Source organism: Poecilia formosa, unplaced genomic scaffold, assembly GCF_000485575.1.
Source record: "Poecilia formosa unplaced genomic scaffold, Poecilia_formosa-5.1.2 Scaffold321, whole genome shotgun sequence".
Taxonomy (NCBI): Eukaryota; Metazoa; Chordata; class Actinopteri; order Cyprinodontiformes; family Poeciliidae; genus Poecilia; species Poecilia formosa.
The window spans coordinates 6,346-77,216 of NW_006800260.1; the positions used below are offsets into that span (position 1 = coordinate 6,346).

Here is a 70,871-nt window from a genome sequence, read left to right on the forward strand (position 1 = left end):
GGAGGATCAGAAATGGAAAGCAGGCTTGCTCCTGGGCTTTTTACGGGGTCTGTTGCAGACAGTATCTGTGAGGTAGCAGGGGTTTGGTCGAAAGTCTGTTCAAGTATTGGAGGGGGTGTAACAGCAGGCTTAGCTTCAGCAGGTGAAGAAAGAGTCGAACTACATTCATTGCTTGCCACGGAGATGGCTTTGCCCTCCGTTGTGGCGTCAGTGGCGAAATTGGGCTTTTCAGTGGTTAAACAGGAGGGAGGAGAAGTAGGAACGGGAGCAGGGGGGTCTGCGAGCGGAACATCGGGCAAGTTGCCCTCCTCTTCCTCCAATTCATGGTTGACCTCCATGGCTGCGAGTTCAGAGTCTGAGGCAGGCATCACCAACAGCTTTGATCATCACACTGCATCTGGCTCCTGGAAAAAAAAAAACAAAAAAAAAAACAAGGATAATAAAATCACTGGAATATTATGGCTTTGTTCAGAGGTTATCCATACGCGACAGGAAACACACTTCTTGATAGTTTTCACAATTTGTCAGGTGACAACAACAAATTTCAATGTGTTTTATTATGATTTTAGTTAATAGAACAGCAGGAAAAGATGGTTTTCAAAGTTTTTACGAAAAAGAGAAACCAGTAAAGTGTGGCGTACATTTATCTTCGGTTCCTGATTATATGGGATCGTACCATTATGTGGAAACAGAGACAGACGTGACAGTCAGGTAGAGAATCTGTCTGTCTGTCACCTCAGTCAATAGACAGTGATGAAGAGAGTGTGTCGCAAAAACTCCAAATATGGCCGACACCTGTAAACGAAGCAGCATCTGGCTGCGGTTTAAAAACTGGGAATAGCAAAGAAGAAGCCAAAGTATGGTTACGGAGTTTCAATACATTTGTTTCAGTGTTAAATAGAAATTTAAATTTTGAATAAAATATTACACTAAAGTCACAATGCTTGTTTTCACAACAGCACAAATACATAAAATTAGGCAGGGATAAGGCTTCTAATAAAAAAAAAAATCTAAATGCAGAAGGACATATTGACAAACTAAACATTCACATTTCCCAAGTTAACCTGAAATATGATATGATAATAAATTAGGGGTCGAACTTAGGGGTTGTGCTTTTTATGTTTTACAAATGAGACCATATACAAATGAGTCCAAAATAGATGAGAAATGCATCACCCTGAACACACCATCTTCACTGTCAAACATGGCGACAGTAGCATCATGCTGTGGGAATGCTTACTTCAGCAGGAAAGGAGGTTTTATTTTTCAACAAGGTTATCGATCCTAAACATTCATCCTGAGCATCAATGGAGTTGCTAGCATGGCCAACCCCAAATCCAAAATAACATTCAAAATTTGTGCTAAGCCATGGAGACTAATATCCCAAGATGCTCTCCATCTAATCTGACTGGCATTGAAGAACAGTTTAGTTTCTCAGAGTACAAAGCCTTTAGAGAGAAACCGTTTTAAGACTGGCTGCTACAATTGCAGCAAAAGCTGGTTCGACAAAGCATTGACATGCATTGCATACGTTTGTGGCAAAATGCAGAAAAGCTCAATTGCAACAAAGAATGTGCAAGGCACTGAAACTAGCTCAAGAAACCTTAAGCAACCCTACCATGATAAGCCAATGTTAACTACAAGGTGGGTAGTTGGTGGACGACAAAGCAGGAAGTAGATAGGGCTGACATCCCAACAGTGCAGACATTACACCCGAAAACTAAGCACAAAACTGGAGATGCTGTGTTCCCACAAGAAAAAATATTCAAACTGCAAGTTTTAAAACTCATTCATATCAGCAAAGCCATTACAAGAGACTAGTTCACACCATCGGAAAATACTGTACGGCGACAAAGTTAAAACTATGGGTTCCTCTGGGACCAGCCAGTGTTAACTAGTTCTACCATTTGATTTGTGAAATCTGTATTTGTAAAACAGCTAACATATAGGAAATGAACTTAACCTAGTTCTGATGCTAGGCTTAGTCCATTTGGCCACGAGTTTCACGCGACGGCGACATTTTCATTTACAATATTTACATTAAAATCCATCAACCGGATGTGAAATAAATACTTTAAGTGTCCAATGACAACTTATTTTTTACATTCCGAAAATTTCAGACTTTAAAATAGACAACAAAAAGTATTTTATTTGGCCAACCAATCGGCTGGTTGATGGCACCCTGCTAAGTCCGTAGCTAAAACGCGGGCCTGTTTTTATTCCCTAAAAAAAATAAAATAAATAAATAAATAAATAAAATAAAATCACCTTCGTGAACGGCAGGCATCAAGCAGAAAAGTGACCTGCTCTTGTTGTTATCCTGCCCCCAACACTGGTGTAATCACACCAGCAGGCAAATGCTCCACAATAAAGGTGTTAATAAAGGCAAAGACATGATTACACAGGTTACTACCATCTTGGTTACGACATTTACTCACGAATTATATTGGGGTTAGTATTTTTCCGTTAAAAAAAAGAAGAAGTCGGGCTTTTAATATCAGTAGTTAAACAACAGCGCTTTCTTTCTCACACGCTGCTGCGGGGAGGAAGGCCGCCCGCTCCGCCGCTCACAGAGTTGGAAAAGTTGCACGTTTCGTCAAAACCTCACCTCCCAGCGCAGCACCGATACCTCGTGTCAAACAAGCACCGTGCAACAATGACGTCTGCGGCGAAACCCCAACTGTTGCGTGTCGCCTTGGCCGCCAAGACGAGCCTCGGTAAATTCCTCGAACATAAACACAAACTGGCAAATGGAGGCCGAAAGCCACGCCGCTGTGCTCGCATCGACCGACCCGTGCACGCCACTGTGAGCCAAACGCGCATGCACGGTGTGTATCACCCCCTCCAATGGCGCGTGATTCCCGACCCGCCAGAGCGAGGAAAGCGGGAGTCCAGCGCCATCCACGAGCTCATTATGGTTGTTCTTACTATTTCCCCTTTTCTCTCACCTCGCGCTCCCCGGTCGGCGAGCCGGTACGTACAACTCTGTGCAAGTTGCGTTGATTGCTTCCCGGGTTTTACTGTAAAAAGGCGTGACACTTCGCCTCTCTTCCTGTGGGTTTCCTTTACTTCTTCAACCTTTTCGATCTCATCTCCATTCTCACCCTCTGTGAGTCACATACACACACACACACACACACACAATCCTCACTGCCCCACTCACTCACTCACACACACACACACACACACATCCGTGCTCCGGGGCTATGACGTCGCACTTTCAGCAAAGCAGTAGAGCTCCAGTAGCCAATGGGCAATCTTCTCCCGTTGGACAACTCCGCCGGTCCCTTCATTGTAGCGTGGTGTAAATACCTCTAAAAACAAGACAAACGTATTTTATAAAGTAATTCTAAGGCGCAAACCTTCACATGCTATCTTAAATAATTAACTGCCACAAAGAGTCAGCGTTTGGCACCATAATTAAATTTAAAATATTAAGCCTAAACAAGATGCCGTCAAAGCTGATTGGCCTAGGGGGTTTATTAAGATGGCGGCGCGCGGATACAGCAAAAATAAATAATAATTTTAAAAAAAATCATTAACCTAATTTATTTATTGGGAAAATATCAAATTCTCTTTCTGCTTGGTTAATTTTAAAGAAGAATAAAATATATTATAAAACCCCGTCAGTCACCTAGAGTAACACCGAATTATCTTTGCATGTCTTAATTTTGACATATTTTATGCTAACACACTCCATAAAAATAATGCCACTATTAAACACTGTTCTTTGCGTCAGAGGCGTCAAATTACGCAATTTTACTGTTATGCAATATCCATAAATACAATAAAACACACAAAAAATAAACTTCCTTCTAGTAGTGTTGACTTGAAGATTTCCTCAAGTCAGCTATAGTTTAGCAAACAACAGGCTGTGTAGAGCTTACATGAGCTCAACCATCTTTAGTTTTCCGTGTGGAAGTGTTTGTTACCTTCCTGATAGATGTATTTAGTTATAGAAGGTATTTGGGCTTTGACCAATGATCTTTCTAAGATGAGTTCTGTTTCTGTGCCATCTTATCAAACAGGAAGTCACATAAATATTCTCCAAAAGTTGAAGGTGTTCTATTAAGACAATGTTTAGAAAAGGAAAAGGCTACCAATAAATGTAACCATCAAAGAGCACAGAAAATAATTTAGAATTCATCCAAACGCTTAGTAGAGTAGTATTAAAACTGAGTGTAAATAAATTCATTTTTTAAATTAATATCAGCTCTACAGCTGCTGCCTTGTTTAATGAAACTAAATACAGTATTGTTGATTGTTCTTGTTTTTCTAAAACTTCATCAGGCATCAGTCATGTATTTTACTTGTAACCCCCAATAACATGTTTTAGCTATCAGGTAGGTACACACACTGACCCAGCCAGTGTGTGTTTGTGGGCCCCATTTTGTTTTTGCTCAGTCTAGTTGTACTAAAGGGGCTTGGGATTACAATGGAGGACGACAACACATGTTGTCTAAATGCAACTTATACCAGCAAAACAAGTTGGGTGCCTTACGTAAGATACAGCTGGGTCTCAAACGGTTATTTAAAAAAAATAATTTAATGGTTTTACACATATAGTGCTTATATGGATACAATTTTTTCCTAAAGTTATGGTTCAACCCTGTTAACACGAGGTTACCACACAACACACAAGGGTTAGAAATAACTTTATCTCTTAATCTAAAATAATGCAACTCTGGTTGCTTCGTGCAGACTTTTTCCAGGTACAAAATGGTGCCGTCTAATGAAAGTGTTTCATAATGAACGTGCTCATTTGTAGAACCATGGGCATGGCACTTATTACCTTTAACAATCAATGACTTAAGGTCATTTTTTATATATATTACTAATAACTTACTCCGCTAAATATTACCTATAAGATCACTTTGTTCTATTTTGGTTTAATCTGAGATGCTACTCATAGAAAAAGCCTTTATATATAAGAATCGTGTGTTTTTTTCAAAGTTTATTTTCTCCAAGGTTTTTTTTTTCAAGGATAATTGAAATTAAAGGGGGGATATTGTGTATTTTCCAGACACATTGTTAAATTTTATAACACAATCAAATAACTGTCATCTTCAGTTATTATAAAAATGCTGTATATCAAGCATAGCTTAACAGAAATTTGACTTCGCAATTTAACGCCTTGAAATTGGGCCTCTGTGTCTTTAAGAATCTCCTGTTCTTTCAGACACTCATCACAACAACAATGCTTCTCATTGTGTCATTTGTTCGGAGCGTTGGACTGAAAAGTAGTTCGTATGATGAGCTCAGCAGACGCGCAGTTCCACTAAGTGTTTGCTATTGGTGCTGCTAGTCTGAAGGAGTTAAGTGGGGAAGCTGCATCTCTAAGGTGGAGCTTTGGGTTGTAAGATTAAGTGTTCAGGCACCACCAAATGGTTGTCCCTGGAAATGCAACACTCCAGGATGTTTTTGATGAGGGAATAACATTATATAAAATTCAAGACGTCTGTCTATTTTGCATAATAGACAGATGTCTATTATGTTAGTTAAAGACAGAAAAATGTAATGCAAGTTACTGATATCACAAAGCACCCATGTTTATATACACAAAGCTTTGTGATTCTGGGAGTAAAGGTGCTGAACAGGCTTACAAAGATTTAGTTCAATGCATGTATATCCAGTCACCAAATTCAAACAAAAGTTGCATTTTTAGTCATTGGTACATGTTTAATATACAGTGGATTACACAACAGTACAGAATAAACATTGATAATGTCTTCATATCTGGGTTTAGGTGTGACTTGCATTAGCAAAGTTTCGACCAGGTTAACTGGGCCGCTGGGACATTTATGTGGAGCAAATTTCACCAAAATGAGTCTAATCTCTGATGCTTTCAGGGAACCGTTAGATGAAAACATTATAGCTATTTGCACTGAAGAGTCAGTAATGTGCAGAAACATCCAAGCTGTCTCCAGCTGTTTGATGTTGGGTCTTTGTATGTAAGGATTTGCTTCTCTCCATTTACGCTAAGGTCACAATGTTCTGTTCACAGCACTGAAAGCCTCTGCACCGTATTGAGCGCTGCATTAAAAGAGCAGGCACTGTTTGAGTTAGCATCTTCCAGCAAGAGGCAGACACAGTTCATTTAAGGTAAACTGCACCGCATCCACCTGCTGGGCTGTTTGGAAAGGCTGCTCAGTTTAGACTAAATTTAATACACTACATAGGGGCCGGAATCTTTCTAGCAAATCAGAGAAAATATTTTCCTTAAGCAGCGGCATAATTCGGCAGTAAATGTAAATCTATCTCATTATCCACTTATTGGATTAATGGTTCAAAGTTGAAGGTTAAAGCTTTTACTGAGCTGCTGCAAATACTAATTTGCTCACTACCATTTCATAATAATAATAAAAAAGAAGAGCTCAGCAACGATTAAGCACTTCAGAGCGAACCTTATTTAACGCTTAAGCAAATGTTTGCAGTTCTCAAGAGAAAACAAGTGCCCCCCTATGCCATACACATATGGACTAATAGACATGTAGGAAGTTGAGATAAAGAACTCAATTTCAATCCAAATAGGACAGTCACTTGGGCTAAAAGTCCACTGAAGGATTAGGTAGAGAGTCCAGTCTACCTGAAACAATCCCATGGCTGCCACCACGGCCACCGTGCTTCGAAAGAGACTGTGACTCTTCCCATGGTGGTGATTGGGGGATATGATATCATTGGCCAGTGTCACTGTATTTGTTCGGCCCAGGAGCACCACAATGGTCAAGCAGCTGGTGACCGTGACGATGATCAAGGGCAGCAGGTGGCACAGCAGCATGATGAGGTATTTGTACACACGGTTGAAGATAGGACAGTAATTCTCACCACACTGAAAGAAATCGGTAGGGCAGCCTCCTCTGTTTTCCGTCACGTTTTCCACGGATCCTTGAAAGGTAACGGCAAACATCGGGAGACTGAGGAGGGTGGAGAGCGTCACGCAAACTCCACTCAACATCCACGCAGATGCAATGCTGTCCAGGCAAATCGGGAGGCTGCCCCTGTGGTCGACGTCTCTCAGCTTCTGGTAGCGGAAGATGCAGATGATGACGGTGAAGAGGATGCTGGCTATTTCACCAAAGGTAGTCATGAACTTTAGCAAGTGACACCACCAGGCACCAGTAGTGGTGGAAACAGTGTCAAGTATGATAACATCATAGACGTTTAAGATGACAATTTCCTCTAGGTTGACTGAAGCGAGTCCCAGCAGAAAAAGCTCAAAGGATTTAATGTTGGACACTCTGGTCTGGAAGATGGAAAGGATGAGGAAGATGTTACCTACAAGTCCTACGCATGAAACAAACATTCTCAGGCCCTGGAGGTCAACAGAAAGGTCAGACATTGCTCAAAGTGTGCCGGATCCAACAAAATCTCTCTTTTTCTTCTGTGCTCTTCTCAAAGAAACAAGGCGACGAAATATCTTTCCTGCGAGAAGCAAAGTCATGAAATTAATTTCGTCACAACCTTGTTATCTCAAAGAGGGCAGGAGTCTAGGTTGGTGATTGGCTGTGTTGATTATGAAGGCAGGGAAACAAGAGGCAGTCGGAAACACCAGAAGGCTGGGAGTAATTAAAGTCTTACCTCTGAGCTTTTCAACACTTCATCTAGAGACCAATGTCTGACTTTAGAGAGTGACATGTTTTTTCAACTGACTGGTCTTAAAAAAAAACTTGTTTGTAGCATTTGACGTTTTATACTACCTTGACCGCTTGACATTTCTCGTAAAAGTGACACATAATACTTTACATGACAAAACATCCCCTACATATATTATACATACTTTTAACCTATCAAAGAGTGAACATGTTTTTCACAGATGCCACCTGTTCTGGTTGTATCCCACCTCCCACCCATTGACCATTTGGGATAGAAACTAGTCCCTCTATCAGTCTGCCTGGATAAAGCAGGTATTAGAAATGGATGGATTCAGCTTAATGGAAGCAGGTAATTCTTCCTAAATTTTTAAACTGAAAGAACCAATTATTCTAAGTGGAAACATGAAGCATTCTTTGCTTCCTATAGGAATACAACACACACTTCCACACCACAATATAATAGCTTGAACAGACAATAAGTTATCATGTAAGCTTGTAAGTTTTACTGAATAAAAGAGAATGGCAGTTTTACCGGACGTTCCCTTGTGTGTGCTGTTGTGAACAAACGGCGGAAGCACTTTAATGGGACAGGGGCTTCTGGACCCTTGGTGTTGGCTCAGGACCAGGTCATGTTCCAGCTTGTCTCTTTTTGCATTTGGTACTGTCTTGTTAAGTCTTCATTTTCTTTAACTAAGCCCTGCATCCTGATTCAGCTTGATTGTGAATCCCAGAGAGCTCCTGTAACTAAGGAAAAGCTCCACACTGGCAGCAAGTTGGTGATCTGTGTGTTGCACAATGAGCCTGGACAGTGGAGGAAGTTGTAATCATTTTACCACCATCTAGCAACTGCTGAACACAGATTTAAACAATGGGACTGTTATAAAAACTTGCTACTACAATGATAAGCTAAAGTATCTGTTATTTTGCATCATGCTTTAGTGTCTTTTTTTTCTTTTTAACCAAATGACGTATTGACAGAAATGCAAACAGCCACGAGGTGGCTGCACAAATTGTTGCAATCAAAAACTCATTTGGTGTTAATGTAAAAATTGAAATGCAGAGAAAATGTTCAGAGTTTTGTGCGTTTAGGCAAAAAGATTCAAAATCCAGATGATCAATTTGGCAATGCTAACAAGCTAAATTAGCAAAATAACGTCCTAAAATTTGGTAATTCCTTGACTCTATTCAATTTTTTTTTTCATTTTCTCCAACTTAAACATTTACTGACAAATGGGAAACATGTACCTCTTTTTACATTGCTAATCAGGAACACGACATTTTCTAAATATCTATTGAAATATTTAATTTGGTCTGAAACTGCTTTACTGCCACGCACACTTTAATTAAAATGCTAATCTGGAAAGCAATTATTAAATACATAGTTTGCTATTCAGCCTCTGTACAAGAAGTCACTGATTGATGGAAGAATTACATTTTTAATAACCGATTAATGAAAATAAAATATGTCTTTGACTCTTGTGATTATTTCTTACCTTTGTGGAGGCTAGTAAATAGCTCACTGCTGATGTTAATTAGGATTGTGACAGAGTTACAGAAAAGACATAAATGAAATATATGATTTATTTTAATTTCACCAAGACAAATTCTCATAAGCTGTCATATTTATATACCATATGTCCATGCAATATGGATCACAGTTGCAAATTCAAAAGACAAATCGTAGATTGATTTTAAAGACTGCATCTTAATTTATACAGCTGATAAAAATGTCATGTAAAAACAAGTGCGGTTTCCCACAGTTGCACTCATTTAAATATAGGCCTCTATAGTTTTCTTGCTTTGTGCCTTGACACAAAGCAAGAAAGTGAGTAATAATGTATAACTTACTTTGCTACACGCATAAGTCATAGTGAAAGTTGTAGTGATAAGCTATCTGTTAGCACTGCTGGCGGTAAACCAGGCGCTCACATGGTATGCTGAAGTTTATTTGTTAATGAGTTCCTTTAGTGTCGAAACCCATAAAACGCTCGGAAATCTATTGTTATCGATCGCACTGGTTTGCAGCAAAAATGCACTGAAGTTGGGCTTGATGTAATTCCCAGATCCAAGCTCTGACTTGTGAGAAAATCGTGTAATCATCCAGGTTATTTAATATTGACCTTTTGTGATTTCAAGTCATGGAGGATATCAAAATCATTTCTAAAACCTCACATTTGGTCTCTATGACTGAATTTTTTTTTTTCCATATTGCTCTGTTTTCTAGTTCCCCTCTCTGAATTGAAATATTGGGGGAAAAAAATAACTATTTATATTACCTGCACCTGTTTGGATCTGGTACACTGATATACCCTGAATAGGCTCACCGGGGACCCCTAGGCTTGTAGGTTTTCGGGTCTAAGCTGATGTAAAGTTGGCTTTCATTTCTGTTTGAGGCACGCTGATGCCGCTGAGCTTCCTCACACACACACATACACACACACCAAAAAACAAAAACATTTCCAATTATTGACACGGCGCATCCTTCCCAGGAACTAAAGAGGGACATCTATAGGGTCCGATGATACACCCACCCGCCTGCGATTCCCCTTTAAAAACACACACCATGTTGCCATCACATGCTTCAGCACGACGAAAAAAAAAAAAAAAAAGTAGGATGTTGATGTTCTGGTTGTTGCAATATGAAACTCGCTTGCCACTTATGTTTTAAAAGAAGCGCATGAAGACCTTTTCTGTGGATTTCTGGGCTTCGCGCGGCAGGAAGGGGGACTCAGCCCACCCAGTCTGTCAGCCAGCCGCGTTGTACCGCCGCTGCTGCTAGTTGTTGTTCAGTAGCTGGTGCGCAAACTGAAAGCTGCGTGTTAATGCTAAGTGGCGGATATGAAGCGACGTGTGCCGACCTCCTCCGAAACTGGAACTCTTTAAAGGTTTTTGTCGGAAGAGTGGACGGGATAACGTGTGAAGGGGGGGAAACACCAGCTCTGCTCGGCTCGGAGGGGAAGAGAGAGAAAGAGAGAGAGAGAGGAGGGGAAAAAAAGGAGTGTTGCCTTCTCTTCTCTTTTCTCTTACGGGAACTCAGTTGCTGGCTCTTTTCAGCTGAGGCTGTCTCTCGAGTGGAGCTGCGAAACATCGGTGATATCTGAGCTAATTCCCTTTACCGGAGCTGCGTGGGTAAATCAGTCGGATGAGGGTTACCTTTCGGCATAAATAAGGTGTTTATTTATTTTTTTCCCTGACGCCTGCGAAAACAAGGAGAGGTAGTGGAGCCACATAAACCTACGTTCGGGTAAGTAGCGACTGCTCCACATTACCTTCCCTCTTGGCTATGCTGTTTTATTTATTTATTTGCTTGCTTTATTCGCCAGGATAAGGGTTGCGCGGCCAGTTTTGTGTATTTTCCTGAACAGTGATTGCACGGGCAGATAATATACAGGATGATGGAGCAGATTCCCAGGGAGCAGAATTGTTGCACAATCGGGAGTTGAATGCGTTTGTTATCAATCTACCCCCTTCACACCCCCCACCTACCCTCTGCTGCCACTTCCAGCACCAGTACAAGAGAAAGCAATAATAGTACCCCTGGATCCCCGGGAAAAAAAAAAAAAAAGGAGTGCAACAAGGTCAACTACTGGGACCCTAGCTTCTCTGACTGATGTTTTGATCACCTGAAGGGATGCATGGCGTGTTTCCAGTTTTAATGTGTCTCTGCTTGATGTAGTGGGGGTGGATGGGTGGGTGTGTGGGCTGCTGGTGGGAAAGTATTGACGTGGATAGGCGGTGCACGTTCACGTGGGATTGAAACTTTATGGTGCATACAGTGGTTTGTATAGAAGTATTGAACTTTTTCGCATTTTGTCCCTCTCCAACCACATACCTCAGCGTGTTTTATTGAGGTTTTTATATGGTAGACCAAAATAAAAATGGTGAAGTGGAAGGGAAATGATTCATTCGTTTCCTTCACAAATGAAATTAGACAAAAATGTTGTGTGTCAGAGACTCAGAGTGGTGAAAAAGAAAAAAAAAGTATTTGCTCCCTTTCAGAGTTCTTCTTGTTTTTGGCTTCTGTCACTCTTAAATGTGTCACATCCTTAAAGAAACTTTAAATATAACATTGATAAACACAAAACGGTTATCAAATGATGTAATTAAGAGAAACTAAAAGAAATTCAGAGGCAGACGTGCTGGTGTGCTTCAAGTCATTGTGGGAGATGAAACTCGTGGTTCCATCAATAACTTTCTCGAATTGTGAATAATGGGTGGAGTCTTGAGTTACAACATCCCACCAATGTTTTGATGAGACACATTAAAAACAAGACCTTGTACAGGAAACTTTGGAAATACACATATTTGAAAACATTACGCCTCATTTGGTTAATAAAAAACCTCAAACTTGTTCCGAGGTAAATCAACCGCATTCATTGAGGCCCAAAAACCATCAATACGTGTTCAGTTCAATTTGGAGAAATGAAAATAAAAATACAAAATATGTACCTCATGTTAATTATCAGTTTTCTTAAAACTGCATTATTATGGAAAACAAATAGACTCTGTATTTTAGGGTGGAATTTGAAGTGACGCTAATGTTTTGTTTTTGTTTGAGGCATTTTCAGAGTGTGGTGTGCTCTCACCTGGTAGAGCCTTTAACGAGCTATTGTGAATCCACTGAACAAAAACCGGAGTAGCTGGATGCTGATTTAGCTCTCTTTACTCAGGTGAATGAAGAGGCTTCATAAATGCCAGAGCAATTAGCCCACATTTTTAGTTTGTCTGTTCTGCCAGTGAGCTTATATAAACGGGTTGTGCTGTTATGAGACATGACAGATAAAACCTCCCGGGGGCCTTGGCTGCTTCTCGGCACCGAGCGCAGAAAGTGATGTATGGAGTTATTCCTTTTGATCACTTCGTTTTCTTTCCGGACTAAAACCGAGATGCAACCCAAGAGCTTTTTGTGAGATCAGTCGAATCTAAACGGCGCAAGACTACGTCTGCTGGTGTTCTCACTCTTTAGTCCTGCAAGAAAAATGCTTTGTCTAATGTTTGTTGGCTGTTCCCTTTTGTGCAGTGACCACAGCAAATTGTCTGCCTCTCTCTCACTCCGTCTGTCCTCCATCGAGCACAACCAGCTTCTTTTTAATAAAGCGAATTCAAATATAGCAAATAAAGGAGTACAAATAAAACGTATGAAACAGAAAAATCTGTATGTAGAGTGGTGTATGCTCACTTTCACTCCATGTTTCTGCCAGTTCTTTGAAAGCTCGCATGTGTAGGACACACTGGCTTGATTTGCGATTGATTACATGGCTATAAACCAGAGTGGGGTTTGTCTTTGCAGGTATTTGACCCAATTGTTTTGTTGCAGAGCTTAAGGAATGGAACTGAGAGCCAGAACTTACAAAAACTTAGCAAAGGCCCAAGAATCGAGCCCTGTGGGATCCCTTTAATGGCTTAATGCGTTCACATTAATATTGTATCCTTAATCATTGCATCCATAAACTTTCTCTGCAGCTACATTTTCAACCTGCTTTGTTAATTATGTCTTTCTCAGACATAATTAGGGAAAACAGAGTTGAAATCCAAGGTACGGTTTGGTCTCTAACCGGGATGTAAGCCAATGTGACTTTGCAAGACTCCAGACAAGTTTCAGTTTGTAAGCAGAACTGTGTGACTGAATAAAAGCTTTAGTCTCGGTAAAGAAAGCTGACAAGTGAATTATGGGAGAGAAAAGTACAGAGAGAGAAAAAAACAACACGTTTAGACTGATTGTGGACTTTTTAATTCAATTTTTTTGACTGATGTCAGGACATTTGAACATTTAACTACTACGAAATGCCAAGACGTATTTTGAGAAACAAAATGATTTTTGTGGAGCTGCTTAGGCCAGAGACATGCAGAACTTATAATCAACAGGCTTTGAAATTCCTGTTTGAACTGATTGTCGCTTAAGCTGTTCAGCTGCTCAGGATTACATATAGAAAATTGTGATGTGGGGAATAATGTATTTGATATGATGGAAATCTGCTTATTGCATTAATGCAATGTCAAATTATTCTCCTAATTTTCAAATAGTTTAAGTTGCAGATGATTAGGCAAGATTTTGACTGTTTCATTATTTTATTTTAAAGTACAAACCAATACCAGAAGCATTTAGATTCCTTTTTTACACACTGGAACAGCACTGTATAAGCTGTCTAAAGCTAGCAGACATTTATTCATTTTAAAACACAAAAGTGTTTGGCAAAACGTACTAAAGGAATTAAATTTTATGGGTACGGTCAACGAAATTTGACATTTCTGAGTAATTGTGGCACTTTTAGCTATAATAGTGGCTCGATTAAGGTGTTGAGGTGGATTTTGTGGTCTGTTCTACAGAAAAGGGTTTGACCTGTAAAGGAAATTTGCTCTTTATTTTGGTGGGGGGCAGAACATTTTCTATATTAAAATGATGTATAATTAATCTTTTGTTGGCCTCTAGCTGTTTTTAAATTAAGACCTTAGAGAGGCTTATTAGAAAAGGATTATTTCTTTTGGTGGGGCTAACAAGAGAACCTGGGCATAATCCTTATTTTGCGATGGGGTAACTATTAAACGCTATTTTTTTGATCGCTTAAACCATGAAGAGGTGATATCTACCACTTTATTTATGAATTGTGTGTCATACTTATATCCTCTCTCTTTTGGTGGATTAACATGAAGTAGACCTCTTCTATCTTCTAGTAACTGCATTTTTTTCCCCCCAGTTTAACCTTCGCAATCAACCAGATTTGATGGAGAGCATCTGTGAAATACACCTTTCAGGTTTTGTCACTTTTCTTCTATTTTGGATTTTGGTTTGACTGGGCCGTTATTGAACAAAAGCAGGTTATTATCCAGGGGTAACTGACTGGTCAACCCTGGTTTAGCTCTACTAATCTTCCCATTCACTTTGACCAGCTTCCTTTTCCCCACAGTTTCTTATATCTACATCAAGAGCATCTTTCGCCATGGAGATGGTGTATTTTGGATAGTCTGTAGCGTTAGTTTCCACTAGACCAGGAATATTTTTGGTCTTATATGACCAGATCATCTTCTTCCACCTCTTCTGGCTTTCGTTCTTAAATTGTTCTAAAACTCTTCCATAAATACCAGATTGTTGGAGCGCATGGATATTGGTCAATGCGCTACATTGTATTGGTGTGCCAAAACAATCAGTAAAATACAATGAAGTTTGTGGCTATATCAAAAGTGTTCTCCCTCCCTACTCCTTGCCGGACTCACTTACCAGTTGTAAATTGAATTTTTCTGATTTTTTTTTTTGTTTCTCAATCAGATTCCACAATGTAATTTTAATAAACAAAGAAAAGTAGCCAAAATGTAAACAATTTGTTTGGAAAAACTATGTACACCCTAACTACTTTCACTGGGGTTTCAAATGAAAAGCAGCAGTTAGTTAGTAATAGTTAAATGCACCTTATTAATTAAATGCTCACTCGTCAGGAGAGAGGATTTTGATAAACGCATGAGTTTTGTTAGGTTGCTGGTCAGGTATGCCATGCAATACCAGGATGGATAGATTTAAGTTTCCTAATGTCACCTGCAAAGCCATCTGTGTGACAGTTGAACTTTGGTCATGCAGCTGGATAGTTATTTCAAGCATAACAGCCTTAACCCGATTGAAATCCTGAAGTGGGACCGTAAGTGAGCTGTGCACAAACAAGAGTGGGTCCAAACTCCTCCACCACAATTTGGAAGAGTTATCTTAAATACGTGGTTTTCTGTACAGAAATCCACTTACTTAAGTCATTGCTGCTATAGGTGGCTATTATGGCTTTTCCTTTTGGCTTTGTTTTTGTTTAATAAATAATGACAGGGCAGCCTTTGCTTTGTGTGTGTTGTCCTGCTATTAAAACCCTTCAATCTGAAGAGCTTCAGCTCTTTTTAGCATAGCTTGTAAGCTCTTTTTTTCTGCCAAACGTAGTTTTCAGAGCCGACATGAAACAGTTTTGCGTTACACTGATCTTGGCAGGCCGACCCTGTGTCACACATCTCTGCTGTAGTTGAACATTAATCTTTCAGTGGTATTGCTTGCTGGCTTTTTCTTCACCCCATAGTGAATCTTTACCAAATTTTCACTTTGAGCCAACAGACCGCACCCCATTTTACTGAGCTGTCAAAAGTGTCGTAAAATTTAATGTGGAAGTCCTCTAATGACTCACGCCTAGACCTGCCATTTAATAGCTGTACTGTGCTAATGAGTGAGCCATAAAGACAATCTGCCAACACACAAATTCAAATCTCAAATAAAATACAAAATAGTGTAAAGTCGATTCTGACTTCTTATGTTAAAGGTATTTAACATGGGTTTATTTTCATTTCGTTTCCCCCCCAGCTTTGCGTGTAGATTTCTAAACCTCAATGATAGTTTGGATTTGGCAACTGTCCACATTTTTATCCATACAAGGTGGTTGAGAGATGTAGAGAACATATGGTGCAAAAGTCCCGAGTCATCCTTCATGTTGTTCCTACTTTGCTCTGAAATGGAGTTTCTTGCATTTTTTGTAAAGGGGTCTTTAAAGAGGCCAACTAATTTGTCATTTTGTATACGATACATAAAACATATGAAAGAAAATGACTTCTGTGTTCTTTGGAGGACATCGATGAAGTATTATGTTTCTATAGATGTAGAAGATCAAACAGCCATTGGAAGAGAGCCGATTGCACCACAGCCTTTGAATATAACGGTCTTACACAAAAAGGTTACATTTTCAATGCAACATTCATTGATTACAATTTGAGATGTCTCTTATTTCACTCCTTAAATCTCTAATTTCCCTCAAAACCTGCCTTGTGCAGAGAAACGTCCCACCGACTTTGTTTCGTCAACCCAAGGCGGCTTCTTCTTGTCTATCGATGTCGCTGCCAGGTGTGAGTCAGATTTACACCGCCCTCTAAAGGCAGCTATGACAAATAAACATGCAAATTTAAAAAGAAAAAGTTTACAATGTGGAACTGTTGTCAGTCAGCAGTTCTCATGGTTGGACTTTGTTTGTTTGCCATCACCTGGATTAAATAAAACAAACGCACCCTAAAGAAGGCAGTAATTTGCTGTGACTATTAAAAGTTAGCCTTCCCATCCTTATTTGCGCAAAAAGGAATTGGTGAGCATATGATGGACTTGAGTGAGCAGATTTAAGTTGCAGAGGCAGGAAGTTTGAGTCCAACAAGAAAAGTTAAAAAAAAAAGTGGAAGAAAGCTTTGATGAAAAGCAGTGCATATTTATGAGCTAGAAGGATGTTTTAGACTGCGAGGGACGTTTAGATTGTGAGCAGTAGAACATTTGACTCAGAAAACACGGACTCCTCTTAAGTTAAAAAATAAGCCTTTGTGTTTGGGAAGGGGAAATTTTCAGTAAAACACCATCGCTTCCATTAATAGTTCAGATTTTACTACGACACAATGCATCTGGAAAGTATTCACCACGCTTCACTTTTTCCACATTTTATGTTGGAGCCTTATTCCAAATCAAATTTAGTCAAATTAATCTGTTACCTCATAACTCTACACACATCCTATTTGTCACACTCAAGACAATGTGGGGGAAAAAAAAAAGAGATTACAGCCTCAGGTTTTTTTAATGGTGATGTTGCAAGCTTAGCTCACTTCGCCCATTCTTCCTTAGTGTTTCTCCTCCTCCATCAGGTTGGACGAGAGATGTCTGTGCAACCGTTATCGGATCTCTCCAGAGATGTTCAATCAGATTCAAAGCTGGACTCTGGCTCTGGATATTCACAGAGTGGTTCTGGAGCCAGTCCTTTAATATCGGGTCCATGTGCTTTGGATTATTGAACCGTCGCCCCAATCTGAGGACAAGAGCGCTCCAGAGCAGGTTTTCATCCAGGATGTCTGAGTACATTGTTGCACTCATCTTTTCCTCCATCTTGTCTGACCTTCCACTTCCTTCTGTTGCAAAACATTCCCATTGTATGATTCTGCCACCACGGTGCTTCACTGTAGGGTGTAGGGTGGCAATTCGTTCAAACATTCACACCAAAAAGTTCAATCTTTGTCTCTTAAGTCGTTTTGAAGTTCTCCTCTGTACTGTTCAGAATGATGAGACTGGACCAGGTGTCTCTTTTTATTAAGCAGTCATGTGGATAGACTGTTTGCAACAAAATATGGTCTGGAATCATTTTTGAGGATGCGTTTGAAGCAGAATTTTTTAACTTTCTCTTGACTTTCTGTCAGTGAAATCTATTGCTGCCATCCGTACCCACCAAGGTTTTTGCTTCGAGGACATAACTATGCTTAAATAACTTTACATTAAGGTTTCTTCAGTACCTGTCAGATATTTCATACACCACTTTTATATTTTCTTTCAGCTGTTTGCTGCAGCTCTGTACACAGGCACCTCTTGATGAGGAGCAAGATTACTGTCATGGTTGGTTGATTTCATTGAGAAAAGATTCTTCTTATCTGTTTGCCCTCGTGCTCATTAAGTGAATCTGATTTCATCTGTCAAGCCCTCTTTTGCAGCTCCTGTTTTTACCTTGCGAGTGTTGGCAGCTGGCCTCTCGGTCATGTTCTTAACAGGGACGATGCTGTGTTTTAGCTGTAATTTTGTAATTAACCTCCCGCGGCCTCTCTGGTATTAAAGCTCTGCCCTGATAGCTGAAGTTATGTTCATTGCCCTGCCAGGTCCGGGGGGCTTCTGGCGCTGTCACGCCTGTGATGAGGTTCAGATCTGCAGGTGAGGTTAAACTGAGTCTGTTGGGCCAGAGATCCCTCTCTTAGACCTTTGAGTCTTCCCTGGGTGTGTCACATTTTGAGGCTTATGTGTCTTTGCTCTCCTTTGGGAGGAAATAAAAGACTGCCTATTCTTCTTATTCCTCTCTGTAAAAGGATTTTTGTTGCTAAGCTCTAAAATTGGACTCTGATTTGTGTATTTCATGCCACCAAGTGGACAATTAGGAAGGCCCAAGACTCAAGCAACTTATCAAAGAAGACGTCTATGTTTTGATTCTGTTTGAGTAATCTTGGGAGTTCTGTGTTACGAAATGGTAATTCAGGTTTTAAATGAGCCATTGTGAAATAATCAAACACTCAGATGAAGATTTTTATTTTATTTTATTTTTTTCAGAGCAGATTTTCAGAATAAGGGATTTGACGAAAGCATATGTCTACGGAGGCTGAGCAGCTGTTGGGAGCGCGGCATACTTTGTCTCTATTAGCTGCTCTGACTGGTGGGAAATATGTTAATCAGAGTCAGTGACAGACTAAAGTAAGACTCAGCTTTGAACTGACTGCTCCTTACAAAATCTGTCTTGTCTGTATGAAACATCCTGCACCACTCTGTTTAATCAGTAGCTCTAAAAATCTGCAGCGGCTGTATTTCAGCAGACTTTAAAAAAAATACCTGAGTGCATAATCTGTAACTTATGCTTTTATGATGTTTTTAAAAGGGCATTCATTTTTTATTTCTCCAATATGGACAATACTGTTGCTTTTCCTGCCTTAGCTACATCATTGGTTTACAAGATCCTTGTTGATTAATGCAGGCAGCTCTCCATTAATCTGCACTTTGAACAACATGAGTGAACTTTGACATTTAAGGGAATTAAAAGCATAAGTTTTTATACCTTTTATATTTTGAAACCATTCCTTGATATCTGAAAAAAAAAAAAGGCACAATCCCTTTTGGTCAAGCAGCTCAGTAAAACCTGCCTAGCCTAGCAACTGCTTTTGGACCTTCACACCAAATTTTAAAAGGTTAAGAACACATAAATTTCTCCCCAAATTATCAGTTTTTACAATATTTTGTATGCGGTGGAAAAAGAATTGAGATTCCAACAATGTTTTGGATGCACCTATACAGGCTTACTGACAGAGAAACTTTCCAGAGTCGAGTAAAAACTTGGAACTGCTGGAAAAAATGAATAGCTGCCTACTTTGTACATGCTTCTTTCAACACCTGGATCCATTAACACAAAAAAATTTAGACTTTTTCAGAAAAAGTGAATGATTTAGAGAAAACTGATGGCAACAGAAAAGCTGAGCTGGTATTCTTCTAGGGAAATTACTTGCAGTAGTTGGCATGTTCTTCATCTGTAATTTGATGAAGCTGATCACTGGCACCGAGGTACTACCAAAGTTTTAAGAAAAATTTATTCTCTCTTATTAAGGTAATCCTGTTTTAATACTACAGTGTAGGAAAGTTATATCATAGGCTGGCTACCCCAAAAAATAGCTCAGAAGAAAAAAGGGCTGGATTCTTCAGTGGCAGGGACCACAACACTGAGGGCGCACATCTAACTATTGTGGTTTGATTTCGTTTGATCATGTTCGCTTCAGTTCGGGCTTCTAATTTATTAGAGAAAATGTGCCGTGATGCTGACCTTTTCACAGTGTCCTCTTCCTGTTAGAGGACCATTTTTCCCCATCTGTAGCATGCTTCTGCTCCCTCGTGACAGTCGCTGCCTGCAGTGACAACACCATTACATTCCTAATAAAACATAACCAATAGCTATTTCTAGCCCTCTAAATATGAGTTGTTGTAGCAGAATAAGTCCTGAGTGTCATTTCTGTGGACTTGAATATTAAAAAACACACTGAGCTGTGCAAAAAAAATGTACATTCTGTTGACTTTTTTATGTGAATTATCTGCTCTTTTATAACCTCTTGTTATTAATAACCCTTCGAATGCACGGCTCCAAGTTCGAGCCGCTTTCGGCTGCATCTTTCCCAGCAGGGGTTTAGGCACAGCGTATTTGTGGTCCGAGTTTAAGGAAGACAGGAGCATCTTTGACATGTGGCAGTTTAAGGAAGAAATGAGTGGATTCACCTGTTCAGCTGAGGATGGGGGCTGATTGGATGCTATTTCCTCCTGTTGCAGCACAGTTCGGAAACGTTACAGCATCGGACAGGGTGTAATAGTCCTCTAATGATAGGATTCCGGCTCGCTCAGTATCTGGGCGGAAGACGGCGTCCAGACACAAATTGATGGTGTCTGTTGTAATGAAAAGGTAATGAAGCGTTTTGGCTGGCAAAGCTGGACATCCAGTTTAGTATTGTGCGAGTCCGTTGCTAAATAAGCTGCGCTTTTAATGAGTGGATGGTTATCTCTTGTCTTTTTTTTGTTTGTTTGTTTGGTAAGCTTAGGTGACACCGTTCAGCAAACACTTAGTGCAATAAGAATTTCTCCACATACCGAGCAAGTCGGAATCCTATCATTCAGGATTTCTCTCTCGGTGTTAAAACAGTTATGTAGCCTTTCTGGTACAGCCGAGCAAAAAAAAAAAAAAGAGTCAACATTCCTGTTTGGCTTTTTTTTGGTTCGTTTTCTGAGGCATTTGGGCGTCTCTATATTTACTCGGTGGATGTGCAGAGATACACAGAGAGAGACTGCTTACAAAGTTCTGCTGGAAATTGTTGAAATTGTCCCAGTTTCCATAGTTTCAGCATTTTGTTCAGCTTCAACCACTAGTGGCGGCTAGTGGGAAAAATGAAAAATAAATAATTCTTGCTGGGGCTGATGTGCCTATAAATTTCATCGCCTAGTCTAATACAAGCACTCAAATGAAGAGTTGGAAAAATAACTACAATTCCACAGTGATAATTTTATTTCCTTCTCCAAATCAGCCAGTGTTGCAGATCAAATCAATTAAAAATTTAATAGACTATTTACTATTTGGAAAGGAATGAAATGAAACGCAGTACAATACTCGTGTCCTCGAGAAGTTTGTAGCAAATGTATTATTTCAACTCAGGCTAAACAAATCAACTGTGTATATGTGTGTGCATCTGATTCTGAGGTGAATGAGATGTTTCTGTGTGAGAGAGTGGCTATGAAATTAGGTGTGTGTGTTTGGGTTCTGAGCTAGGTGTATTTCTGTGAAACAAGAGTGAGACAGAGTTGACACTATTGTGAATACAAAACTATGACAAGACGGATACATTATTATTGTACAGCATAAACCAAAATAGTCTGAGAAAACGGAAAACATCTCCATGTGTTTTTATGTTGCAACAAAAAAAGAAGCCTACGAATACAATTAATATAAAACCAGACTGTGTGTAATGATGCAACTGCTGAAGACCAGAGATGATGGCATTTAAAATAAAATGTTTTCAACAGCTCTATCGTCAATAACTAACATCAACAATCACTATCATCTGCAAAAGGATAGCTTCAGCTTCAATCACACAACTCATGAGTCCATGTGGACTGTTTCAATCAGCCTTAATGGAAGCGCAATGTTGTGGTGTTCATTTTAATTTCCAGTGAGGCCGCAGCCTACAAGAGCGAGCACATTTACTGACTCTAATGTTTCCTTATGAACTCTCTAAAATTGATAACAAGAACGTTTGGATGAAATAAAAATCACCTCTGACAGATACAATGATAAGGTTTGTGTTTGCTGTACCGCCGGCGCCCAGATTGGGACTCAAGGTTGTTTGAGACGTGTTTACAGTACTTGCTAACATTCTTGGCACCCCTGCTAAAGAAGTTAACCTTAGCCTTTAGATAGTTTTTGTTTAGTATCTGACAAGGTGTTTGTGAAAGAATACCTCTTTCACAATGCAGAAGTACTGGAGATGTGTTGCAGTTTACTTTTTTTTGCATTGCTTTCTTTATATTCAGATTGCAGGAAAAGTATTTACGGAGTTAGTTGATAAGATTAGACATAGTTGTTTTTTGTCAGATATTTGACTACAATTAATGGCAGACTTTTGGAAAACTGAATCCAAATTCAACTCTATAATCAGTCAGAAATGTAGAGTCAAGAAACCCTTTAAAAAGAATCAGTCTTATAACGTAACATAGGCTAAAACATCTCGAAAACAGCACAAAAACCAGATGAAACAAGGTCTTTGGCATCTTTCAGTTTGGAAAAGTCACTTCTAAGGCTTTGGGACTCCAGCAAAACTCAGTGAGAATCATTATCCACAAGTGGAGAAAACATGAAACCATGGGGAACCTTCTCATTAGAGACTGGCCCAGATTTACTGCAAGAATGCACTGACAATGCATCCTTCTTTGCCTTCGTTAAGACCAGTGTTTATCCTTCATCAGTTAGACGTAGAGACAGGACAAAAAGTGCTTCCAGGAGAGTCTACAGTCCAAAACTACTGATGACAAAAATATTCCATGTTCGCCAAAATAAGATCTGGTTTATACCCGTCGGTTTTTGACTTTATGCTCAAGAACACATGCGTTGCATAGCAGGTCCACAAATGTATGGCTAAAAGTGCCCAACAAAAAACAAAAACGGTCCAAAAGTTTTGGAGTGACCTAGTCCAAGTCCAGATTTGGGTGCAAATTTCTCCACAGTGAAGTAAAGTCGTTACTTTTTCACAAAGGACCAGGTCGGTTTGGGTAGCTGATTATTTTTGTCTAATCGTAAAATTAGTTAAATGCCCTGAAACAAAATAAAAGTGTGCGTGACAAAAAAGAAAGCAAAGACAGAAGAAATTTGTAAAGTCACAAACTCTGTTTCACAGCACCGTATCTTAAAACGTTCCTGTTCAGAGACCTACTTGCTTCGAGGCAACCCGCTGGCCCCCAAACCACTGTGCCACTTTTGTTTTTATCTATTTATATGTTATGAAACGCCTGATTAGATCAGCTCCTGTAAAGAATTTGACATATTGGTTCGTTGATGTTGGACAATGACAGAATCATTCAGACTGCTTCCCCCCACAGCACTAAGAGCTCAGCCTATACTTTGTGAATCGAGTTTGGATTGATTCAGTCTGAATACGTTCAGGTTCATGCTGCGTGCGTATGCAGCTTGGCCCCTTCAGCATGTCTGATTTTTCATCACGATGTTTTCCATTTCTAGTCTTGAAAGAGGTCTGGTGTCACCATAAAGTGGCAAAGTGGCTGTTTCATTGATGGCAGGGTCCGATTCATTCAGATTAAATAACAGTTTTACCAGTGGACAAAAAAAATGGCTTTCTAAGCATCTGTGGCAGGAGTAAAAGATAAAAACAGAAACAACATGCAGGCTGGATGGAATATAATCAATGCCTATATGTTTTAAGAGGCTAAATTTAAGATTTGGGATAAAAATAAAAAAAAAGAAGTGACGATTCAATAAAGATTAGTGCCTCTCAGTCTCTAAAGTGCATTTTTGCCAGTCATGATAAGTATATGTAAAATAAATTCATCTTTTACTGGACTAACTTTGTAAATGTATTCAAATGGAGTGGAAATATGTCCAGAAATAACTGCATCCTAGGTGCACAAGGAAACATCACCTCCGATCCTTCCTCCCAGCAGCTGTAAGAACAAAACTCAAAGGGTCTTCATAACTCTGCTGTTATTTGCAAAGTTTCTTGTAAATGGTCTGTTGTTGATTTTTATCCACCTATATGTCCATGCACATCTTGTACATTTTTCGTCTTCTCTAAATTAACCAAACCAGATGCACAATACTTTTAATTTGACAACAGCTACGGTATTATTGTTGTTGCTGCTGTGACGCCAGAATTTCACCACTGTGGGAAATTAAAGCGTATATCTGCTCTATTTCTATTCTCGTGCATCAATTATCTGAACCTGTAAAAATTCCTATGAATGCAACTTGTATTATTATTTTATTTAACTTTTTGAAAATTTTAATTAGTAATCCATAAATGTTTTCCTTTGCATCAACAAATAAAACTTTTCATCCATATTGACAGTCCAGCAACTTTTACTGTTGTACAAATAGTAATTTTCAGTAATTAACCTGTTTTACTTAAACTTATAAAGTTTTATATTGATTAAAAACTTAAGTGAAAGTGATATAATTTCATGAGATTGGCTGAGATTCTAACAATGTTATAGACAATAAAATTCTAAGATTTAATCAATAGTGTTTATGGTTTTCCTAATTTCTAAAGTCCTTACCTCCAAAGTGCCGCAAATTGAAAATGGTAATCCATCATTGTTTCACCTCTCCAAAAATTTTGAACATCTTTTATAGTTTTCACGTCTTGGATTTTACAGATGTTCTTTCAGTTTTAAATAATTTAAAATTAATGATTTGAGCCCAAAGAAAAAGACACTTCATGCAAAACATTTACAATTTTGTGTCCGCATAAAGCAAATTTAATGAAAAAAACTCATTTTGAATTGCTCATTGGACAAACATAAAACATTATAAAATATTGTTGAACATTTTTGTCTACAGTTGGTGTAAGGTTCACACGTGGATGAGAAAACGGGAGAAAACAGAAGAACAACAGCTGTTGGAGAATTTCTTATAAAATAGGAAAAAGTCAGAAAAAGTTCTAGTCTGTTTAGTTTGTGTGGAAAAGTTTAGAAAATGTAACTAAATTCATAGCTCCTGTAAGTATTATCTATTGCTATTGTTTAGGACAGCGATGCAGTTTCCATTGGTTTAAATTCTGGAACGAACAGATGCTCCACTCAGTTTACCAAAGATCTTATTCTGAAACGTTCCCCTGTTCTGCTTCCAACTGGGAGGTCAAACACTAAAATCAGATTTTATTTTCTACCCACTAAGTGCATCAAAACTACTAAATCTCTTCATTCTTGGGCTATAAACACATCAAACGGCAGAATTTTCTTTGATGTGCCTTTTTTATTTGAATGATAATTGGATAAGGTTTAGACATATGCTTAGATGCAATAATGGAGATGATCTTGCAATCCCTCCGTCTTCTTCTTCTCCTTTTTTTTTGTTGGATTTCAAACGATATTGCCATCAAAGAAGCTGCAGCACATTTTGTTTTCTCTCTTACTTGGAGCTGGAAGGGGTTGCAGCTCTCGTGATAATTATTGCAGCGCAAGACATGTTAGTAAAAGTGTGGAAAGAAAGAACTCTTGAGTTTCACCACATCGACACAGGAGTCTTGAGTTTTCTTTTTACAGAAACTCGTCTAGTTTGGAGATCTAGTCGTGGGATTTTGTTTTTGATGCCAGCTTATTGTCGGTAAAATTAAAGGGAACGGATTGACCTTTATCAACGCTTTCAGTAAAATAGCACTGTGCGGAGTTTCACACTCTGAGACACCAGACGCCTTTAAATCTTTCATATATCCACCACATGTGACACTGTTAACATAGAACTAAATGTGTTTTCTCTGGACGTGTTTTCGACACTGGTGGTTGACTCTCGGTGGTTTGGTCGCGACGAAATGACAGGGTGAGGCTCTGTGTAGTTGTGCGGGGGGGGGAATGGCCTGACACCAATCTTCCCATCATGTAGCGCAGCGCTATCGTGGAGAGGAACCGAGAAACCCGCACATATTTACTTCCCCGCACCTCCTGACCCTGGAACAGCTGTCGGGTCCGTAAAGCCAGGCCGGTCCGTGCTGGCGCGGTTGCCTTTAGATTAAGTTTCTGCCATTCTGTGGAAGCCCAACCAGGAAGAGCAAACATTCACACACACAAACAGGGGAAAGAGAGAGAGAAAGAGAAGATCTCGCAGGCAGCGCCACCGACCGTCCTCTCCGCTCCACTCCTCCCCAGCTCTCCCAGTTTGCGGAGCTCCGCCGCCGCACCAGTCCCGACTCCCTCCACCTCCCCGCCTCGCCTCCCTCCTTCCCTGCGGATTCGCTCGACGCTTTTTTTCTCCACTACCCCCCCACTCTCCTCCTCTGCCTTGTTAAAAAGAAGGAGGAAAGGCGAAGGAGTTAACGCACCTCGGTGTATCGCGTCGCTGTCTGGATGTTTGAAGTTGCTCCGACCGCCAGGAGCGGAGAGGAGCGGAGCCCATTTTTCCGCTTCGTGCAGCAGAAGCGACGCACGGGGCTGCCGCTGCCGAGCTCCGCCAGGACCGCGACCGCACCAGCCGCCGTGTGAGTAATACTCAACCCGAACAATAATAAGTGTGTGACCAGGAGAGGGGTGAGTGCCCTTTAGTTTGTGTGTTGGGGTAAAGCGCTCTCCTCCCCCTCCCCACCACCACCACCACCACACCACACCGTCCTCTCTCTAACCCGTATTTAGAGCCTGGCTGGCTACTTCAGATGGGCAGCTACGTCAGGCTGTACTGTACTCTCCATCCTGCTGTAATACTGGGCCCTGTTCGTCTGTGTAATTTCTACACTCTAAATACAAACGTGTGGATGGATGTTTGTGTCGGTAGCTCAATCCGGATCAATGCTGCAGAGACAGTCCCGGAGAAAACAGGAGCGGTGACCTAATGTTTCAGGTTCTTGCCTCCTCTTGGATCAGGCTCGGTCGGTGTGTGCCAGGCGAGCCAGCCAGCGCGGCGGCGGCGGCTCGGGTTCAGCTCGCCTGGCATGGAAAAATGTGAAGTAAGAAGCTCTCAGCAACCTCACCTGGCCGGTTATTTATTTTTGGATGCGTGCGTTGCGGGTGTTTGCCGTGGCTCCACATGAAAGCCTGAAACTTCCAGGCAGAACCGAGTACATGAGGTTTAATTGCAGGTGTAATACTAGGTGATGATGAGGGTGGTGTGATAGCCACCAGCTGTTTTATGGTTATTGTTCTAATCATGCAAACTATTCTGAATATTTGGTGGCTTACTGCACGTTTTTTTTTTTTGTCTTTAATAAACGGAAAGGTAGATTTTTCTCTCTCATAGTAAATAATAAGTAGTAGAAGAAGGATTTAATCAGAGCCAAATCTCTTCTAAAAACAAAAATCAATTCCAATATGGGCTGATTATGAGTAATGAGTAATATGAGGTTCACAGTCACAAACATCTGACTGTGAATGTCATGTTCTCTTGTCCTTCCCATTTTTAAGAATGGATCTCTTTGTCTTGTCGTATTTGCATCCCAGGAAAAACAGAAGTCACAATTAGGCGCTCCTGGAAAGCCTCTGAACTCAACCCAAAGCTGATCTATCCAGGCTCCTTCAACACATCACAAACCTTTAACCTATTCCTTCACTAGCTTAACCTATTCCTTAAGCTTAGCCTCACACTCGGAAAACCTGTCATCTGTTAGGTTAGACTGCAATTTACTGGCTGCCATTTAAAATGCTGGATGTTAGGTGTTGCTACCTCACAAGACAGAGGTTTTAAGGCTTGAACATGCGACCAGCTGGGGCCTGTCTGTGAAGAATCTGCTAGATCTCTTGGCTTGGCATTGGTTTCCTCTGAACTCTTTTGGTTTCTGATTTCCACTCCAAAGACATAAATCAGGCTGGGGCTCAAACGGCGACTCTTGATTTGATTTGGGCGGAGGTGTGAGTGTGAGCAGGCTTGTCTTCCTTCGTCTTTGCTTTTCTTGGACTGCATCACCCTTGGTTGGGCAACACCAAGCAATCCCCTGCAGAACACTGGTCATGCAAAAGTGTAGGAAGGATAGTAAACTCGTATTTGCTTTTAAAATGTTGGAAGTGAGCAGCATGTCTGGTAGTAGGACAGACTTAAAATGTCAAAATACATTTACCAATTTCAATTTTAGGCATTTAGAAGTCTTTTCCATATCACACTTTAAAGTACATTCAGTCTATCTTTCTTCTTTCATTGTTCCTTTCATTGCTTTGCTTACTGTGAGAAACACACTGCCAGCCTTAATTTGCTCTCTGCTTTGTATTTATAGAAATAGAAGTCCGGTGTTATTATGCTATAAAAAACTACAAGGCCCATGATGCACGGTAGGAAGCAGCTCCATCGGAAGGAATTTATTACTGTGTATTTAACCTTGTCTGTGAACCCGTGATGGTATTCTGCTCTTGAAAGTTGCTTATTGTACTTTGTTTAAGGAATTGAAATAAAAAAGAAATCTTCTTGGCGCCTTAGCCACTACTACCAGTAATTTTATTTTTGTGAGATTATATTGAATACAGGGATTTCAGGAATACTGCACTGTAAAAGGTCACCTTCGAATGTTTTAACGTTTTGATTTATTTTATATAGGATGAATAAATAAAATGTAGTGCAGAATTGTGAAGTGTAATAAAAATATTTATAATAACGTCTAACCTGTCTGCTAGGCTGTGTCTTCTCTGATTGTTAGAGGTTTAAACTTGGGAAACTCTTTTGCAACTTAGCTTTGCTTTGAACTTTTCTAAATATTTATCCGTAACTTTAATGATTTTGTTTAATTTTGTGTATTAAACCACTAACAAATATTTTTCAGATTTTTATCTGTAAAAATGTTGAAAACCATGGCATCATTGTGCTAACTATCTGCTACCAAAGTTGGTGGTTGAGATATTTAAAAATAAATGTAGATTTCAGACCAGAAATCTGCCATTAGGGGGAAAAAAAAGTGCAATTTTCCAGATTACTGTAGCTGGATTAGACACTCAGTCTTAATTTAAATCACAATAGACTTAAATGTCTTGAAAATGGTGTGAAATTGAACAAAAACTCAGAAAAATGGCCTTTAAAAAGCCACCTCAAAGTTTTTCATTCAGTCCTATGAAGAACAGAGTTACTCCAAACATCGTCTCTCATTGAGTCGATACGTGAATAATTGCTGTATTTTAAGTTTTTTTTTTTCAGTCACAGTGTTGAACACTGTCCAACTTGTCGTTCAAAACTGCAAACATACCACATCACATCTTCCTGCGTTTGCCTAGTACAACATTTCTCTGCCTCAGTCTAGATTTAATAATTCACTTTCACCAAGTCAACATGTTTCTTTGGAAACGCTCCACTGCTGCCATCTATAGCACTTGTTACTCTCAGTGTCATTAATGCTTGCGGCTTCTGCCGGGGGGCCAGTCACAAGCGTAATCTGTCCCACACTTATTTATAAATGCGGATAATCTTTATTTTGCTTTTTTAAAACACCGGCATACTTTTCCGTCCCCCGTTGCCTGGCAACCTCTACCTACACAGGACGGGGTCTGCGAGGCTCGACCAGGACTTGTTACCCTGACAAGAAAATTTTCCCTGATTGCTGTCTGTCTCAAGAACTTGCCGTTATTAAAACTGTGTGACCATGAGGTTGTCTGGTGCACTCTGTGCGAAAAGCGCACGCACACTCACAAACCGCGTTTCTCCTCTCGCTTGTCAGAGATTAGATGCATCTCTTGTTATCCCACTCCTACCCTCTGACTTCTAACTATAACTCTTATGTGGTTTATACTCCATATACCCTCTCTAGTCTCTCCTTTCCTCTGCTGTTGCTTTCTCTTTTGTTGAGTGAGAACTAACAAAGGGGTGCGCTGATTGATCGGTCAGCCGTCTTTATCGGCAGATCTTTTATTTTGATCGATTTTTCTCTGAACAGACTAACCAGAAGAGACAGTTGTGCTTTTCTAACAAAGCAGAACTGATTTATCTATATCTATTATAGCCTAAGGGCACAATACTTAGAATTACTTTGCATGGGGGCTATACAAGAGGTCAATGTACCTGGGGATGCGTTTGTGGGCGAACCAAAGACTCTTGCTCAGCATGAGGCCGAGGCTGTTTTTTTTGTGGCGCTTATAAACGAGATTTCAAGATGTAGTCATGGAGAAGGGGGGCGCCTTGTTCAAGAACCGTAGGGTTTCGTCTTTGCTTTCTGGTTCTGTTGGTGTCTTTAAGCCGTGACTGTCTGGGTGGGGCGATGCAGTTCACAGCTGGGACGAGAGTCGGCAACGCTTCTCAGTGTGTGCTATATTGCAATATCAAACGACTGCTTGGCTGCAATATTTATTAAGATATTATATTTCAAGTGTCAGGCATTCACACAAGATATATTGATAATATACTTCTCCAGACGGATGGACTCTGAACGTATATTTTTAATGGGAGAGCGTTTGAAGCCGTAAAGAAAGCAGAGTCAGGAAAATGTTTGATAGTTGATATTGTCGTTTTAGTTTTTACATTACAATTCGATATGCAACCCAGTTGAAACCAGATGTTGGTATGCAGTTTTGTTTTGTTGTTCATTCTGGCATTAAGTCTGTCTAAACTTTCTCTGGACTCCTTTTGCTGAGGATAATCATCTCCTTTCACCAGCTTCAGTCAGTATTTTCACAAGGGTTTTTCTTTTTTAATGGGGATTATACACAAAATTCACACCAAAACACATTAATCTCTGAACAGAATCCTGTCTGAATAGCACAATAGTTGGAAATCCCCATGCTGTTTATGTTTTGATCAGATGAAGGTGGCACCTTCAGGAATCTCGAAATTTGATAAACCGGACATGTGAAGACTTGTGGGGGTCCACAGTTCTCTGCTTGATATCTTTTTTTTTCTTTTGCATTATGTCAAACTGGAAGCAGTTTGTTTGAAGGGCTGCATTAAATAAAAATAGTTTTTTGTGTGTGAATTGACCCTACAAAGCCATGATGTCATTATCTGTGTTAATCTCATTGTATGTAAACGTATCAGTTGGATTTTTCTGTCATTTAGCTCTTAAATTAAATGTTGCTAAATCTAACTGATTTGAAACAGAAAAGATTAGCCTGATTTAACCCGAGAACATGATGAACATAATGTTCTAATGTGTTTTTTGTCTGCTGGGCAAGTACAATTCTGTAAAATCTCAATTTGAAGTGTTGAAATTAGTCACATTGGGGAAAAAATTGATTTATTTTTTTTTTTTTATAGGAAGTCTTGACTCTTGTTCCTTTTAGCAGCTGCTCCTGAAGTCACGGTGATTTCACTGCGCATCTCCGCTCTAGTCATTTAGTTGATCCTCCTTCCTAGTAAGCACTTGAGTTCTGTTATGCACTGTGTAGGCTCAGTGTGCACATGTCATATTCAGGTCAGATGACGCAGATATAAACCATAGAAACCAGAAAATGTACACTCACCTAGTATTTTAAACACAGCAACCAGCAGATGGATGTCAAAGTCAATATCAGATTTGGTTTCATTCTTCACCTCCGTGAAATGACAGAGTTTCGTTTTTATTGCGTGAGCTGGCGGTGCATCACGCGTACAGTGTAACGACGGCTACACGAGCTGACAGCAACCTGCTGCGTTACCATGAGTCCAACAGGCGGGAGTGACTCTCAAATCAATATTGGACAGATGTGGAGCCCAGATGTCCGTCACTTTCTCTTAATTCGCTGAATGCAATCCGACCTGAATGAGGAGACGGAATGGTTGACGCGCCGCCGGCGTTTGGCTTCAGATCTCATCATCGGATCACAGAGCGTTTTGAAGCATCGTCTTTTGAACGTCTGACGGCGTTTGTCTTGAAGTAACCCGCATCAGATAAACTCCAAGCTTTGGAGTTTCAAACAAGGTGGAGATGCAGAGGGACCGCTTTTACTCACAATATTGGAGGAAAATAGTTCAAGCACCATTTATTGGAGCTTCTTGAACAGATGGGTAAAAGTGCTTAAAATAACTATTTCATTATAAAAGGACAATGTCGCAGTTACAAATGTAGAAAAATCCAACTTTATAATTACTTTTTTTGTGTGTGTAGGGACTGAGACAGCCAGGAAAGTAGATTAATTCTGTGTTTATCGATTTCCAACCCTAATCATCAATATAGCAGAACAAGCAACTATAATTTTCCCAAATAACAGACTTTAGTGATAGCTGGGAGATAACTCATACACTTTGTCTTTTCATCAACAAAGTGATTTAAGTTAATTTTTATTATCAAATATTAGCACAGAATTGCTAAGAGAGAATTGCTAAACATAAACAACCTCGACCATGTTCCTGTGGTTTCATTGTATCTGTCCCAGAGTTTCCCCCAGTGCATTATAAGCCTGGCGGGCCTCCAGGCTTTACTTGTGCTCCCACCTGGCTTACTATTACTTATTTATTTAAGTCTTTTAAAATGTTTGCATTTTTAAGACTTTATAGTTGGTGTTCAGGTATTAATCTTTCAATAACACATAACTATCAACTGATATTTTCAAATTTTATGTCAACTTTAAAAAAAAATTAAAAACACCACCAGGCTTAGCAAGTTTTCTGGGGGAAACCTTGTATCTCTTGTTTAAACCTGCTTATATGTGACGTTAATTGACAAAACCATACCAAAGCTCTTCCATTCTGGCTATTTTTTAAAATATTCTGCAACATTTTAAAACAAATTTCTATTATTTTCAGAAAATACGAATATTTTGTGTTCAGATTTACCTCCCGAATCACTTGTTTTGCAAACCATTTCTCCCTGCTTTATGCAGCTCTCTAGAACTAAGCCGAATGAGTTGGATAACTTTGGAAAGCTTTTGTAAACGTGTCGGTTGTTGGCTGCATTTTAATCACTTTTATCTGCCCACTTGTTACTTTATGATATTAAAAATGGTACAAAAAAATGTCGACAGCTTGTTTAAGAATCCCTAAGACGGTTCTTGTGGAACAGCAAAGATGAGGATTAACAGTAAAACCAGAAGGCCTTGGTAAGATTTTTATCTCTAGAAATTCACTTAGTATTTTTTTTACACATTTTGTTTTACTTGTGGCTGTTATTTCATCACATGGGACGTACTTTATGACATTAGAAAAATCTCTAAAGTACCCACTCTGTTGTAGTCAATCACAGGCTGCAAGAAAGAAGTTAAAACATGATTTTTATGTCTGAAAAATATACTAAATACTTTATCATAATTATTTCTACCATGTTTTTAACTTATGATCAGAACACCTTACTCTGTTAAAATGAAATGCTTGTAGTTTATAGTAATTGTGCCCCATGATATGCAAATTTCCTAGTTGTTTTTATTTCTTAGTCGGTCTTTACTAAGATTAAATCTGGACCTCCCAATCTGTCCGAACATAACTGCGAATCTGTGATGAAACCCACATATAAATACCACATGCTTATTTATTAATGACGTTATATTGTGCTGTCCTTCGTGAAATATTCATGGATTCTCTGAATGTACCAGATAAACTGTAGATGTTACAATAAAACGATAAAAAGATGTACAGTTAATAATGGTCCATAATGAAAAGTGGGTTGGGATTCTGCTGCATCGTTTTCATCTCTGCCTGTGGAAGTCGTGTTATGATTCTTTTTAGTTGTGTCCTCAGACCCTCTGAGATAACGCCTTGAACTAATGTTATCACATTTCATGCGCAGTTGGCGTCCCGTCACGTTACTTTCTGTTTCAATTCTGAAGCACAAGGTCAATTTCTAGCAGTTGCCGGCTTTCATTATGATTGCAATAATCAGAAATCGGCGCGTTTTCCGAACAGAGTGTCCATTTATCGTCGAGGCCATTAGATCTCAAGTGGAGTCTTGAGAAACTGCGTTGAGCACAGCAGAGGAGTCCTGGTGCGTCTGCTGTTTGATGCCCTGAGAGCATCTAATGCTCCGCTTTCTAACCAATTAGAGACAGAGCACAGGGTCATTGATCTTCCCATAAAAGGGAAATTACTTCCTGAGGATCACCAGGCCCAACTGTGTTTAAAGAACTAAATTGCATTTTGGTCAGAGAGCCTCCACACAAGAGAAAATGCCATGCAGGGGGTGGAGGATGTAGCATGAAATATTAAGCTGCATATGAATCCTGATTGGCTCTGCTGGACGGCGGATCGCTGTGTAAAAACAGAGTGATTGATCGGGCCGAGCTCACACTGGAGATTGGTGATTGACTGATATGCGAGAGGCTCTCAGAAATAGCAGAAGTTGATGGGGCATTGATTGTTCGGGTCCTGAGAGTCATTTATCTGGCAGGTTATTTAATTAATTTTTACAAGAAAAAGAAAATTAAATGCATCTTAAAAAATGTCTTTTGAGACCTGATTGTCACTTTCAGCCCACAAGGTTCACACCACTAGAGAGCCTTACAGAAATGTTTACTCGCTCTCATAATTTCACTTTTTTGTCATCTTACAACAAACCTCAAGGCAGGTTGTTGGGATTTTATGTGGAAAAAGCAACACAAAGTAGTGTAAACAGACGTGGGTATTAATTATATTGTTTATCATTTATCATGATAAATGTCTTTTACAAACTTAGATTTATCATTGTCACAATAAATTCCAGTTAATAATGTAAAAAATAAATCAAAAAACAAAGCTGTCTATATTGTTGGGATTGTTAGTTTTACTTTTTTTCTCCCACATTTGTTCAGTGAGAGAATCAATAAAGATGAAAATCTGAATAAGTTCAGTTACAGCATGTAGTTTATTGACACAAGTCACACATTACGTGTCTGGTGTCCTAAAAGGGTTAGCACTTTCAGGTCTTAAAACTTTGACTAGGCCTTTCAAACACATGATTTCTTAGCACTACCTTCTTAAAGAAGCCAGGTAACCTTGCTCGCTTATAAACTGAATTAATTTTACTGTCTTCCCTCTGCTGAAGAAAATGGACCCCTCAGAATGATGCTCCCACCACCGTGGTTCACTGTGGAACGCTCAGCGTGTTGCGCAGCGTTTGTTTTCTTACTCATCCTGTTTTGCATGCAGGATACAAGGCCATTGGACTCAACTTCCGCTTCTCCTATGGCTTGTAGGAAACTGCAAATCAGATTTCTGATGGGGTTCTCCCCTCCGGCCCCCCAACAACTTTCTTTTTCCCACTCTTTCATAAAGACCAGGTTTTACGAGAGCACATCTAGTAATTGTCTTGTCAACAGATTTTCCTAATGAGCTGCAACAACTTCAGTTTTAAAGTTGGCATACTCTATTCCTTGTACTTCACGTTAATGTGCTACTTTGTGTGTTGAAATACTTTCAATTTTTATAACAAAACCACTCAAGATCCCATGAGGTGTGAATACTTTTTCCACATCTTGGCCAAGAGGTAAAAATGTCATTGCTACAAAAATGCTTAAATCTGTACGCTACCTGTTTGTTTTTTTGTTTCAACTCATAAACACTCAAAAGAAAAGCTTTGGGAGGAGATTGCGAGGGCATCATTTCCTGAAGCCGTTTTGGTTTTGTAAATATTTAGTAAGGTGGGGCACCATGCAGACGGTCTGGGATCTCACCGGTTCAGTTTCAAACCCTCCGAAACAACCTGGTTCTGAAGCCCCGCAGCCAAATGTTCACCTCGCTTTTTGCTCGCTTTGCACATTTTACGCCGGACTCATCTTTCTTGTTCAGGCTGCACAAGCCCGATCAGATTGGGGCGGACAGAATCCAACATGTCTGAGTCGTCCTGCCAGCGCTCGACTAGTAAAGAGCCGTCATTTCAGCTGGAGTTGTTAGCCTGTAATGTGTTTACACTGCAGACAAATCTGGACCCACTGTGAACTTTGAGCAGTCAGCAGCGTTCGGCCTGCTCCGCCGCAGATGAAATTCCTGAAACATAATGAAATCCTCTTCACGATTCTCTTCAGTTCTTAACGGGAGTGTGATCTAAAGCTCATTTAAGCAAATTTTAATGCCAGCGTTTGTATCTGCTCACATTTCGAACAAGAGGGGAACTGAGACGAGCGTGAGGATAAAAATGCATGTCAATTGCCCGTATGGGGGAGGATTTCATTATCTTATTGAGACTAATTATGGAACATAATGACATAGGACAAAAAGTTCTTGTAAGTTGGGGAAAAAAAGATAATTAGTCAGGAGAAAGTAGAACAAAGGTACATTTTTATCATGTAGAAAGTTTTTGCTTGTGGTTCAAAAAGCTGCAAGTGTCTTATGGACTGGTAAAAGGTCTGCAAAAGTCCAGTGGAAGGTGCTATTCCGATTACAGTTGATATTTGCATAAAATCATTTTTAAAAATTATTTTCAATGTCAATATGCAGTACAATTAAAAAGAAGTGACACTAGTTGAGTTTTTTAAACAATTTATTATGTTACAGTCTCTACGTTAGCTGTGTTTCGTTGAGGTTTTAAGTGGTGAAACACGAGGAAGACGCTCTGGTCATGTTAAATTAAAGTCAAACCTTTTGGGCTTCATGCAAAAAGCCCCTCAAAGCCAAAACATGGTAGTGGCAGCATCATTCTGTATGGATGAACTTTTCCACAGTGGAAAAAGACAGATGAATGAAGCCATAGATGGGGAGTTTAGGGTTGGGCAATAAATCAATAACAATGTAAATCATGATAAACACGTGATCAATATCAATTGATGATTTCTGATGATTTCAGTGAATGCTGATCCAGAACTGCACAGCATTCTGGGGGATGTAGGCAGAGGAAAGGCTTTAGCCACTCAACCTCTCCTGGTCAGCTATGCAAGGTTGGTGGCAATTAACTCACTTGCTCTTTGGTTACCTAGCAACAACCTATTGAGTAACTTGCTTCAGGTTTTACGTCTTAATTTCTCAAAAAAAAAAAAAAAAAAATTAAATAAAATGAATAACGTGGAGTGAAGTGAGAAAATTAATACAGCAGCTCCAGAAGAGACTGGATAAAACTAGGAGAAAAAAATCACGTAGCCAGCTTTTGCAGCATTTCAGTTATTAAAAAACAAAAAAAACTAATCAATGATTATTGATATCATCTGATATGAAACTATTATCAGTCTTATCGTCCAGCTACAGAAAATCTGTTAGCGGCTGCCGAAGACTTGAGACTGGCATCGAGGTTCACCATCCAGTTGGTCCACAAACCTTAGCAAACTGCCAGTTACATCAGAGTAGTTTAGATCAAAGCTTATTCATCTGTTAGAAAGGCCTAGTCAAAGTCCAGACCATATTCCAGTAGAGAATCGGTGGCAGGACTCGGCAAAAAGAAGCCAAAAGAGTCGTACTGCGGGAGACCTGCAGCTCTAACCGCAGCTGAATAATTACTCAGGGCTGAATATATTTACACGCCGCACTTTACAGATTTCCAAATGAATAATTTTCTATCCATTTCACAATTATGTGCTATTCTGTCATATCAAACCCCAGTCAGTGTAATTGAATGGTTGAAGAGGAATGAATGTTTCTGGAAGGTATTTTAAAATATAGCTTCTCTCGTGGCGTTACAACAAGAGTTAGGGTCACACAGAGCTGTGAAAACAAGCTGCGCTGCTGTTTGACAGCTGTGTTTGTAAGTGACTGTATCCTTATAGCACATCAGTCTTTCACACACCAACTCTCTGAAAGCTTTTTCTTCATTCTGCTGTTGGAAATTTCTCTCCTCAAGATATTAAAAGCACCTACTAACCAGTTGGTTTTCTGCTATCTCCACCCACTACTGCTTTTTACCATAACACAGAGCAGATGGGCCTTTTAATAAGAGTCGGACCTTGCACGGCTCAAATTAAGCTTTTCAAATAGAGGCAATAAATGTGGCGTCGGGGTTCGGAACAACGGAGCATGAAATCCTGTTCCAGTGCTGCGTGTGGAAAACAAGACAAGCTCTTTAAATTCATTTACTGGCAGATTTGTCTCAATTTCTGCTTTGTCACTGGAAGGGGACGGATTTCAGTTTTTGTAATTGCCCTCTAGAGCGAAGACAACTGAATGAAAATGAGAAGAATATCAGGCTGCCATAATTTTTTTGATTGCTTCATATCCCAGACGTCCTTTATGGTTTTTAGCTTTAGGTGCTGAACTTTGGTGACAGTCTTGTAGATGTGTGGATTTAACTGGCTGAAGTAACACTGGTTTGGTTTGGTTTGGTTTGGTTTTAAAATAAATGTTTGGGTTTTTTAACATAAGATTCTGTGGAGGTAAGATTTGTAGAGTAGCTCTACTCCAGGCGACCCTAGAAATGATTTCAGTCACCCGAAATTAAAAATTAAAGCAGCTGAGGTCTACTATGTACTCAAGTAACCCATCTATCAATATGTTTAAGATTAGTCAATTGTTCAACAATATTTAATTTGTTTCTACTTCCTGTGAGCAAGCTTTCTGTTTTCGGTAGAGGTTACATGTTTTACCTAATTTTTCCAGGCTTCAGTATCAACAATATTGTATAAAATCTCAGTAATTTAAAATAAGAAATACAGTTCTTCTAATTCTAATTCAAAATCTAAAATGGTTAAGAGAAGTAAAATCTGAGGTGGATTCTTCTTTATTCTTGTGAAAAAACAAAAACGGTCATTTCGGTACTATATTTTTTTTATACAGACCACATCAGGCAAAACATGAATTTTAGCTGAACTGGATAATAATAGTCTTATTGTTTCTATATGTGGTCTTATATAAAGTCGCTGTTTTGTGCAGAATAGTTCAGTTCACATTCAGTCCTAAACTGAAGCAGTTCATAATTGATAAAAACAGTGAAAAAGCTGAACACTATGGAAAAAGTTAATCTTTTATAAAAGTGCAGTAGCTACATACTAACTAGCTAGCTAGCTAGTATCTAGAAAATAAAACTACTAATGGCTGTATTTTATAATTTTTTTTGTTGTCTTTTTTCCTGATTAAATGTACGTCAGTGTGCGTCACATTGAGTTCGTCCTCATGCTGAAAATAAAACATGTTAAGCATACAGACTCCTGGGTAAACATAGGGTTGTGTAAAATAAATTAATCAAAATTTTCAATGACTAAGACAACATTTTGCAGATTTGACCAGTCTTCAGCTGGACTCTTGCCGAACGCTGCCTTCTGGTAACAACTTCCCAGAGCCTCACTTGAAAAATCTGAACTGTCCCTTTAAGATGAATAAAATAGGTGAGCCTGCTAACCTGAAGGTGTTTTGTACAACGACGACGTTAAACGAAATGAAAAAGGAAATGAAGGTATTGATTAAATTAGATTACCAACAACGTCAGGTTTTGTAACACTTTTCACTCGTCTTAAAACATCCCATTTGGTTGCTAGGCAACCAACCTTTACAACCTCCACTTTATGACTTCAATTTACCTTCTACCCAATATTCAAGGATTGATTCATGAATGGGCATTATTTGTCTGTTTTTCAACAAGTCTCTTATAATTTGTCTTGTAAATCCATTGCTTAGTTATTGAAGCTGTTTTTTTAATATATCTTTTTGTAATTTTTTGGTGGATGTTATTTATTTTGATTGTTGACACCAGAAATGTGAAACCATTTAAATTTGCTTTTAGTCAGCTTGTTTGTTGGTCTCAATTATCTCCACTGAGAGAAATTATTTGAGGAAGGATTTTTATTTTTATTTATTTATTTTTTGGGGGGGTTGATCACTTATCAACATAAACATTTGAGACTAAACAACTGGTCTTCACAAGCTGTTGCTTTACATGCTGTGTGTGTATTCTGGCTGATAACGAATTAAATATAAGAAGGGAGTGTGTCAGCTTTTGCATCATAAGCATACAAATCAGGATCAGAAACATTTTAATAGCTGGAGCTCACTATACGGTCAGGTCCAAAAAATCATTGGGGTGAAGAATTTACCAGGTCTCTTCAAGCACTTAGTCATTTGCTGCTGCTGTTTACATAAAACTGTACGAAAGGGCTTTGTTTTGCTTTTGTTTTCTGTGCCACAATAAAATAAAGACAGATCTTTCCCCTAGCTTTGTATATTTTTGGAGTCACGGTAAAACAGACGCACTGTAAAAAGTTAAAAAAATCCTTTGAAACTTAATTTATTCCAGCAATTAAAATCAGTATTTCAACCCATATATAAACTCATTACACATGGTGATATTCAATTATATATTTCAATGATTTTTTTTATTTTATTTTGATGATTGTGGCTTAAAGCTAAAACAGAGATGTATTTTTTTCTGAGAAAAATAACAACTACTTTAACTAGTTGTATGATATGAAAAATTGTCTGTCCAGTCTCTGACTGATTATTTTTCTATTGCTTCAACTCTTTTATGTCTTCTCTTTAAGAAAAATAGCAACTTCTCAAGATATGTTTAAAACTGCAACTAAGCCTAATGTTCAGTTGTATGTGCAAAACGTTTTAACCTAACCTCTGCTTCGTTTCTTTAGGCACTTTGGAGAAACATGTGATGACCCACGCAAGGCAGACCGCTTCCCTCCGGCAGAACCACACTAATTCTGACTTGTGGGACACCAGCCACACCTGTCCTCATGGTGGCACCATGGGCGGCGACTGGCCTGAGCGTACCTTACGTTTCGGCAGGACAAAGAAGATAAGTGGGGTCACAAGACAAAGGAAAGACCAAGAGCCCAAGAGGATGAATGAGAAGAGAGACGGAAAAAGAAAGTCAGACGAGAGCAGACAGCTTGACCAAAGGCGGGACAAGAAACGGGACAAGAAACGGGTCCGAAAGTTGTACCCGCTGCGTGGTCGGGGTGGGAATCCAGAGGAGGAGCTCAGCTGCCATGTTCTCCTTACCCGATTGGAAGAAGGCTCACATGAAAAGGGCAGGTCTAAAGGCAAAGGAGGAAAATACAGGCCCAAAACCAAACCCCAAACGGGAAAAACCAGAGACAGGATGAAGGCAAAGTCACTACCAAAAGCCAAACTAAAATCAAAACACAAACGTCTTGCTGTCTATCCTGAGCTGAGAGATCTACAGCCCCGCAAGCGCAGACTGGCGTCTCTCAATGCAGAGGCAGTGAATAGTTTACTGCTTGAAAGACCCACCGACGCCCAACCAGCGGCCAAGCAGGCCAGGAGGCAGGAGGATCCTCTGGACGGAACAGCTTCTCTGGATCCAGCCAGAAGTTCTTTGTCTGGAAGTCTGAAAGCTTCACGAGGGAACATTAGTAAAGTCTCTCCACCCAACAAGGTTGAACTGTGCCAAAGTCCTAAGCCGAGCAAGAAGGCTAAAACCAGCCGAGGCGATGAAAGAGTCTGGATGAGTCAGGAGTGTTTAGACGCACCTGCACCAAGACGACTAGCTGGACTCAATGCTGCAGCCCTGCTGAAGTTAACAAGCTCCTCAGCCACCAGTAAGCAGAGAGTAAAGGCTGCACCCACCGCAACCGTTACGTCCAACTCTACGGCTCCTGCCGCGGCCTCCACCCCAAAGCAGCAACACAGCGTCAAACTCCAAAACAAGCACCACTTACACAAGAAAGGCAAGAAGCCCCCTCCACCGCCCAGCAGTTGCTCTGCCTGCAAGAAGAAAGCGGACTTTGAACCCAAGGTGGAGTGGGAAACGGGCAGCTGCACCCACCGCCTGACCAAACCAGGGTATCAGTCTCGTAGCATGCTAGGTTTCCCGCTGAAGCAGGTGAAGGAGGAGCAACTGGAAACCGAACTGAGCCCATACTACTGCTGTCCCCCAGAGGGTTCTGTGGAGTACTGCCACCGCTTGGCCTGCTTCCTCGGCCAGCAGCCGTACGGAGACTCCGATGACCAGTCTCTGAACTCAGCCATGACCCCCGTGAAACCAGAGTGCCTAGTAACCTCGCCGTCTCTCACACATTCCCACCCACACCGAGCACTCGCCCTTACCCCCCACCCATGCCTCTGCACCGCTGACCACTGCTTCCCCGGGTACTACGTCCACATCACCCACCCAACGCACACTGGACAGACTTCAGCAGCCCTGGCCACGCGGCCTCTCAACTTCAGCTCCACCGGCTTGTGCCCCAGTCGCATTACCGGATCCAAGCTGCTGGGGGGTCAGGTGTCACATCCGTCCGGCTTAGGCCACCCCGCCTACTGCAACTCTGTGGCTTCCCCCTGTTACGGCGACGCCTGCGGGATCAGTGGCTACAGCTACAGAGCGCTGCCTCCAGTGACAGGCAGGGGTTGTTCTTTTAGTGCAGGATGTACCGGATGTACGCACAGCATCAAGACGGGTGAGTGGAAAAATGAAAACCGATAAATCAGCTCGGATTTTCTTAGTTTTGAATAGTTGGCGATCGGCCAATACTTAATTGTGAAACCGATCTTGTCCACTGATCTTATCAGCCCTTTTAGTCTGCAATGGTCTGCAATGAGAAAGGCCTGACTGACACACTCACCAGGTTAACAATAGTCACCCCACTGTTGCCAAATTTGTCACTATACTTAATGACTTTTCAGGCGAAATTGGGATTAGCATGTCAAGCTTTTAAAAGATCAAAGACCAGAAAACTGTAATTGGTGACATTAAAGCAAACTAAACTTTTCCTGCTTTATCCAATTAGAATGACCAGAATTTATTAGACTTTTACTGAACTTTTCTTAAATTTAGAAGTTAAGATGTATTACAATTGCCTTGAATGAAAATGTTTTGGTTTCACAAGCGTCTCGTATTAGTTTACCGAAATTCTGGCCCGGTCCTCTTGACAGAATGGCTGTGATTGAGTCTGATTATCGGCCCTGTAGCTCACCGAGCCAGTCTCGGCTCTGCTCACAACATTCAGGGCTTTGTGATGGCCGCTATAAAAGATTGACTTTTATAGCTAATTTGTCGGCGTGCTTATGGTCTTGACAGTTTGGAAGCCCAATATGGTCCCAAGTTTTAACGTCCATATTTCCATATCTTACTGTATTATATGTCAAGTGCCAGAAAAAGGCACTGCAGTAAAACAAAAAAAAAACAGGGAAAGTATAATAAAGCTGGTATGATAAAGAGGTAATATCTTGTTATTATGTGTTTGATCTTAGCTTTCTGTTTTTAAGACGAAGTAAGTGATCTTACTCCATAATTCTCCAGGGTCCCTGAAAGTCCTTCTAGGTTTTTCTTTAAACGTTGGCAGCTTTTTAGCTTTTTAGCTTTTGTTTTTTTTTTGTCTACTGCGCCTCTGACCATGACCACATTGTTCACTATAAAATAAGGAAAGCTGCTGTTAGTTGTGGTCAATGAGGAGAAGTTAACAAGCCAGTTAAAAAAGAGGGGAGTGAATAGTTGGGCATATATTTAAAGTTGTATGTCTAATTTTCAGACTTACAATAAATTTAAATTTAAACCCAATACTAGTGTTTTTTTGTTTTTTGTTTTTTTAACATCTTCAAAATAATCTGACAGGAAATCTCTAATGGATGAAAATCAAATTAAATGGATGGAAGAAATGTTGATAAGAGCCCAAAATGATTGCAAGTCTTCCGTCTTGGTGGCAAAATCTTCCATGTTTTTTTCCACCACGTCTTGTAATAAAAAGCTCTCTTTAAATCTCTCAGGTTGGGTTTTTTTTTTTTTTTCGACCAAATAAATCAAGATGTGATCTTAGCACACTTCAAAACTAAAGCAGCCTTTTTGTAGATGCTTTCAACTGGCCGTGTTTGTGTTGGAAGTCGAGCCTTGAGCAAATTCACGGCTGTGCTCCTGTTAGCTGATGATGTTGGACAGCAGGTTGTCTTTATCGGAGCCTGGGTCAGAACTGATTGCTTTGTTTTATTGGTTGAACCAATTCAGCTGCTCAGGGATAAAAAAAATGCATTAAAACAGCTTTATTTGTCATAAAGTAGAAGTCAGTGCCTTCTTAAAACTATCTTTAGCTGCAAGTGAAACTATGCAGATTGAATCTGCATATCTCTTAAGAACATTCACTGTGATTTTATGACACTTTGCCAATATGTACACAGTATGATGAAAGATTACCACCTTTGTTTTTTTTTGTTACTCTTAAATGCTTCAGAGGAGATCACATTCGAAATGCGAGAACTAGGTTTCCAATTATTATTTCATTAGTTAAGGGGAAAACGTTTTCTAGAACAATCTGCCCACTACGCCTAACAACGGCAACAGCTGGCAGTGAAAATTTTACATGACTTTTGGGATTTACTCTCAGTCCTTGAATCCAGAACTGTTTCAGTTCAGTCACATCGAAGAGATTTCAAGCATAAATCGCCTGTTTAAGTCTATTGCAGCAATGACTTTGACTAGGTCGTTTTAAACCTGGTTGGCACTATTAATACAAACTTGTATTAAAAGTCCATCAAAATGGTCAACTTTGCATTAAAAGTGTCATTACTGAATGACACTTCATGAAAACTTTTCACCTTCATGACAGATGTTATGTCACATTTATGAACGAATCATGTCAGTCTTATGCACATCCCATCAAATAAAGTGTTACCTTTTTATCTAAAGGCCTGTTAGTAAGCAACACAACAAATTTGGCTAATCACAAATGATCATGATATAACAATATGGGTAATTATGTTCCCACATAGGTCCAGCAGGGTTTCCCCCAGTGTATTATAAGCCTGGCGGGCCACCAGGCTTTACTTGTGCCCCCACCAGGCTTAGCATTACTGATTTATGTAAGTCTTTTTAAAATGTTTGCATTTTTTAAGGCTTTCTAGTTGGTGTTCAGGTATTAATCTTCCAGTCTTTCAATAACATATAATTATCAAGTGATATTTTCAAATTTCCTGTCAACTTTAAACATTTTTTAACTCGAAAACACGACGGGCCGCTGGATGACTGACTGCCAAGCGCCCAACCACTGGGATTAGCAAGTTTTCTGGAGGAAACCTTGACCAGGTAGATTTGGGAAATCATCAGTTTCACACGGACATAAAAGTTTCAGCTCATTGAACAAAATTATAACATAAATAATCTGAGCAAATACAAAAGTCAAACAATTGAGCCAAAACATAGGAGAAATCTGTGATGGGGCAGATAGTTTCTGTGGTACTATAAATGGTTTCAGACAAGACCCAACATGGTTGATGATTTCTAGGTTAATCTGGGTTCTGTGTTAGTTATTCTTGCTAACATTGTCTGAGTTAGGATCATACCAGACCAGCTAAGTCTGTACTATAAAACTCTGAGGTGAAATTAAAAAGCACTTGGACGGATGATAAATGTGTGCTTCCATGCTGTTTTCCAGAGGCTTACACAACCCCACAGGGCGACCACAGCCCTTCCCTTCTTGTTCCCCCCACCATGCCAATCGCCCAGTGTCCACTGTCCAGCGTGCCCACTTCCACACAGACTAAAAGCCGCCTGCTGACCCCTCTGTCTGGCCGAGATCAGCCCCAGGCCATGTTAAAGCTAGCTAAGGAATGCCCTCAGAGCACAAAGGCCTCCAACGGCTCCTCCGTGGGCCACACCCGGCTCCTGACGAAACAGGCGACCCCGGTGCCAAGCCTCGGCAGCAGCAAGCAGAAGAAGATCAGCCGCAGACGTGCAACAAACGGCTGGCGGCCTGTTGGCATCCCCACAGAGAGGGAGGTCTTCATTGCGGTAGGTTGCTTGTCTCTCGGGAGAAAAGTTTGTAAATCTTCCCGCTTTCTTCCTCGTTTGTAAACTTTGCGTGTTTGTAATGCCAGGGAGAAGACGAGGCCGCAATGCGGAGGTGTTACGAGGGAGTCGAGAGGGACGGCGAAGTGATCCATGTCAGAGACACCGTACTCCTGCGATCCGGTCCCAGGAAGAAGTCCCTGCCGTATGTTGCCAAGATATCAGCATTGTGGGAGGACCCCAAAACGGGTAAGAAGTCAGGGTGCAGGTTATCCATAAATTTGTATTCTAATCAGAACAACAATGTCAGGACGCTGCGGTGGATAAAAAAATAAAGGCCATGAGCCAAAAAGAACAACTCACATAAACGTATACAACCAGAAACTGAACCGAGTTTTGATGCAGCTGAACACTGAACTCCACATCCTGCATCCCAGCACACCTGCACTATTCAGAAGACTTGCCTGGTCTTGATGTTCCACCAAATTCCCTTCATTTACTCTCATACACTTTGAAAAATGTAACTAAAAAACTCTAAAACACAAAAAGTGAATACATTTAAATTTTCATATATCTTAATTTAGATCAGCTGACTGTGTCACATCTGTAAAGAGGTTAGTTTTTTATAGACAAATCTGACGGACAAAGATGGAGATGACCGACCGGTTCGATCGGTCCTGTGCGAGAATGTACGGCAGAGTGTGTTCAGCTGACGTGTGTGTGTTTGTGTTGGTCTTCCTCAGGAGAGCTGATGATGAGCCTTTTCTGGTACTACAGACCTGAGCACACCCAGGGAGGCCGAGATCCCAGAGCACACTGTGAGGTGAGGCGTTCGGCAGACTGCAGCTAGGAATTAATTTCTCCCAGTGGGACGGCGACGGCTGCGCAACCTGTTCTGTACCACAAATACATCTATTGTTACAGGATGAGCTTAATGCAGTACATGTTTTTTTTTAAGTGTGTATCAATATACATTTTACAAGTAGCAGCGATATGGAGGGGGAATGTTGTTTACACACAATAGCGTGGACAGTGGCTGCTGCTGGAGACTTCATTATCTTTGTCTCGGCAGCCCTGAGACTGTCGATAGTTGTTTGGTTCCTCAGCTTAACCACACTGCCACAAAAAAAAAAAACGATGGTATCTCTTCGACCTCAGCCTTGCAGAAACCCTAGAACAAGGAGAGGAACGGTTTCACTCTCTGAAAATGTTTCCAGTGAAAGTCAGCGGCAGTGTGAGCTCACTAGAGCGTTTTTTTTTTGTTGTTTTTTATTTTTTGTTTTTTTTTGTTTTTTGTTTTTTTCTAGCATGGTAAAACAAAGAGACACCCCAACAAATCTCTCATGAACAGTTGTAGTTTCCTTAGTGCTCACTGATGCAAAGTGTTGCAGTTTCTCGTGTCGTCTTTCGGGGCACAGCAATAAAAAAAAAAAAAAACACTTGTGGTGATGTGACGCTGAACACCCACTGTTGGTTTCAGAATGAGATTTTCGCCTCTCGGCATCAGGATGAAAATAGTGTGGCCTGCATAGAAGACAGATGCTACGTTCTCCCTCTAGCCCAGTACTGTCGGTAAGTGAAAAAAACAAAACAAAACAAAACAAAACAAAAAAACTCTCGAGTCATTTGTTCCACGTCGAATCTTGGGGTCTCTCTCACAGATTTGCTTTCACGTCGTCTCGTCTCACCGTTTCGTTTGCAGATTTTGTGCCTTGGTGAAGCGGCGTGCCGAAGGCGCCCCGCCTGGCAGGGCCAGCATGGTGCCCTTCCGGCCTGACTTCGCCCCTCCCTCCCACCGCTGCGTGCCCACGGACGTCGACCCCGAGCTGGTGTACCTCTGCCGGCACGTCTACGACTTCCGATACGGACGCATCTTGAAGAACCTGCAGTAGAGCGGGAGCCTCCCCCCCGTCTCTTCTCCCCCGTCGTCGCACCTTTGAATCAGTCGTTGCAATCGTCCGCCTTCGCAGAGGAGGGGCAGCTGAAGGACTGAAGACCTCCACCTAACCCCCCATTCGCGATCAGTGTGAAAAGCGGGGTGACTGCATGTACACATTATGAAGCACAGATCCCTTTAGTTACATACCAAGAAGTTAGAATGTCGTAGGGAATCTCAGCTCAGAGAGCTAAACTCCATCCATCCGCTCAGATTTTTCCCCACCTCGCCTTCCCTGCCAGAAAAGCCAAGCGCCTGGTCGAGCGCCGTGCCGGTCAGAGCCGTGTCTCTCTCCCCCCCCGAAGCACGTTAGCGCAACAACGCAACAATCATGTTTGTTCCGTTTGAGAGCCGCCGGTGCAGCGACGGTCCAGCACGCTGCTCCGGCGCTTCCAGGGAAACGCGAGGCCGGCCCTGTCAGCTCCGCGTTAACGCCGCTCGACAAGCATGGGTGAAAGAGCAGCTAATGGAGAGTGTCATCCTTTTTCCCCTGATTTGACTCTACACATCATGTTTGTGTGTGTGTGTGTGTGTGTTTGTGTGTTGAGTGTTATCACTGAGGTTAAATATAGTGACATTTAGGAGGCTTTTGTAATCAAACCAAGTAAGAAAGTAGCTTTAGATGAAGTGGAGCGTTTTTTTTTTTTGTTTTTTTTTTGTTGTTTTTTGTTTTTTTTTCCTGGCGCTGAATTAAACAGTTTCACATCAAGCAACTGATTGGGCTTGAGGGCAAAGATCACCGTGTATTCCTGATAACATATGATTATTACTTATATGGTGAGAAACAAAATCACAGTCAGTCGAGTTTGTTAATCAACCGACTGAAGAGGAAGCGTGTTGTGCTTATTTGAGGTAAATGACGAGACCACGCTGATGTCAGGCTGCACATGACGACCGATGTTTTGACTTTATGCACTTAATATAAGAGACCAGAAAGAAGAAAAAGTACCTCGCAAAAGTATTCATTCCCCTTAAGCATGTTCCTGTGTTACAACCGTGAATTTTAATGTTTATGCAGGTTTTTATGTGTTAGACCAACACAAAGTTGCGCGTGATAGAAAAGCCGTCATGTAAATTTTGTTTTTTTACGAACTAAAATCAGATGAAATATTTTGGCATGTATAGTTTTTGCTTAATGTGATGCTTCCACTACTGTGTTCAACAGTAAATATGGTGCAGTGTTAGGTTTTCTCAGTACAAAGCTTGTTTGAAACAAGCTAAAAAACTTCATTTTAAATTAATCTAACCAGAGCACTTACTCCTTAATGTTTGTTAATGTTTTTTTTGTTTTGTTTTTTTTTTTTTGTCACTTTTCCTTCCTTCGTTTGTGGATTGGGTAACTTTCAGTTCAACCAGCTGTGTTCTGAAAGCAATTTGTTGCAGGGCGGTGAATACAAATTGTCACCTTTTGAGATTTCGATTGTGAGATAAATTTGACTTAATTGGCTCTACTGCGTGTTGGTCTTCCACTTAAAATCAGCGTTAAGCACATCCAAGTTTGTGGTTGTGACGAGACGTAAAATTTGCGAACACTTTTGCAGCATGCTGTATTTCAGTTCCTTTCCAGTCTCCATGTTTAGGACAGCTTTCATGTCGCCAACTCTCGCCTGATTCCTAAGCCCCTGCAACTCGTCCAGGACGAACCAGAGGATGAGCACCCCAAACCTCCGTCTCGTCGTCAACACTTGTCCCCACGTTTTGTTGCACTAAAACCAATCCCCTCATGAAAACACACGATCACCTCTTTGTTTCGTATTGGAGCTGCTGAGACGTTGGCGGGACATGAACGGCGGGGCTTACTGTACCGCATTCGTTGCTGTTTTTATTGCGAAGGAGACATTATTGTGCAAACTGTTCGTTTTGATGAGCAGAGACGAGTCGGCCGACATGTTTGCCATGTTGTAACTTGACGCTCTTCGTACTGGATGAAATCAGTATGGATCTAGAGTCATTCCTTTTTCTTTTTCCCCTCACATATAGTCCTATAAATACTCAGTATATATTTATGTATGTATCCACACTGTTAATGTGACTAGATGTGCAGAAGGCTTCGGGATTCAGACCTGACTTGCTGTGCAGGCAATTGTAGCACTGTGATAGATGTGTGACTGGACTGAAGGGATGGGGTGTTCCATGCTTTCAGATGAAGCTTTTGCCGATTACAAACCACGCGCTCTCTCATCGCCTCCAAACCTGCGACTTTGTTCCCCGTCTGCGTGCGTTCAAGTTCCAGCTGTAAAAGATCCCCACTCTCTGAAGCCATGTTTATCTCCTCTCTCCCTTTTCTAGTTGAAGCGCATCAGTCCTGACTCAAAACTAAATCAAGCCCTACGTCCCCCTCTCTTCCCCGCTGGAGTCTTCAAAAAGGAAATGGATATAAGTCTATATATTCTCCTTACTTTACAATTTCTCCTCCTCCTAAAGAATATTTTATTATGTCAATTTGCTAAGATGGCACATGCAATATATTTTTTAGAATTACTATTTTTGAAGAATGAACTTAAGAAATCTTGACAAAGTTATATGCATTGCTTTTCTTTTCTTTTTTTTTCAGTAGATATCAGGTCGGTGTAGAGTCGATGTTTGACCAAACGAAAGAGAAATATAAGGAGAACATATCTGAACCCCAGCAAGCACGGGGCAATCTTTAAACAAGCAGACAGCCAATGCACAGTGTAGAAATTATTATTTTTTTCCCTTCCAAGATCTGTAATAATTATATTTAAAGTATATTTAAATGGAGAAAACGATTGAATATATTAAGATGTCAGTTTTAAGTTATTTGGGACTAATTATGTAGATCCTGTGTATTTGTGCTTCAGGATAGAAAGCAGTTGTTTTTTTTTTGTTTTTGTTTTTTGTTTATTTGTAATCTTAGAAGCTTAGTGAGGTTTAATAGCAGAAACGTAACCATAGGTTAGCTTCATTGAGACCTGAGCAATTTTCGCCAAAAGCACCTTCGCTCTTGAGGACCTCCATTTGGTTCCCAAAACCGGACCGACCTTAACGGGACAGGTCGGGACTTTTTCTAACTGAGGTTCTGTAAATGTTAGAAGCGGTTCATATCTTACGACCTTCAACAAACCCGCTCTGCGTTGATCCTGAACTATCCCTTCAGGCGTGTAGTTTGGGAGAAGGGTCACCTGAGCTTTCATTGACGAGCTGAAGTCAAAATGAGACAAACGGGGGACAGGAAGTTCCTCTGAGGTCCTAAGCTGAAACCAGAAACCCTGGTGCAAAAGGTTAGAGGTCACTTGCGAAAGATGGAAAGTATTATTGGATGTAGGCTGACAGTATTTCAAAACGGTTGCCCTTTTCTGTCTTGTTCAGGTCAATTGGTGGATAGAGGAAACATTATGCTAACGTTAGCATAAATTATATCATTATCACGCTGGCTTTCGCTAGCTGGATGGCTAGCATTAACTCGGTCCACTCAGCAAGTCAGCTTTAGCTTTTAGGTGAGAATTAGCATTTAAGCTAATGCTAGCTTAATCATTAATCATAAAGATGTCTTTTTGCCTCATAGAGGTCAGGCAAAGCAAGATTACAGATTCTGTCACACCAACGTCCCTTATCTGTTCGCCGGCCAGATGCAGGCGCTTCTTGGAAAAGCAGCCGAGGAAAGCTCAGACAGCCATGTGTTCCTCTCCCAAGTGCTGGCCAGCCTTGCAAAACACATGGACTTAGATAGCCTGCTGTCATTCAATAACCTAATCAGCCACAGGCTTTTTGCATGGAGACATTTGTGTCTTTATTTCCATGGCAACAAGGTTGGGCGAGCACTCGGGAATAAGAAGTTTCAGCGAACTATGATGTGAAACACTGAGTAACCTTCGCTGATGTGTGTGCGTGTGTGTGTTTGGGCGTGCGTCCGCTTGTGTGCGTGTGTGTGTGTTCACTCCATTAGACAAAAGCACCCGACAAACCTGTGAGATTCAGCTTTCTCTGTGGCCTGTATTGATGCTTATTGTTGGCATATATTTTGATATATTTGGAAAATGTGGGATATACAGTTTAGATATTTTTGGAGTAGAAAGAGTTATGTGTATCAGATCACTGTCACTTTGTCATGCTCTCTGAAGATTTCTTGGATTTTTTTATTTTATTTTATTTGAAAGACTATATCATCCCAACTGATTTAATGTAATGTTGAGAGAATATTTATAAAATTTAAGTCCTTTGTGAAAATGGTGACTCTGCGTTTTTTTTTTTTTTGTTTTTTTTTTTTGTTTTGTTTTTTAATCATTGCATGTTGCTTGTTGTTTAACCTACAGCCAACTTGGCAGATCAGATCAATTAGTACCTGTTTTTAGTTTATTCAGTTTACTTTTATTTGAAAAAACAAATCTGCTCTTTGTAATTATCGGAACATGACTGTGGATGAAGACAGAAAAGGGAACCAAAGGTCACAGAGTGAATATCAACAGGAAGTGGGTAAGTTTCCTTCCAATCAGCTGTAACAATGATCATGTCCACATGAGGGCAGTAGTGAGACATTGGCAGCAGATGGCTGTTAAATTCTCTCCTGACCTCCAAGTTTTCGAGCAGGAAGAACAGCCTGAGCAGTTAATTTATTAGACTTAATAATACAACTAGACACACCCTTTGACCTGAGATGGCTCCAAACACACGTTTCTATGTTCAGACTAAAATGTCTGGGCCCTTATGTTGCTATTTATTAAGGTATATCTAAAAGAAAGAAGTCATTGTGAAGTCGACAAAGACATGGTTTTCACAAAAATCATGTAAAAACTTATGTTCTTTGAAGATCCCAGGGTTTTTTATTTTTCCCAGAGAACATTAGTTCAGAATAATGAAAATCAGGGAACACAGCAGACAGGCGAAGAGATTTAAAGGGTTGATGAAACAAGATCCCAAGCTTTGACTATGTCACAGTGGTCTGTTAAATCCTTCATATGAAGACTGAAAGCAGAATGGTAAAACTGTAAGCCATCGTCTGACTCTGTCAAAATGGGAAGCTCATGCTGTCGGAATATTTCCCGATGAAACCGTTTTCTGTCACCACAGATTGCAAGCTGACTTAACAGGAAGTCTGATGATGAGAAATGATGACTGGGGAGAACGGATATTCATCACAGTGGATGAGAAAACGTGAGCTTGTTAGGACGCAAAGACTTTATTGGATTATACTCAATAGATGAACGTGTTTGTTTCTTGTTTAAAGTTTCTCATTCGTTCTTATGACTTTCGACTGACTCCGGGAGACCGAAAAGCCTTGACGCATCAGCAAACGGACACATCTGCTGGAGAAAGAATCAATCCAATAAACTGCAAAATAGACACAAAAAACCCAAAACCTATGTCACACCAGGGTGGGGGGCAAACCTAATCGCCTATCTAGCTTTTCATCTTGCACTGTTTCTTTCCCCTGTTAGTCTAATTACCACATCCGGCTTATTGTCCTCCTGATGACTGTAATTAATCAAATTCTGCTCCCTAATCTCTGGATCTCGTCATCCTTACAGTAGGCCCAGGCTGACCACGCCGGACGGTGGCCTTGTGTAAGCTCTTTTTGGGGGAGTGTGTGACTGTGTCCTTGTCAGAAACTTTGCATGCAACAGCAGATTCTCCAGCCTCACTCTGACACGTTTCATTTTTCCGTCAGAAGAATGTCGTTCTTCAGGACGGAGGTCAGGACCCTTCGGTGCCTCCTTGACACAGCGGTTGTGTGTTTGCAGCTGGAACTCTTGATGGGAGAGTTTGTTTTGTCATTCCCACCAGCATTTTCCACCTACTAATAAAATAAAGACTCTTGCACACTCCTATCCTCCCTTTGAGCTTCAGGTGGATTAGCAGGTCTTTAATCTGTCCTTTGAGTGACATCACCCTGTGCTCATACTCCTTACAGGATATTAGGTGACATTGAGGAGAGGGGGGAAGCAGGAGCTGGGAACCACTGCTGGACTGGGGAAGGTGAATCAACTCTCCAGGCAAGTTCAGATCAAAATAATCTTGCATCCTCAGTCAGGGACATGCAGGCAATCATAGCAGAAGAGGACGCCAGCATGGAGGAGCTTGACGACCACAACCTGCAGATGGAGGAGACGGCCCAGGTCCTGCTGAGGACGCCTTCGCTGAAGGAGAGCTATCACAGCGACACTGATTTCATGACAGGTAAAAACTGAGAGGGTTTGAGGGAGTTCAGATCCGTCAGATAAATTAAACCCGTTTGGTTCCTGCCTCTGGGCCTCCGTGGAAGGACGCGAGATCAGTCGCTTCGGTTTGTTTCCAGGATCGTCAAAGAGGGCAAGAAATGACATGTTCATACTGACAAAAGTTGCACGCGTGTGTGGCTGGAAGTTTTCATGTTGGTTTATTGCAGTTGTGATTCTTCAGAAGGAAAAAAGAAGGAGGAATCAAGGAGATGTGAGTTTTAAGAGGTGAAAAGTAAAAAGCTCAAATCTCCTGAAATTCAAGTCCTCAACAGAGAGGATTGAACACTTCTACTTTGAATATGGTTAATCATATTATTTGTTCCCTGCATATTGATTTATATCAGCAGGAACCATAAAATACCTAACATTTTCATACTCTGCATATTAATCCGTTGGTGATAAATCTCGTCTCATGTGCTACACCCAGCCAAAGAAATTGTCAGATGAGATGACTTTAAAACATCCAGCAATTGCATATCAGTGAAATGATAAATGAAGGATGCTTTTGCAAAGCTGCCTACAACGTCTGTTTTTGTGCGGAGCTGATGTGGGAAGACAGATGTTCTGTCATTTAAATGACACCATCTGCAAATGGGGATTAAAACACTCACTATGTCTCAGTTTTAAAGGAAACCCACATCTACAAATGCTTACATGCATCTCTTCCTAAATGCATTGCGTTTGCAGGAAATGCATCCGAGAAGCCCGACCACATGCTATTTGTTGCTGAGTTATAGAGCAGAGTTTGAGCTCGGGGTTCGCTAATTCTCTTTTACAGCAGCAGGATTATTGTGCTATTCTAATCCCAATCCCATATGGAGAGTATGGACGTGGCACGAGGATGAAGTCACGGCCAGGACAGGAACAGACACAGGAGATCACGGGCCAGCAGAGGATCACAGCCCACAGTGAGAGGCAGATTACTGCTGGCTGAATGCTTTAGTAATTATACGTGAAGTCCTCAAAGGCAGCAGATTATTGTTATTAGGAGGAAAAAGTTACGTTTAAAAAGAGGCACCAAGAGGGTGGATAGGAAGACTTCTAACATTTAGGATAATACGATCTAACATCTATCCCTTCATATTTCTCATTATTCATACAGTAATTAAATCTCTTCAATTAGCAATGAACCATTATACACACACAACTTTATTCAAGTGTTATTGTGCTATTGCTAGTGTTATTTTAAAAAAAAATATTTTTATGTACAAATTATTTATTGGTTTTTTAAGAAATCCACTTGTAGCGCTTTATCAAAGTTTAGATGTTTGCTTTAAACTTGAAATCTTAGCGGATTTTTAGCTAACAATTTTAGCTAGCTGTTTAACTAACTTTATGTTTTTTATTTAATTAACATTTGTCTCTTTATTACTGTTGTATGCATGTGCTTTTAAAATAATCTGAACTTTTATCCATTTACTGGAAATATGTATCCAATTATTTATTTTAGTTTTAATATTTAGCTTTCCGTTTAAACATCAAATAGCTACTTTAGCTAACAACCTTCACGGCGTCGCTGACTGAATAATGTAGTTTTTATCAAACAAAACTTTCTGTTTAATAATGTCAAACTTTTTTATAGCAAGTACCACCTTGGTAAATACAAACATTTTTCAAAAACTACCAAGAAAATATTCTTACTACAAGCCTGCTTTACATTAATATTGACAAGCTTACATTTTTCAGTTAATTAACTGAAAGGTCCACGTTTTACGAAGCTGATATTATAAAACTTTGTCTTAGGTGCGGTACAGATTAATAATAATAATAATAATAATAATAATAATAATAATAATTAATTTACACTGGAGACATAAATTGTTATGATTCTGTATCACATATTTGCTGTTCAGATTCACCTGTTTAGAGCCTGCACCTGTTTTGTAGCGCATATTTTTAAATATTTGAACGAGATTGCGTGGTGCAAAGCTTCCTGGACGCTCCCAGCTGGCGTTTGCAAAGCAGCCAATCCAGGAGCGCCAATCATTTTTTCTTGGTGCTGATTGGCTGTATCCGTAAGTACGGAAATATGGAAGACTGAAGATTTTACATTCAGCAGCTGCGCTAACGCCGCTTCCACTGTGTGTATAAATGCAAATTAAGGTATATTTGGTGTCTGAGCTATTAAGACATTTATGAATTTTAACTATTTGTCAGCAGCTATGCCTAATGGATACTGGGGGACCATTGTAGTAGTTCGTGTGATCACAGGACAATTAGCCCACCTGAGTGCCTTTCAGACTACTGGAATACAGTTAATTTGGGTTTGATCACCACGTTGTCCTCTTCATCATAGTTTAGATGTACTTAGTTTGCAAACAGTTAATAAGAAAAATATCTTGTAAATCAAGCACAGGGTGATCTTTGTTCCAAAGTTTGAGAACTTTGGTGACAAAGTGGATTTACTGCTGTTTAGCAGCTGCAGATAAAACTTAGCTCTGATTCAGAAAATTGAAAAAGGAATTATGCTTCCTTTTTTATTTTTATTTTTTACCCAAATCAATGAGAACATGCTCTAAATGTTTATGTTGCTCCCCTTCATGACCATGCAATGTTCCAAAAACCTTTGTGACGTGAAATCTCAAGTTGTTTACATCCCTCAATTTAGCTTCAGGTTCAGCTCTGATGTTTCTACTTTGTCCCTCCCTCATATAGTGACATTGGATTATCTGTGGGGGCGGGGTCAAAGAGATTAACTTTGGGATTGGGATTAACAATGTACTCTCCACTCCCATACACACACACACACACACACACAACCACACACAATCAGACTCATGCAAATCTGTGTACTCATGGGCAGGGACAATTCAGGTCGAATTGGATGACTTCTTAGTTTTTAAGCATTACCAACCCCCACCTTCATAGACACACATCCTGAGCTGGAGGCTTAAAGCCTCACCAAATCACCATCGAGTCCTAGAGTAAGCCAGGCACCGGGACGGCGGTTCCCTCCTTTTAGCTGTAGCGAAAGTCGGATGCTGGAACCTGAAAACCGTACAAGCAGCAATCTGTGAATGCCACATGACTGGAGTGAGAGAGATGAGACCTTAGAGGGTAAAACGATAAGATGGAGGCACAACAGGGAAGCCTGATGGGTGGCAGAGGAGTGCAGAGGACTGAGAGGGTTTGTTCAAGAGAGGAGAAGAAGAGGAGGAGGACATCTGGGCTGGTTGAGGACAGAGCCAGCGGTCAGCAGAGATACCCAAGCTTCTCATCGGCATCCAGCAGCTCATATGGTATCCGATTCTGACCTGAGCAGGAATTTGTAGCAAAAAAATGATGGCGACGGAAAGAGATTTTGCTTGATGCTTGATGCTATTGTGGCTTCCGTGCTGCTGAGTGTTGACAGCGTTGAGGAGCTGTACAGTACAAAAGTTTTGTGACATCATTGTCCAGATTTTAGTCAAACAACCATTTTGAACTAATTGATTTTACGCCTTGAACCTTTTTTCTTATGGATCTTTTTTTGGCAAAGTAATTTGGTAAAGTCTCCAGGATAAATTCTGCAAGTTTGATTTTTATTTTGGTTAAACAAACATTTTGCATGCTTTCAAATGTTCTTTCTAATGCGGTCGCTCTCTTGTCCTGCTATGTGAGACATAACAAGTGATAGAAAATGCGCGAATCTCATTTAGTCAGTTTAAAGATTGCACACTCTCTGGGCGTGAACTCTTGTGTTCATCTTCCTGATTTCCGTTGGTCCCTCTCAGATGACCGCAGCTCGGCAACCAGCGGCCTAGACGTGGCCGACCGGCTCACCTACCTGGAGCAGAGGATGCAGATGCAGGAGGATGAGATCCAGCTGCTGAAGTTGGCGCTGGCTGACGTCCTCAAGAGGCTCAACATTTCTGAAGAGCACCAGGCAGCTGCCGCTGCCGCTGCAGGAAGGAAAACACCGGGCGCCAAAGGTGAGCAGAGACGTGCATTTGGTCTTTAAGATGAAGGCTTTAAAGGTTGTCAGAAATTGACAAACTGTTGTGGGACTGAACCGCATCGAGATCTAGTTTTTAAAGCATGTATTTGCAAGATTCCTACATTTCCTCATGATTAAAGAATGTGTTTCTTCACTGCTTTTTTTTTTTTTTAAAAAAAACAAAACATTCCTGAAATATTAAGTGTCCACTATTGAAAACCCATGACTTCTACTCCTGTCTCTTTAAGACCCACTCTCCATAAAAGCCCCAAATTGCCCTGCTCATCCAAAACAATGGAACAGTTCAGGACCAATGTTTAAACCTACATACCATTCAATATGACACATCATCTCTTTACCTCCTGTGCAGTGCCGAAAGTGCTGACATTTATACATGTTGAGGCAAAAATGTGTACTTTTGTTTGTATTTGTAACTAGATCATGGTAAAAAAAATAGTATTAAAGTTTGAGCAAAGTTCTATTGTTTCTCTAAAACAATCTTTTTCTATGCTGCTGCTGCAATAAACACTGATAATCAATAGTAATGATTGTAACTTATTGGGGAAAGTTGAACACTGAAACTAATTCACATTTAAATCAATCGACTTGTAAATGTTTGCCAAACTTATCCAGGCATCATTTTTGAAATATGACACACTAGAGGTGTTTTTTCACATTTTTTATTTATTTTTTTGTAATTTCTTGTTCTTTTTTTATGCACAAAATACACATGGACATGTTGTAACATTTTTTTCAGTTGCAGATTTCATTTCATCACTCATTTTTAAGAAGTGTACTGTATCATTTTTCTTATGTTGTACCTTTGCCCTTGAGGTCTCTTCTAAATTTCTGTTTTTACATGTTATTCTTACCTGCAGACTATTTACTTTTAATTTGAAATCGAAAAGTGAATAATTATTCCTCACTGATAACCTGTGATGAATAATTGTGTGTCCGTGTCTCCACAGCTAGGCCCGTCTCCCTGGCTTTGCCCCCCAGAACCTCCATGTCGACTTCCAGCTCCACTTCCCTCAAAAAGAGCTCCACAGTGCCCTCCAGCGCCACGGCGAGGAATTACAGCCCCGCGCCGCCACCTCTGAGGTAAAGCCGCTCGTTTCCTCTCCTTCAGAGCGGCATGATGCAGATGATGAACACAATTAGAGCAGAGAGAGGAAGCTGCAACATACATCACTGATTCGAAAGCACCCCAATCAGAGTGAGGCTTTGTTCTTCATTAAGGAAGGTGCAATCAGCAGACACCCTTCATTATCTCAGAGACACCGCACACGGAGGCTCGGTGATTATCCCCTACGCTGGCCTTTAATTCCAAGCAGCAACCTCTTCCTCTCAATTACCTTTCAAGCGATACTGACATTAGATAGTGTTAGTCAGAAAAGCCTGATGGCCTCTCTCCGCGGTACCTTAATCTGCTGTCGCTGTATCTGTGCTGTTCTGGAATAATTACACAGAGAGAGGTAAATCTCCACTCAATTAAGGCTTTCAGTGTCTAATTACGATGGAAGAAAAAAAAAAGAGAGAGGAAAAAAACGTATTAGCAGCCACAAATTGATTTCATCCCTTCTTCTTGGGATTTCACGTCACTTCTTTTCTGATGGACTTTTCTTTCTGTTCTCTCCAGCGGTGTGAAGAGCCCTCCAGGCAGTGCGAAGGACAGTCCGTGTAAGATCACCAAGCCGCGACCCGCGTCCGCAGCCTCGGTCTGCAAGAAAGTTCCTGAAGAGTAAGAGAGTTCCAGTCGTTATGAGGCTGTGTAATTTGAGTTGCAGCCAAATATGTCTTTGCAAAAGCGTGTGTACTACTTAAACTTTCCTATTCTTTGCCAGGTTGCACCCAGAAACTTCAGTGCATATTGTTAGGATTTTAGATCAAGTCAAAGTAGCGTTCAGTTGTGAAAAGGGAGGAAAAGGATTCATTGTTTCCTGAAAAAACAATTTAGGAAACCTTGCATCATTTTCTGCATACCATTTTCTTCCCTCTTCTTAAATTTGTTCTTGTCTCTTTCTATAACATACGTGTTTATGAGACAATCTTTAATCAGTTTATTTTCTGGTATTCCCAGTTCTTTTCACTAATTCTCTCTTCTATTCCTTGTTTTTCTATGTCAACACACCAGAAGCAACAAATCCAGTGAGCCTGCTGTGAGCGTAGGTAAGGAAACACTCCTGTGTGCTTTTGACTATTTGATCAGGAAAGAAGAAATACCAATAAAATGACAGCGCCGATGGACAAATAGAAGAAGAATTGGCTCAAAAGACATGTCACAGAATTAACGACGTTTCTGTTTTCTGTGGCGTTTTGGTGCAGGAACAAGGCGGGTGACACATTGCAAAGGTAGGCTTTGTCTCTTGGAGCAAAAAGACTTTAGCTTAGAAGAAAACGTCGTAGTCAACAGAACTGTGTGTGAGCTTTTCTTTTTGTTTTTCCATTTTTTTGCTCACATCATACCATAACTGTGTGCACCATCACCCCATTTCTTGCATCCATTTCTGTCTCTCTTCTTCCCCATTTTCTCTCTTTCATCCCCTGGCACTCCTTCTTTTTCATCTCAAACCTCTGTCCGTTCTCTGGGCCTCCTCGCCACATTTCACCACTTCACTTAGTGACTATGCAGATCTATCTGAGCCCCCTCGCAAGAAAGACTGGGTCTTCTGAGGAGGCCAAGTCGGCGTCCGCGATGCCCGCCTACAGGGGGCCTGTGGCCGGCCCCGGGCCCCCGCTGACCAAGAGGGGCGGCCAGCCGCAGAAGAAGAAGTCAACCCCGTCCTTCACCTTGAACCTCCAGAAAACCGTAACGGGCCAGAGCTCAGCGCAGGAAATGTCCAGCTACATCAGCCCGGTCAAGTCGCCCAGCCAGTACTTTCAGATTTGCTACTGACGCAGACAGACACTCCTAACTCGTCTTGAAAGAAGTTCACGCTGGTTAGAGACTTCAGTTTTCAAAATCTGCCACTAATTTTATGGCAATCTCCCTGCAACTGAATTCATAAAACTCCTAAAGAGGCTCACCAAACCACTTACCTGTAACTATCCCATCTGACTACATCAAGTATTGTGATTTATGTTTACTTCTTTTGAACATTTTTCTGCCTTTAGTTTCCCTGCATACCACATCCTAGCGATAGCTTCACTGGTCATGTGCTTTGATCTGTGCATCGTTTTTCTGAACTTCTGCCTCCTCTATGAGAGCACTCTGTGACGTACACGAGGAAATAACTTATTGTCAAGACAACTGGATTATCTGTGTGCGCCAATGTGTTTTTTTTTGCGTGTGTGTGTTTGATGTTAGTTTCCACCTCAAAATGTCTGTTCTTACTCAGAAAAGACAATAAAAAGTGTTGATCTCTGTGTGAGGTGTCTCTTAGAGAGCCTGATGAAATGTGTCAAAATGACTCGACTTCTTAAACAGAAAAGAAAAGCCTGCTCGATGCATATCTGATTACTTTTAAAGCAGGACTGTTCAGTGCAATAGCCGGCTGAACAAGCCAATATGTCCTTTGGAAGTTGTGCAAAGTGACGTATGCTCAGCCAAATGAAAGCCAAGGACAAATAAAGGAGAAGGAGTTTCCCACCAACAGAAAATTAAAATCTTTTAGTAAAAGTGGAAAATTACACTTTTTCAAACAGATGTATGAAGAGTAAACCTGTCCTGCGTTGGCTTTAGTAAGAAGTTTATAATTCATCCTTGAAGTACATCAAGTTCGAAAGAAAGACGGGAAGAAGAGAAAGAAAATGAGAACAAATCCTGATCTGCAGTAGAGATAAAAATCAAAAAAATATTTAATAAATATGATTGATTGATTCAACAGACTCATGGTCCACATAGACATACAAAAACAGACACATGATTCACAACAACAACAAATAAAAACAAAATGTAAAAGCATTAACTTTTTTGTTTCCACAAAGGTGACTGCCAGCCTAATGCACTGGCAGGATATGACAGCATTACATGTAAAAATATTTTTCTATTTAAAATAAATAAATAATTAAATGCTGAAACCAATTCATTATATTAAATATATTGAAATTGATATTTTTATAATATGATTATCTAGCCGAGGAGAACTAGCATGCCCCCTCTACCACCTATTGGCGGCACCACAGCTGTCATGCAGTTCCTCCGTCGGCGGAGAGAGGGCGCTGCCGTGCAACACAAACCCACCCTGCCATGAATATTTCAGACGCTGAGCTCCTTCCCCCCCCCCACATTTCAACCTCCACCACCATCACCAACAACACCACTTCACCACACCCTCACCCTCCCCTCTCCATCCAGCCTCCCTCCCAGCGGTCGGAGGCAGGGAAAGATGGCACCTCAGAAGCCGCTGTCAGCCACACCGCCCGGCTTCTTGTCTCTGGGAAAGCGGCGCGCCTCCCTCTGAGAAATGGCTCCCACCGACCGAGCAGCCTCCTGACACACGCCCGCGCCATGAGCCGTCATTTCTAGGAGAAAACCCGTGGAGATCCGCGCAGAGCCGCTTCCCCCCCCTCCCCACACCCTGACATCCTCCAACATCTGTGCACACACTGCGCTCCTCTTCTCGGCTTCTGTTCAAAACAACCAGACGTGCGGCCGTTGTTGGATCCGGATCGTATTTCATCATTATTACTACTATTTATTATTTTTAGAGGCAAAAATAAAGACTCAAAGAACTTGAAACAGAGGAACGTAATTCAGTCGGACAGCGGCGGAAGATGAGGTAAGGAGTTACACAATTCAGCTGCACAGACATCAAATATTGTTTGGATTGTTTCGCAACATAAATCAGATGAAATCTGTGCGGAAATATATGTGCGGTTTATTCGGAGGCCTGTCTCCGCATCGCCACAGGTGCATCACCGGAATTTATTGATCAGCACGTCGACCTTTTAGCCAACAGAAAATAGCAACAAGCTGGAGATTATTTTTCTTTTTAAATATTACTATTATTTTTATTAGATCAGCTGTTATTGTGTGTCACATGGAGGCTGTCTGCACACAGAAACCAATTAGTATCGTGAAAATCAGACAGCACGTGCAGATTGCTCTGGGATTGCTTACATGCACGCCCATTTTCATTTTATAGCTTTGCAGAAGCAGTCGCCAGCACTTCTGATCAACCAGAAAAAAAAAAAAAAATCATGTGCGCATGCATGGACTCCTTACACACCTCCCAGGCTGGCAGCCAATCAGCTCGGAGTAAACTCCTCCGTGCACGGAGACACCTCTGTCTCTGGGATGCAAGCGCTGGGTTTACTGGTTGCCAATGAGAACCTATCAGCTGGAATAAAACTGGGAGCCAAATTCTCCACCCAATCAGCTGCAGTGCTGCTGCACGGACGTTGGGTGGGGCTGAAGAGCTTAGCTGCGAAGGAGTCGCCGCCATGAGGTGTGGAATAATTAGGAAGGAACTGTTTAATTGGTGTTTAGTCGTGCAAAGGCGTATTTCTGAATTCTTGTCCCGAGCCTAAACTCTGAAGGCTAAAGGTCATGGATAAAGTATCATATTCCTCGTGAGAAATATCCAAACCTCTTGAATTTTCTCACATTTTAGAAAACTCATAAGTAGGAAGTGAAAAGAAAATAATTCATCCATCCATCCGTCGCCTGTACCAGGGGTGTCAAACTCATTTTCAATTTGAATATTCTCAAAAGGGGCCGGTTGTGGCAGAATGCATTGATAAAACCCATCAACAAATTGCTAAGTGTTTCTCCATGCAGCAGGCCGCTGTGGTTTATGGCAGTCTGTACTACATGCAGGTGTTCTCTAGGTGGCAACACCGACTGCGCCTTCAAACAAACCACAGCTTCATGTGGGTCATCTGAAATCCTGTTCAGTTCAAGCCGAACACAAGGAGCTGTTAGTTTGAGGTGCTAGGCCTTTTTTCGGTGTATAAGTCAGCATTATACAGTGTTTTGTTACTTAATATGACTCTGACTTTATACCTTATTGCGTGCTTTGTCTTTCACAAATTAGTATATATCAACAAAGTGTCGTGCAATGGTTTTCAGGTCTGTTTCTTTTTTAAATAACCAAGATAAAAAACCTCGTTCAGTTTTATTTAGCCGAGCTTCCCCCGCGGCGGCCTCCTCTCATTGTCGATGCCCCCAACTGGTTTCATTCTGGACGGTTTCATGAAACTAAAAGCAAAGTGTGAAATGTATTGAGCCGGTTTCATTGGTGGTGCTTGATGCGTATCGACGGAAGCAGTTGGTGGTATCTGTGTGTGTGTGTGACCTACTGCCCAGCGACCATAATTGGTAAGTGTTTGCTGAATTGATATCGGACCTGTTCTGAAAGACAGCCCGGCCTGCGCTCTGTAGAGATGCACAAATACCAGTGAAGTAGCCGGGCGGCCGACTGCTGCTGGGTCTCTTTCAGGGAGTCGTGGCCGAGCAGGTTGGGGATCCACATATGCCGGTATAGCTGATGCCGTGGCACAGAAACAGTGTGCTGGGGATAGGCTTACAAACCGAGCAGACCGAAGAGCTGAACCCGATGGTAGGAGGTCCGAGCAGAACTGGATCCGCAGGGTCGGAGGCATAAACTACACTGAAAAGCATAAAAGAGCTGAGCACAAAAACAGGCATGGTTCTGGTACTTTAGTGAAATGTTCACAGCTAGCAGGACTGCCTGGATTTGACTCTCCTTAGGGTGTAAACAAAGAGGTGTTTGGTAGAAACAGGGGGTAATTAGAGGGCAAGCGCCTCCCAGTCGTCATCCCACCCCATCAGACTAACTGACTCAAACTTAACAGGACCAGTTCTACTGGACCAGAAAACACTAAGCACATCACAGTCATTATAATGCTACAAATACTGTGCCTTGGGAATATTCCTAAACCTTATCTTATTTCACATTTGGTCATGTTGCAGTTACAAACTTGCCTCCGAGTCAGGACCTGCCCCAGAGTCAGGACCTGCCTCCGAGTCAGGACCGGCCTCTTTAGCGTGCTGTTGTGTGGGGGGGCAGACGCAGTGGCGCAAAAAGTGGGTATGCAGCGCATGCAACGCATAGGGGCGCAGCAGCAGAGGGGGCGCCAAAACCCTGTCTGGAGGGGGAAGGGGGGCGCCGATTTACGTTTTTGCATCCACCAGAATAATTTGCAGTTGCGCCACTGGGCAGACGGACAGTGTATTGCAAGAAGGGGGAAGAGGTTTTACTGTACACTAACACCCCTCCAGATATGCTATTTTATTTATATAATTCTAAGTCATTTCCTCTAACAGTAATGTATCTACCAGAGGATTCCTCTGGTCATTATCTTTCATTAGAGCCTCATTGATGACTGTACGTTGAAGCACTGAGGAGGTAGTCATTTGAAGTTTGTATATCAGGTGTTGTCCAAGTGTGCCATTTGGAGACGCCAAATGGAGACTTCGAATGGCATACTTGGACAACATCTGTACATCCTCATAAACACAGGCACATGCAGAGGGGGTGGAGAGGTGAAGGGGGCTTGAGCCACTGCCCCTTTTATCCTTGATGCCCCTAGTGCCCTTTTTAAGTTTTTTTTTTTCAACATTTTTTTTTTCCAATTTTTTTATTTATTTATTTTTATTTGTATGTCAGGAGGCCTGCTTGCGCCGCTCAGCAATAATATTTAGCTAGATATAATAATTTAGCTAAAATAAACTAGTTTGGCTGCCCTCAGACTCTCAGAGCCTCCATGTTGTTTAGACACGGGGTCCATGGTGAGGACGAGGGGGGCGGATCTGTGCCCTCTATCAAATTATGGGCAAGAATATTTTTTATACACTGGTTTGTGAATAAAAACGTAGGTCTGTTTATTTTTGTAATTGTCATCACAATAGCGGGAAAAAACCTGCTTTCTCCTCTAAACACAGAAACACTTCAGCAGAGAAAACTTCTGACCTTAATCAGGCTGCTAAATGCCCCGTTCTCTACAGGCAGTCTGAGTCGGTCCCACCGATATATCAAATATCATGATGTAAGACACGGTACTCCGACTGTCACCTCAAGTCGCGACGCAGCTCAAAGTCCCGGTACCACCCGGTACCACCTGCTGACTGTTCGCTCTGCTTCTCCTTAACGTTTCTACCAGGCGGGTTAAAGACGCTGCTGACAGGATCTGGGCTGGAGATGAGCGGCTGTAAATAGAAGTTATTGCAGTAGGAGGACTGGGAAGAGAATGGAAAATTATTTGGTGGGGATTAAGCAAAAATAATAATATGGAAAGTGTGACACTCACTTGTATTCTGTCCTCCCCATGATATCATAAATAAAATCCGGTGAGATCAACATCCCTCAGACGTTTGACCGTTAATGAACAAACAGCATTATGTTCTACTTAGTGTTTATCACATAAAATACCAATATAATCAAAATTTGTGGTTAGAATGTGGCAAAATGTGAACAATAATTGCAGGAAATAATGCTGTTTGTCTTAATATTCACCATATCTCACAAAATATAGCTGTTAATTTTGATAGATCAACAGCTAGCTTCTAGCTAGCTAGCCAGAACGTAGCTACCTATCAAGTTAGCTAGCTGTGTAGATAGATCCCTCAGGAAAATTATCATCTCCATCTCCCACACAGCACTCTTAGACATTTTAAAAACACTTAAAACATTTAAAACTTTAAACACTTCCAGTTTTACTGTTCATAAAGAACTGTTTGTGAAAGATAATCAGGCCAAACTGTGTTAGATGTTCTTTTTCTGTGCTTTCTCTGTGATGTCTGGGCATGAATCTGAAGCTACAACACACCTGTGAGGAACATCAGCTACATTTGTCTGAAATCAGCCTGGCATACCCAAAAATAGAGAAGGATGCTTCACATTACCCTGCATCCGGCGGCAGGTGTGTGTGTGTGTGTGTGTGTGTGTGTACACGTGCCTGCCCTCTGTTTGGATGAAAACGGCTCATTTTGGCTGATAGCAGCCTAGTTTATGAGTCATAATTAGGCATGCTGAGGCATCCAGAGGCAGGCTGATCAACACAAATGTGTGTGTGTGTGGGTGTGTGTGTGTATGTGTGTTGTGATGTTCGAAGAGGGATAATCAAATCTTTGTGAATGAGAGGGAAAGCTCTCCCACCTCCTTTGCAGCAATCTCCCCTCTCTGCTTCTCCCCCTGTTGGTGTGTGGTGTAATTATTAAAAAACACACATCTCATCTGAGTCACATAGAGTTTATATTCGCTCGCACTCGCGTTCAGTCCCGAGGCGCGACGTGAAGAGTGTGCATGTGACAGAAATTGTCAGAGATCGTCTCTCATCATCATTTAATCCGCCTCTTCCTCCTCATCACTTTGCTTACGGGTGGATTCACGGAGATGAAGGGATGAAAGGCAGATTACGTCATGTCGAATTGCATGGAACCTGAAAAAGCATCCAGTCGTTTAATTCATATTTTGTGTTTATTGGGAATTTAATTTAGAGCCTAAAGGTCGCCCAGTCACAGCCTGGGGTTAGAAGATGCTTCGGTTCTGCTGGTTAACCGTGTTAACCAGTTCTTGTCTATTCCATCGAGAGCAGCTGGAGGTAGTTAAGAATATTTGATCAAATCAGCTACAACATCTAGAGATGTGAAATACAATGTTTAGGATTAGCCCCTCTACAGATTTCTTCCATTTCAGATCATCACGTTTATTTGAATGTCATTCAAAAATCGACTGAGTAAATTAAGTGAGGAGTTTTCCAATTGAGAATTTCATTTATTAAGAGAAAGAAAAAGCTACGCACACCAACCTGCTCTTTTATGAAAAGCTATAAAATCTGCTTGTTTTTTTAATGATCAAAAGTCCAGCCTCACAGGAACCACCACCGTGTTTCACAAGGAAGACAATGTTCTGCAGATTTGTATTTTTTCCTTCAAAACACGAGCAACGTTTCAGTCGGTCTCATAAGGACATTCTTCCAGTTTGCATAATCTCTCTCCAGGCTGTTGTTGCTATCCTTCAGTCTGACTTGAAGGAGGAGTCAAATCTCTGCGGTCTCGATAGAAATTAAGAGTCTATTGATATTTTAATTTCCAGCTTGGAAAAGCGTCAGCAGTTATTCTGGACTCTCGAGAGACAAATCTTCCTACCTCTGCAAGGCTCTTCCGATTTCTTGTCGATACTCCAATTTGCGACACTTGAAAATGCTGTCGTTATGTATGTCCTTCTCCTGCTTTGTGAGCAATAACTTCTTTTATTTTCTCAAGACTAAATTGATTCCTATGGCTTCTTTGCATGATTCGTTCTCAACTGACTCCTCCTAGTTTATGCGTAAACTAACGCACTAATTCAACCTGAGAAAAATTTCAGGTTGAATTAATTTTACAAGCTCTTAGCAAGTTAAAAGTTTCATCGCACAACTGCAGCTGGCGCTCAATGAAAAGGTCTATAATTTTTGGGGCTAACAATTTTGGGAAACCCCCCAGCCCCCCCAAAAAAACATATAATCCATTTAACAGACCCTGAAATATCTCCTTTCAGGGTCTTGCACACCATTTCATTTGTCTTAATATACAAAACTTGTTTACTTTGCAGCATCATAACCTCGTTATGATTCATCCATTCATTCACCTGAAGGTCGATCACGTTCTGCTCGTGTGGGGAACCATCCCACCCACGCTGTGTGTCAGACAGAAGGCCATCCGCCCCCCTGCCACGCGCTAATAGGCAGGTTAGAGTCGCTGGCTGCAGTGCACACATGCTCACTCAGAGGGTTGTGTTTACTCACTCCATCAGAGTTGTGCAGTTTAATATTAGACCCCAGCCTGCTGCTGCTGCTGGCTCTGACCTGACAGTGCGCGGTGGGGGATGGGCGCGCTCGGGTTGAGCCGGACGTCCCTTCTACCTTCATCTGCTTCTCCATTTTTCTGGTCTCACCCTCCCTCCCCACTTCTTCTCTCCACGCGACTCACTTCCTCCTCGCTGAGGCGCTACACCGTCTCCTGATCTGTCCTTCCAAAGCTGCACTTTTTTTTTGGTTTGTTTTAATCGTCACGTTTAAATAATAATAAATCAGACATGCTTGCTCTTCTGTCTGCCAACAGTACGTTTTACATCCACTTCCTCAACTTCCTGTGAAGCTTTTCTGCTTCTTAGACATAGGCTGTGATATGATATAGATCGCTTTATGAGGAAAAGAAGTAAAATGATTTACTGGCCCGTATGATTTTAAAGTGTGTGCTGTTGTAAAAGTCGGGTCATTTTACAAGATAAATAGAGGTGAATTGGTGCTATTAAAGTTTCAGCAATTTCAAATTTATTCTCTGTATTTTTGATTTTCTTGTGCTATTCTGGTCTTTCAAAGGATAAGAAAACAGTATTTTTTGCCTTTCTGGTTACCCTGTTGTATAATACATTTGTGACTGGCGATCTATGTACATGTCGTTTGGCTTAAACCAGAGGTCAACACGATGGAGAAACAGAACCATCAGGAGAGCATCGTATTTTGAAGAGCATCAACCCTGTTGGCAAAAACCTAAAAAAGGCCAGAAATGGTTCAGTTTGTGTGATTGAAGAGGAAGTTACCTCTATCCAGAGTGAGTTTCTGTTAGCTTAATTGGATGCCTCGTAAATGGGTAGTGGGCTTTTTGGTGAGTTTGTTTACTGCTCAAAAAGTGTCACATGTGATCGGGATAGAAAAAGACCTGGAGAATTTAAACTATTACAACAGAATTCATTTAATTTGCTTGGTGAGTATGGAAAATACTCAACAACTTGTGGATTTTAAGAGTATTTCTCATGAGTTTTATGAATTTCCATTATCTCAGCAATCAAGTCCAACAAATTGCTTCACAATTAGAATTGCATTAATATTGATACAATTTTTTTTCTTACATTAACAGAGGAGGCAAACCCAAATAATTCACACATAAAATATATTCTTCACAGCTTATACTTATGAGATCAGTTTAACCAAATGGCTTCCACATAACGACTTCCTCTCATTTTGTTCAATACTGTAGGAAGACACGCCACGGAAAAAAGCGAAAAATAACACCACAGCGTCGCCTTGCTGTGTGTTTTGGACGCTGAAGCATAAATAATTTGATTCCAAACTAAAGTAGGCTGCTGTATTTGTTTTGGAGAATTTGAAAACTCAACACACACCATCAATACCCCACACGTTTGCTTCAAAACCCACACAGTTGAAACACAAATATCACAACAACAATCCACTTATGACTGTAGCTATCATCTCTCGCTGCACTATAAAAACGCTCCACTCACCTCAGCATCCAGGATGTGTGAAACTGAATTGCTAAATTAGCAGGTAATGCTAATTTAGCATTTGCTGTTAAATTATTGAATAGAGACATGAGCTCAAGATTTTTGTTTTAATTCAAGTGTTGCAGATTATTCATGTAACTTATTTGATACGTCTTTAGAAATGTGGACTGTGGACGCTGACTTTAGCGTTGGACGTCTGTGCTGCGGCTACATGGCTAGCAGTGAGATTCTGTTTTAGGTAGTAGCTTCGCTGACAGGCTAACTCCTTTTACCACAATTCAAACATAATAGTGTTTTCCAGCGTATCATCAGATCAGTTTTTGAAGCAAAAATTAATGAAGAGAAAAAAAGCGGCTTTTGTCATCCATTGGATGTCACTTGTGCGTCACATTCACTGGCGTACAAGAAACGTGAACACAAAAGTTCCGGTGGGAACCTTTGATTGGGGAAGGGGAAAAATAAAAAAATGTAACTAAAAGGTTAAATGTTTTAATGTTTTTCTTTTTTTTCTGTGACAATTTTGAGTTAAAAAGCCCCCCAACACAAATCGTAATGACTTTTCGAAGCAAATGACCTTGCTTTGTAATTTCTGAACTTGCCCTATAATAACTTCATTCACAGCAAAACTCTTGGCATTCAGGCATTTGCAATTACGTTTATGTAAATAAAAAAATAAAAAAATCCAAGACTGGTTGATGCGCTCAGGATTTCCAACATAAATGAAAATTTAAGACACCGCTGTGGGGGTCGGCGGTGGCATAGTATTAAACTGTGCTGTCTGCTGCACATCGATTACAACACAAAACGTGTCATCCAGCAATTCCACGCCATCGATGGAAACTCCTTCCGGCTGAACGGAGTGGGACACATGTTGGTGATGTGAAACAAACCTCAGCTGGGTCTACTTTCTGGGCTGTACAGTTAATACGGGAGGGATTTGTTGGTAAACTGCTTTTATTGTTGAACCTGTCAAGGACATTAGAGAATTCATCCGGAAAGACGCAACAGAATATTGTAAGCGTTGTTCCTCTTTTTTTTTAAGCTCTTATCGATTAATTTAATGTATCTTAGTATTAATATAAGTGATATCCGACATGATTTTGATTGTTTACACTTAATATATGCAGAGCAGATGGACGCGTTTAGTTTTCCCTTTCCACCTGCGTCACTTTAGGTTAATGAACCTCAAGCATAAGCTGCTGGATCAGTGTGTGTACATACATGCTGGTCTGTGACTGTGTGTGTGTGTTTAGGTGTGTGTTTGTTTGTAATACCTTGTGGGGACCATTTTCCCCACACTACGTTGTGGGGACCCACTGCTCCTTGTGGGGACCGAAGCCTGGTGCTCACAAGGGGAAATGCTGTTTTTGGGTGAGGGGTCAGATTTAGGACTAAGGTGTGAATTGAGGTTTGGTTAGG

The 70,871-nt window shown here is 40.8% G+C and overlaps 5 protein-coding genes across 8 annotated transcripts in view; 3 read left to right on the forward strand and 2 right to left on the reverse strand.

Moving 5' to 3' along the window:
* LOC103152676 (MAX gene-associated protein-like) overlaps positions 1-2,910 on the reverse strand; it is a 6,221-nt gene extending 3,311 nt beyond the window's left edge. Inside the window, exons 1-2 of the mRNA XM_016661283.1 lie at positions 2,609-2,910; positions 1-404 (exon numbers count right to left, since the gene is read on the reverse strand). The exon at positions 1-404 is cut by the window's left edge and continues 780 nt beyond it. Coding sequence (XP_016516769.1) covers positions 1-368 — 368 coding nt within the window. The 5' untranslated portion in view covers positions 369-404; positions 2,609-2,910. The remainder of the gene's footprint in view (positions 405-2,608) is intronic.
* Positions 2,911-5,664: 2,754 nt separating this feature from the next.
* Positions 5,665-7,408, reverse strand: LOC103152654 (uncharacterized). Its single transcript, XM_007573209.2, has one exon. The coding sequence runs from the start codon at positions 7,337-7,339 to the stop codon at positions 6,410-6,412; it is 930 nt and encodes a 309-aa protein (XP_007573271.1). The 5' UTR covers positions 7,340-7,408; the 3' UTR covers positions 5,665-6,409.
* Positions 7,409-10,185: 2,777 nt separating this feature from the next.
* On the forward strand, positions 10,186-51,357 carry LOC103152655 (bromo adjacent homology domain-containing 1 protein-like). Of its 3 annotated transcripts, XM_007573211.2 has the most exons (8): positions 10,186-10,836; positions 36,417-36,507; positions 40,129-41,916; positions 44,881-45,236; positions 45,323-45,482; positions 45,977-46,056; positions 46,714-46,805; positions 46,936-51,357. In XM_007573211.2, the coding sequence occupies exons 2-8, from the start codon at positions 36,501-36,503 to the stop codon at positions 47,123-47,125; spliced, it is 2,673 nt and encodes an 890-aa protein (XP_007573273.1). In that variant the 5' UTR covers positions 10,186-10,836; positions 36,417-36,500; the 3' UTR covers positions 47,126-51,357. The 3 variants fall into 3 exon arrangements, with proteins under 3 accessions (XP_007573273.1, XP_007573274.1, XP_007573275.1); XM_007573212.2 differs by lacking the exon at positions 36,417-36,507; XM_007573213.2 differs by lacking the exons at positions 10,186-10,836; positions 36,417-36,507 and adding an exon at positions 25,900-26,333.
* Positions 51,358-51,443: 86 nt separating this feature from the next.
* Positions 51,444-60,654, forward strand: LOC103152677 (echinoderm microtubule-associated protein-like 1). 2 transcript variants are annotated; one of them, XM_007573243.2, is made up of 7 exons: positions 51,444-53,304; positions 57,059-57,256; positions 58,230-58,362; positions 58,901-59,002; positions 59,396-59,430; positions 59,587-59,613; positions 59,883-60,654. In XM_007573243.2, exons 1-7 carry the CDS (start codon positions 53,163-53,165, stop codon positions 60,155-60,157), a joined length of 912 nt encoding a protein of 303 aa, XP_007573305.1. In that variant the 5' UTR covers positions 51,444-53,162; the 3' UTR covers positions 60,158-60,654. The 2 variants fall into 2 exon arrangements, with proteins under 2 accessions (XP_007573305.1, XP_016516779.1); XM_016661293.1 differs by lacking the exon at positions 51,444-53,304 and adding an exon at positions 55,131-56,584.
* An 846-nt stretch (positions 60,655-61,500) lies between these two features.
* Positions 61,501-70,871, forward strand: part of LOC103152656 (ena/VASP-like protein) — a 40,232-nt gene continuing 30,861 nt past the window's right edge. Inside the window, exon 1 of the mRNA XM_016661290.1 lies at positions 61,501-61,982. Within this exon, the coding sequence (XP_016516776.1) occupies positions 61,978-61,982 (5 nt within the window). The 5' untranslated portion in view covers positions 61,501-61,977. The remainder of the gene's footprint in view (positions 61,983-70,871) is intronic.

Bases quoted from the DNA above. Each gene is read 5' to 3' on its own strand.
- LOC103152654 (XM_007573209.2), bottom strand. From the start codon at position 7,339: ATGTCTGACCTTTCTGTTGACCTCCAGGGCCTGAGAATGTTTGTTTCA.
- LOC103152677 (XM_016661293.1), top strand. From the start codon at position 56,416: ATGGAGGCACAACAGGGAAGCCTGATGGGTGGCAGAGGAGTGCAGAGG. The intron at 57,257-58,229 runs GTGAGCAGAGAC...GTGTCTCCACAG, and splicing joins GAAAACACCGGGCGCCAAAG to CTAGGCCCGTCTCCCTGGCT. The intron at 59,431-59,586 runs GTAAGGAAACAC...GTTTTGGTGCAG, and splicing joins TGAGCCTGCTGTGAGCGTAG to GAACAAGGCGGGTGACACAT.
- LOC103152655 (XM_007573211.2), top strand. The intron at 41,917-44,880 runs GTGAGTGGAAAA...GCTGTTTTCCAG, and splicing joins TACGCACAGCATCAAGACGG to AGGCTTACACAACCCCACAG. The intron at 46,806-46,935 runs GTAAGTGAAAAA...TTTCGTTTGCAG, and splicing joins CCTCTAGCCCAGTACTGTCG to ATTTTGTGCCTTGGTGAAGC.